General features: G+C 35.6%; 8 protein-coding genes and 1 long non-coding RNA gene across 12 annotated transcripts; 4 read left to right on the plus strand and 5 right to left on the minus strand.

The window, feature by feature from the left end:
* Window positions 1-912: 912 nt before the first annotated feature.
* On the minus strand, window positions 913-3,015 carry LOC116023311 (uncharacterized acetyltransferase At3g50280-like). Its single transcript, XM_031264301.1, has 3 exons — window positions 2,480-3,015; window positions 1,866-2,257; window positions 913-1,596 (listed from the first exon to the last, which is right to left on the minus strand). Exons 1-3 carry the CDS (start codon window positions 2,896-2,898, stop codon window positions 1,037-1,039), a joined length of 1,371 nt encoding a protein of 456 aa, XP_031120161.1. The 5' UTR covers window positions 2,899-3,015; the 3' UTR covers window positions 913-1,036.
* Window positions 3,016-13,023: 10,008 nt separating this feature from the next.
* Window positions 13,024-14,584, plus strand: LOC116023299. The gene is made up of 2 exons (XR_004099404.1): window positions 13,024-13,136; window positions 14,043-14,584. It is a non-coding gene; the product is annotated as an uncharacterized LOC116023299 (long non-coding RNA).
* Window positions 14,585-24,693: 10,109 nt separating this feature from the next.
* Window positions 24,694-27,911, plus strand: LOC116022977 (protein WALLS ARE THIN 1-like). Its single transcript, XM_031263898.1, has 6 exons — window positions 24,694-25,083; window positions 25,206-25,268; window positions 25,425-25,541; window positions 25,782-26,208; window positions 26,344-26,495; window positions 27,429-27,911. Exons 1-6 carry the CDS (start codon window positions 24,860-24,862, stop codon window positions 27,613-27,615), a joined length of 1,170 nt encoding a protein of 389 aa, XP_031119758.1. The 5' UTR covers window positions 24,694-24,859; the 3' UTR covers window positions 27,616-27,911.
* A 2,859-nt stretch (window positions 27,912-30,770) lies between these two features.
* Window positions 30,771-33,793, plus strand: LOC116021672 (protein ROOT PRIMORDIUM DEFECTIVE 1). Of its 3 annotated transcripts, XM_031262137.1 has the most exons (4): window positions 30,771-30,894; window positions 31,426-32,887; window positions 32,969-33,055; window positions 33,549-33,793. In XM_031262137.1, exon 2 carries the CDS (start codon window positions 31,536-31,538, stop codon window positions 32,814-32,816), a length of 1,281 nt encoding a protein of 426 aa, XP_031117997.1. In that variant the 5' UTR covers window positions 30,771-30,894; window positions 31,426-31,535; the 3' UTR covers window positions 32,817-32,887; window positions 32,969-33,055; window positions 33,549-33,793. The 3 variants fall into 3 exon arrangements, with proteins under 3 accessions (XP_031117997.1, XP_031117995.1, XP_031117996.1); XM_031262135.1 differs by having other exon boundaries at window positions 31,426-33,055; XM_031262136.1 differs by having other exon boundaries at window positions 30,771-33,055.
* A 453-nt stretch (window positions 33,794-34,246) lies between these two features.
* On the minus strand, window positions 34,247-36,089 carry LOC116023694. Its single transcript, XM_031264699.1, has 2 exons — window positions 35,724-36,089; window positions 34,247-34,282 (listed from the first exon to the last, which is right to left on the minus strand). Exons 1-2 carry the CDS (start codon window positions 36,087-36,089, stop codon window positions 34,277-34,279), a joined length of 372 nt encoding a protein of 123 aa, XP_031120559.1. The 3' UTR covers window positions 34,247-34,276.
* A 259-nt stretch (window positions 36,090-36,348) lies between these two features.
* LOC116023695 (dehydration-responsive element-binding protein 2D-like) lies at window positions 36,349-37,140 on the minus strand. The gene has a single exon (XM_031264700.1). It carries the CDS (start codon window positions 37,138-37,140, stop codon window positions 36,349-36,351), a length of 792 nt encoding a protein of 263 aa, XP_031120560.1.
* Window positions 37,141-39,120: 1,980 nt separating this feature from the next.
* On the minus strand, window positions 39,121-43,730 carry LOC116021878 (probable GTP-binding protein OBGC2). The gene is made up of 10 exons (XM_031262390.1): window positions 43,502-43,730; window positions 42,162-42,634; window positions 41,843-41,934; window positions 41,535-41,618; window positions 41,379-41,456; window positions 40,901-41,101; window positions 40,680-40,787; window positions 40,428-40,502; window positions 40,082-40,296; window positions 39,121-39,462 (listed from the first exon to the last, which is right to left on the minus strand). The coding sequence occupies exons 1-10, from the start codon at window positions 43,618-43,620 to the stop codon at window positions 39,306-39,308; spliced, it is 1,602 nt and encodes a 533-aa protein (XP_031118250.1). The 5' UTR covers window positions 43,621-43,730; the 3' UTR covers window positions 39,121-39,305.
* An 811-nt stretch (window positions 43,731-44,541) lies between these two features.
* Window positions 44,542-50,576, minus strand: LOC116022764 (beta-galactosidase 5-like). Its single transcript, XM_031263625.1, has 19 exons — window positions 50,165-50,576; window positions 49,919-50,014; window positions 49,502-49,614; window positions 49,324-49,390; window positions 49,146-49,238; window positions 48,897-49,040; window positions 48,603-48,691; window positions 48,374-48,479; window positions 48,180-48,267; window positions 47,847-47,965; window positions 47,572-47,736; window positions 47,095-47,273; window positions 46,887-46,996; window positions 46,610-46,719; window positions 46,320-46,430; window positions 46,077-46,190; window positions 45,785-45,987; window positions 45,149-45,485; window positions 44,542-45,026 (listed from the first exon to the last, which is right to left on the minus strand). The coding sequence occupies exons 1-19, from the start codon at window positions 50,345-50,347 to the stop codon at window positions 44,865-44,867; spliced, it is 2,589 nt and encodes an 862-aa protein (XP_031119485.1). The 5' UTR covers window positions 50,348-50,576; the 3' UTR covers window positions 44,542-44,864.
* Window positions 50,577-56,365: 5,789 nt separating this feature from the next.
* Window positions 56,366-58,469, plus strand: LOC116023245 (protein SLOW WALKER 1). Of its 2 annotated transcripts, none has more exons than XM_031264234.1 (2): window positions 56,366-56,479; window positions 56,555-58,469. In XM_031264234.1, the coding sequence occupies exon 2, from the start codon at window positions 56,564-56,566 to the stop codon at window positions 58,154-58,156; it is 1,593 nt and encodes a 530-aa protein (XP_031120094.1). In that variant the 5' UTR covers window positions 56,366-56,479; window positions 56,555-56,563; the 3' UTR covers window positions 58,157-58,469. The 2 variants fall into 2 exon arrangements, with proteins under 2 accessions (XP_031120094.1, XP_031120095.1); XM_031264235.1 differs by having other exon boundaries at window positions 56,380-56,440.
* The last annotated feature ends 4,788 nt before the right edge of the window (window positions 58,470-63,257 follow it).

The following is a 63,257-nucleotide window of genomic DNA, read 5'->3' on the forward strand; positions in this document are numbered from 1 at the left end:
TTTTGTGATGCCTTTTTCCTTCAGCTGTCTCAAAGCTTCCTTTACTGCCATTCATTCCGCTTCGTTAGGGGTAAAAACTCCATTTCTGGGTACACTGATTGCAGCAATAAAATTTCCCTTGTCATCCCGAAGGATCCAGCCAAGTCCCATAATGCCGCGTTGTTCATCAACCGCCCCATCAGAGTTCAATTTCAACCTACTTGGACTTGGTTTCTTCATTTCGCTATCCTCTGGTTAGTTTGGTTCCTCCTATTTCTGTCTCCTCTCTCAATGCTCCTCCAATCATATAAGAAAATTTAGGAATGTATAGCACCGTCAGAAAATGACTATTTGTGAGTGGTAAACATATGAGTGTATAGCACCATCTTTTGATACTTTGCAGGTAAATGAGTCACCAATGATTCATTGATAAATAATTTAAGTAACAGATGATGTATTTGAGACATATATTTAAAAAGTGGTAATAAATACAAATAAGACAAAACCCAAATGAAAAATTGAAAAGGGATACCATTAAAATGGTAGCAAAGCTTATAGCAGACTCTAAACTCTTTAATATGTTGAAGATAGGCCATGAAGTGACTGAGGCCCTTGTGGTCATTGGACTGACCTAATTTATTTATTATTTTAATCTAACCCATCTTCTTGACGCAACATGCACACATGATAAGCTTAGTTCATGACACCTATTAGATGCATCAAGCCCAAAATGCTACGGAGTATATAAGATGGAAGCCACTATTTTTTTTTTGGTTGTAATATACATACTTATTAACAACTTTTTTAATAAGTCAGATATAATCAGCTATTAATTAATAGTTAATTTATTAAACATCTCTCTATAAACTAATTAAATTTACTAACTCAATTAGCTAATTACTAAATACACATAAGTTTTTTGAATCATTGATCAAGTTTAATTAGACTCGACTGGATTACGATAGTGTAAGGAAACCAATACTCAAATCTCATCTTCTACAATCAAGATCATTACAATTATCACAGTTGAAAACTTTAGATTTTATTCTGCTAATAATTAGCCCACGGTGTCCATAAACTCCATGTCAGATTCTAGAGCTCCCATAGACTGAGGCGAAAGACAAATTTCAAGATCCATGCTCCCTCCACCTTCAATCCCAGGGTACAGTGAAACCTTCCCGTCGAACTTATTAGCATATCCGCTTCGAATCGCCACCGCTTTTCCCAGACCAAACTCCACACCGTACATATTAAACCGGGGCGAGCTGCCCATCATTACACTACAAGGATCAAAGAAGTCCCCGAGCTGATACACGAACGCCGATTCAAACCATGTGTTAACCCATTCGCGAATCACCGCGTCGTCGTGGCTCGCCACTGCCCGGTGCAGTTTCCACGCCGCCCAGCCCAGCCCATGCTCGAGAAGTTCTCCCGCCGCTGCGGTGCCCCTAACGGTCTGGGCGCAATTCCCGAAGTAGTGGTTCGAGAGTGGCGGGTTTAGCCTGGACCGGTTGTTTATAGACATCCGGCAGTTTGTGATTGTGGTCGCCGGGAAATTTCGAGCTCTGGTTATGCATCTCCAAACATGAGCGGAGAGTGATTGGAGAGACGAGGGTCCTGCTCGGTGAATCCGATAGTTGTTAGCTGATTGGGTTAGAAGTTATAAATAGTATAAAATTAGCTAAAAAGGTGTTTTAGTAAATTAGTTGATAGATGTGTGACGTAATTTTTTCTCAAAAATATTGTTTTGAGTGTCTTTTTGAGTTTTAGTATTTTAGAGTTACAAAAAGTTATTAATTAAATAGTTATATTGATTTTTTTAACAAAGTCAAATAATTAATAGTGTTCAAATATGTTAAAATTAGCTGATAGACTAACTATTTTACCAAATTCTGCTGAAATCTTGGAATTGGTGGCGTTGCATTCTTGATTGGCTCTGGCTTTGAGCTTGGCTAGAGATTCCGGCGAGAAATGGAAGACTCTTTCCCTCAGGGGCGGCGCCTCGTGACGGCTGATGAACTGATCGTGGTGGGTAAACGGAAGATTGAGAACCGGGCCGTGATTTTCAGGGAACCAACGATCGTGAATTGGTTGCCGGGAGATGGGGTTCTGATGATTATTAACTCTGAATATTTCAGAGAACGTGTTTAAGAAATTCCAGAAAGATGTCCCGTCACCCACCATGTGGTTCATGGAACATCCTAGGAAAACGCCGTCTCTCAGCTCTGTAACCTGGATGGTCAACAAGGATCTCCCGTGACCGTCATGGTTAATAGCTCTGTCGTTTGAGATTAGCAGAACAAGCATCAATAATAACAAAAAATGTACATATATTCATGATCCATACAATTATGTGGATTATGGTTCACAGAGTAATTTGTTATAAAATATTCCATTTTTGTCATTGTAATGTTACAAAATTACTCATAAGTAAATCTTGTACTCCATCATAAGGTTCAACAAGTATCATCATGCAGTACATATGGGACATACAAAATACCTGTCATGGTCAAAGAAAGATTGGACAATCCGTGGTACATCCCTGGGAGAGAGGATATCAGCAACGGTGAGATCAACAGAAGCCTGCACAAATCTGGCTCCGGAGCTGTTTTCGCAGTCGATGAAGACTGTATACCCAGCGCCATCTTCTCCCTTGGCAGTCGAAAGGCGGCCTGCCAACGGGTAAAAATGGACCAGTGTTAGGGAAAGGGAGTGCTTGAGGCTGTGCAAGAAACTGGTAAGGTCAAAAGATGGAGGCTTGACAAACAAGAGGCCTTTTTGGATGTAGTGAACGGAGAGCATAGCTAAATCCCATACTGAGAAATGGACAGGTTTTTTGGGTGCTTCTGAGCTGGGTTTTGGGGTGATGTAGCATTCTGAGATGAACTGAACCGTAGGATGAGGAGGAGGAGGATCCATTGCTTAGCTATGATGCAGAAGAGTAGATTGTGTCTACTGGGGAAGATTGATTCAGTGGTTGATTTTTGTGGAAAGATACATTTGAATGAAGCAATTTGCCTTCTAAAGGGAGTAACCACCAACCCTCTTTTTTTTTTTTTTTTTTTAAAACAACCAACCCTCTTCAAATTCGTTGACTCATTCATTAATATAAGACTTTGGAGTTTGGACTCATCGGATACCTCTCCCAACAAATCAACAATTACTGCATAATTAATTTTTTGGGTGAGAATGGATACTAAACCATAGACATCTCTCGCCAATCCAATGGGTAGCTCAAGTTGTGGGTAAGAATTCCGGGAGAATTCGGGTTCGATTCCCAGCTCCTCTCAGAGCAAACTGGGTGGATCCGGACCTGGACAGTTGAACCCGAACCGAAGAGAAAGACTCCGTAAATTTACTAAAAAAAAAAAAAAAAAGAGAAGTTCAAATTCTCTTTCTCCAAAAATATATATGAATTTGGACGATGGCAAGGAGTTAGGCAATTGAGGAGATAATTTAGTAAATAAAATTTTCTTTTTCCATTCTTTCACCTTTCTAATTTTTTATTTTTCCAAAAAATCCTTCATTTCCCATTTTAGTAAACAATGTCTAGGTTGTTCATAAAGCTTTAAGAAATCTTGTTATTATCAAACCAACAGTTGACTAGTCTTTTTATTTCTTTACAATACTTATGTTTAAGGGATCGGAGTACAATGTTATACTGCATTAAAACTTTATAAAATTTATTTGCTATATAAAATAATTGGGACTCGAAAAAGAAATATGCACACCATAATATTTGTGATCTTTATAAGAAAGATTGATTTGTTGTTTCAAGCCCCCATCGTTATATCGTTATCGTGGACCAGGGTCCACAGTGCTAAACGACGTCGTCTAACTAAGTTAGTGGGGAGTTTATGTGTGACGGACACCGTTTGTTCCGTCCAAACTCCAATCACCGTTATGTATAATTTTGTGTATTTTATTAGGAAATAATGTGTATTTTAATATATAATTATGTACATTAATGATTTGAATGTCATGCATCATGAAACATAAATAATACGGAGTAATACTTAAGCTTATGGTTATGTGTATTTTATTAAGAGATTGTGTGTATTCTAATACAAAGTATATAATTTTGTAAATTAATGATTTGAATGCCATGCCTTGTGAAACATAAATGATAATACTTAGGCTTATGATTCTGTGTATTATATTAAGAGATTATGTGTATTCTAGTATATAATCGTTACATTATTGATTTTCAATACCATACACAGAATCCGTGTAAATAATACACATAATGTCAAAATAGAATGCACAGAAAATTGTCACACACGTACACATAACTGATTAACACACATAATCCATAACCATAATACACATAATTACTAACCATAATGTACATAAATGATAACACTAAATACATAAACACATCAGAACTTATGCATAACTCATCTTATATTACTCAAGTGATTAATATACATAATTGAGATATATGTACAAAATTCATGATAAGAATACACAAAATATCAAAACAGAATGCACAGAATATTATCACAACATACACACAACTTAAGTAAAAAGATACAGAACGATGGGCGTGATAACAATAACATTTTATTTTCCTAAAAGCTCATTTTATTGTTTTTTTTTTCTTAATTCTTCTGTCGTATTTGACATTTAAAAATTTGTTCAAAAATTAAACTATTGAGGATGCTGGTAGAAAATAAGAGTGACTAAGTTGCCCGAAAGGTATGGTTTCCGGCTGGTGGTCTGAATTGTCGTTGCCGTCGTTAACGACAATCGCTCCCTAGTAACGGCAGTCTCCGGCGGCTCCCGCCTCCTCGTTGGTCAATCGCCCGTCGTTTAGTCGTCATATCTCTTTGTCGTTTCCACCCCGAAGACTATACTCAAGTAAAACTTTGACGCAAATTTCTGAGATTAATTTGTGCTTTGAATTTTATTTTAACCAGGGCCAAATGGCACCGAATAATGTTGAATAGATTATTTTTGCTTCTAATTGTTGTTTAAAGCACCATTAACTTTATTGCTGTATCCTTTGTTAGCTTTCTGATAGAGGGTGATGTAGTTATTATCTATTGGTTTTACAATTGAGATGGCTGAGAATGAGGTTCCTAATTTCCGAGATACAAGGCACTGTTCAAATGCTGTTTTTTTCGAACACAGTTATAGGAGAGTATTGTTTCTTATAAGCTTATGGAATAGTGCATGAAAACTTGTCACGAAAGAACAAATAAACAAATGATAAAAAAACTGGCAAATACTGGTAAATAGTTTTTATCTTACTAGGTATGGAGTAATTTCTGTGTTACATTAACAGCTCCTTCTCTCATCTTATCATCTTTTGCGTTTCATTCGTTGCCTACTAGGTAGTTGTTAATGATTGTGGAGTACAAAGTGAGGTTTATGCCTGGAATGCTGATCTTGATTGAATCCAGTTCTAATGTACTTGTATTCCATTCTTTGTGTTCTTTGAAGATTTGGAAAATTTCCATTTCAGATCATTCATCATACCTTGTTTTACTAGTAAAGTCTGCTACAATGTTTTCCCCAATTCTAGGATCAGCTTGATAGAGTATTTGCTTCACCATGCTTGAAAGCTCATATTGAAGTTTGTTTAATTGCATCTCAAAGCCTACTACCAGTGTTGTTATTGCATGTAGGGTGTTTTGGCATTATAATCTATAAGAGCATCTAACCATAGAGTTGAAACATTGTAGTGAAGTAACCTTAACCAGTCTTGTTATGTGTACAGGGGTGTTTACTTCAGAACCTATAAGCTTATTTAACCATAAAGTTTTTGAAAACGTTGTAGGGAAGTAATCTTTTTTCCCATTATTTGCATTAACTTAAACCAATAGTGGGTTTCTCAGCGATCTCCTAGTTGGACATTTGAAGGAATGTGATTGGAATAATAAATACTTCTATATCTGTGGTCTCTATGTATTAAAAGAAGAGAGCAGCTCTAGTCATGAGGCCTTAAGTAAAAAGAAATAGATAGTTCCATGTGTGAACTGGAAGATACATGTTTAAGCTTTTTGAAAGACAGCCTAATTGGACCTTGAAGTAGCTGGTCCAAGAAACACATTAGCCTGCTAAGCTAGTCCAAGAGTTGGCAACTTCTGTTTTATGATTGCATGATCCGCTAGAAGTTTGCATTTATTTATTTATTCCTATTTGAGATTTGTTACGTTGTGCTACTAATCCAACCACGTTATCAATTACCTGCTGCTGCCGATAAATATATCTTAGTATGAAATTTTCATCTACCATCATTGCTACTAGTGTAATAAAACTATGCCAATATTTCCAGATTTATATGGCGTTTTCTGCTTCTTGGCCTCTCACCCTATTGCCATGGATTTTAGTTAGCAGAGAGTGTTGAAATTGACTACACTTAAAAAAACTGAAAAGAAGCAAAAGAAAGACATGAATAAGAGAAGTGGAATACAATTTGTAATCAATTCACCATTCCTTTTGGTTTACATATTGTAGAAAACTGATGTTTCAGACCAGAAAAAATGCAGAAAACTGATGTTCAGAACTGAAAGAAAAGTTTCTGATTTATATTTCTGATCTATACAAAGATTACAAGATGTTTCTACTCTCTACACTCTATTATTTCAGATATACACACTAATATATATACACACAAGAGACATAATAAAACTACACTGCTCTAGGTAGACACTACACTGCACTGCTCAAGAAGTCTGCCCAAGAAGTCAAAGATGTGGACTGCCCAAGGCAGACTGCCCAAGGCAGATATATTTAATATTTCAACACTCCCCCTCAAGCTGAGTTGTATATATTATACAAACCCAGCTTGGAATTGAATTCTTCAAATCTTGTCCTAGGTAGAGCCTTTGTGAATATGTCAGCAATTTGTTTCTTTGTATGAATGTAGTTGAGTTCAATGGTTCTTGAATTCATCTTCTCATAAATGAAATGCCTGTCTATTTCAACATGCTTTGTTCTATCGTGATGAACTGGGTTCTTAGCAATGCTGATGGCAGCTTGACTATCACTGTGCATTTTGAAGGATCTAGGAACCTCAATTTTCAATTCATTCAACAACCTTTTAATCCACATCCCTTCACATATACCTAATGCCAGTGCACGATATTCTGATTCAGCACTGCTCCGAGAGACCACTGACTGTTTTTTGCTACGCCAAGTGACCAGATTTCCCCATACATAGGTACAGTAACCACTAACTGATCGCCTATCAGTCAACTCTCCAGCCCAACTAGAATCCGTGTAGACTTCTAGGTCTCGATTGTCATGTTTTCTGAAGTGTAACCCAAGACCTGGTGTCATTTTGAGGTACCTCAGAATACGATAAACTGCTTCCAAATGCTCCTCATTGGGGTTGTGCATATGTTGACTTACAATACTAACAGGGAAAGCAATATCTGGCCTAGTATGGGAGAGATAAATTAGTTTTCCCACTAATCTTTGATAACTCCCCCTCTCCACTGGAGTTGGTTCCCCACTCCGGTTTGTCTTTAAGTTAGGATCCATTGGAGTATCTGCTGGCTTACTCCCAAGCATTCCAGTCTCATTTAGAAGATCTAAGATATACTTCCTTTGAGATACAACAATCCCTTCTTTAGATCGAGCTACCTCCATTCCAAGAAAGTATTTGAGGGGTCCTAAGTCTTTGATCTCAAATTCTGATGCAAGAAATCTCTTGAGATTTGAAATCTCACTTGAATCATCTCCAGTTAGGATTATGTCATCCACATAGACAATAAGAATCGCTAATTTTCCTGTTGAAGAGAATTTCACAAACAAGGTATGATCAGCTTGGCACTGGGTGTATCCAATTTTTACAATTGACTTTGCAAACCTATCAAACCATGCCCGAGGTGATTGTTTCAAGCCATAGAGAGCCTTTTTTAGTTTGCATACCAATCTTCCGCTAGAGTTCTTCTCAAAACCTGGTGGAATTTCCATATAGACTTCTTCTTCCAATTCTCCATTTAAGAATGCATTTTTTACATCCAATTGATATAAAGGCCAATCACAATTTACAGCAAGTGATAACAAAACTCTTACTGTATTGAGTTTGGCAACAGGCGCAAAGGTCTCCTGATAGTCAACACCATATGATTGAGTGAACCCCTTAGCAACCAACCGAGCCTTGAATCTATTGATGCTCCCATTTGGATTGTACTTGATAGTGAAAATCCACTTACATCCAACTGCATGTTTTCCTTGAGGTAAGTTAACAAGAACCCATGTGCCATTTTTCTCAAGAGCATTGATTTCCTCATCGATAGCAACCTTCCATTTGGGATCTCTTAGTGCCTCAAGTTGAATTTTTGAGCACGGACCGACTTCATTGGGTGATGCTTCAGATGTTGTAGCCACATTGAGGGCTTGAGGAAGGTTGGGATGATTTGTGACAGCCGAGTGAGAAGGATGTGATGAATTGGATGAATAATCCAAAGGTAAAGAATCTGCTGGAAGGATTTCATCAAGTTTAGACATAGCTGCTGCAGATTTTTATGGTGAGGGATGACAAAACAAAAAATCTGCTGTAGAGATTTGGTGAAGGATGATTATCAGAACTGGAATGGATTTAGGACTGATATTCTGGGTAGAAATGGAGATTTTCTGGGATATCAGAACTGAAATTGATTTAGGACTAATATTCTGGGCAGAAATGGAGATTTTCTGCTGCAGAAATGGAGACTTGCAGAGCAGAAAATGAGGTTTTCAGAGCAGAAAATGGAGATTTTTCAAGACTTTCAGGTTTCAGAACTTGAGCTCTGATACCATGTAGAAAACTGATGTTTCAGACCAGAAAAAATGCAGAAAACTGATGTTCAGAACTGAAAGAAAAGTTTCTGATTTATATTTCTGATCTATACAAAGATTACAAGATGTTTCTACTCTCTACACTCTATTATTTCAGATATACACACTAATATATATACACACAAGAGACATAATAAAACTACACTGCTCTAGGTAGACACTACACTGCACTGCTCAAGAAGTCTGCCCAAGAAGTCAAAGATGTGGACTGCCCAAGGCAGACTGCCCAAGGCAGATATATTTAATATTTCAACACATATGCTTCCTGTTGTTGAATTTTTTCATTGGAGGATGAGGTTCAGGGTGAACTCCTTTTATGTCGGAATCAACTCATAAAATGCTTTATTTATTTATTATTTTTCCTGTGGTCTCTGCTTTGCTTTTCATCATTTTTTATTATATGCCATATTTGGTTCGTAATTCTGAACTGAGCCAGTTTCAAAAGACACAAAGAACAATTTAAACAATCAATTACTTACTGTTGTGTGGATCCTTAGGAGATTGCCCTAGATAATAGGATTACCTCTTGAGAAGTAATGTGAGATTACAAGAATGTAAGATTACCTTGTGTGTTTAGTTGGGAGAGTGGAAATGTAATATTAACTTGATTAGTTGGGGGTTATATTTTAGGTTATATTGTATAATTTACTTAAATGCCTGCAATATATGTATTTGAAATTTACATTTTAGATTATATTGCATAAATAAATATACTCACGCCAATAAATAAATAAATATACAAACAAACGATCATATAAATAAATATGTAAATGCAAATTATTATTTTTATTTATACATACACTTGTATATATATGTGTGTTTTTAAAGGAAAAAAATGAAAAATCATACAACATAATTACATAACCAAGGTAATGTTACAATACCTAACTACCTGAGTTATCTCATAACTTGAACTAAATGAGGTTATATAAGATAATCATTCAGACATTACCGTAGTTATTTTATATAACTTTTAACTAAATACACCCTTAGAGTCATTCTCAAGTGATTAGTACATATTTATGAACCAGGCTCACCTGAACATGTTGAACTAATTCTCAAATATTAAAGAGTACTCCCTCTATTTAAGTGGAATGACATGATTTCTAGTTTTCACTTTCAAAATCAAATGGTATCCACTCCTTTCAAATGAAAGATTCAACGATTTCTTTCTAATATAACATTGCTCAAGAGGTTGGATGATGCCTGAATTTTATACTTCTTAAACTCACTTTTTAGTTCTTAAACATGAAATCAATTTGTAAATTGTAAAGCCTAACCTTGCATTTCTCTTAACACTAATCCCTAGTTTCAAATATCCTTTTAGTAGTCATGCCTACGTCAAACATCACTCCATTTTGAAAGAGAAAGTGGACATTTTATTCAAGTTATTTGTAGGAGTTCATTTTTCCTTAGTCATGTAATTTCATTAATTCACTTGTCCTTACACTGGCAAAGCTTGTGCTTGCAAATGAAAACATTCTTATTCTTAATATTATAATAGAAGGAAAACTTTTTATGCCTGCATATCTTTCTTTTGTGAGGCAGATTTCCAGTTTGTATTTCTTTCAGGTTAACATAAGTTTTCCTCCTGCTTTATTTGCCCCCTATCAACTGGCTTGGTGGGTTGAGACTTGGAATTGTTCACCAATGGATTTAATATGCTTTTGAATGCAAGAGAATAATAATTTGCTTATGCTTTATGAAATGACTGCTCCATGAAATAATACTGAGAGTATTTCAATTTAGTGACATAGCTTTATGCCTTTATCACATACAGCCTGTTCCAGTGAATTGCAGTTTGGATTGATCTAAATGTGGTGATAGTGATTCATTTAAACATATAGACATAGGGAGCCATAGTAGTTGTCATTCCCCTCCTTTCCTTGTTCTCTCGGACATCATGATATTTGACAAGCTTCAATTTGGAAATACTTCAGTCCATGTCATTGAAAGCTGTATTACTTCTTCACCTTTAAAATTCAGTGCATGCCCACGGCTTCTTGAGAATGGAGCATTGTATGTCATTTTGGTCAATTAGGCATGTATTAATGTAGTATATGTTGCAAGGTGGCAATTTGGTCAGTAGTGCGGAGTGCCTATGAGTAGATCTTTTCAATTTAGTTTACAACGTTTCTATGATGGATTTGTATGAAACATTTGATTCCAAAAATTAATGATGACTTAGTAGTCTTTTTCTGGAATGTTGCCAATAACACATTTCCATGTTAGTGCGGCCTTTATGTCAATCAAAGAGTTTGATTCCTTAGATTGATATTGATGCCTAATTGATCCACTTCAAGTTGTATAATTATTAATTCTCATCTCTATCACCTTGTTGCGCTTCTTGGGAATTATTGTCAGGATATAAGTGGTTTAGCTTGCTGCATTACTTTGTATGAGAAAACCGTAGACGCAAAGTCACATCTGAGGTTGTATTTTCCTTATCATGGTTATGTGATTGAGCTCAGAATTGGAGAGAAATGTCATGTGATATCAAGAGACCAAAAAAAAAACTACTTTAGTCATGCAAATTGGCACCTTTGTCATCTTGAATGGTGCTCCTTTCTTTTGCATGCGTACTACATTAATAATAGTCAGATTGAATAACCTTTGGTCCAATTCTGGATATAATTTCTTGAATTATTTCTTATCATAATTATGGGATTTACATAAGCATTGCTTGATATTTTGTTTGTTTTACTGTATCTATTTCTTCCATTTTTTGACTCCATGGTACTTGTCCATCCTATTACAATTTACAAGATAGAGGAATTTGCTCCTATATGGATCTGTTATTCTGTTAGAATTCTTTTATTTATGTATTTATTTTTATAAATGTTTTGTGACATATGATGACAATAGTTATATACATTTACTTGGTGATGAGTTGCATGACTATCGCTGTAGGAAAAATAACTTAACATTGCACCATGATCTTATAGTTTAAAATATGGAACTCATTTGTAAAATTCCTGGAGCGAGCTCTTTTTGACTTGTTGAGTGTGAATGGTTACCAATGTGTAATGCACTGCTTTAGTTTGTCTGAGACATGTGAGTCGCATTTGATATAATGAAAATGATCACCTAGGAAGGAATCTTCTTCTGTTGGGAAAATCTTCACTGGTTACTACATCTTAGGTTAAGATACTTGTATTGTCTTCTCAATTTTGCAATTGGGCAACAGATCAACTTGTCTAGATTCTCTCTCTCTTTTAGTGGTGGCCTAGGGGTACCAGCAACTTGATCCTTCTCTTCGTATGATGCATTCTGGAGGAATTGGAGACTATGTCAATCCCATAAAAGTGTGTCAAAAGAGCACACAGGAATTAAAATAATTTAAATTCTTTGTTTTGTTTTGTTTTGTTTTTTTGTTTTTTTTTTTTTGCTATGAAGACAGAAATGGTTCAACTGATGAATGGAATCTGTAATACCTAAGCCACACTTTACTCAATGGGATCATTGAAATTGACATTTATTGTTTGGTTTTTGTCTTTAACAGTCACATAATCTTTCGAATGCCATTAACAATTATTGTTGTATTGGCTTTCCTAAATTCCTGAAATACCTAAATGTCTGAGTTAGAATACAATGCCACTTAATGTACATTTTCCAATATTCGCTCTGATCTCAAGAATTGATTGTAGGATGCATGCTTGTGTTTCCCAAATATTGGAAAGAATGAGTAATGTTATAAGTTTAATAAGCTTATTACAAGTTGTTGCTGGAATTCTTGATGCACGGAGAGCCTATTTAAATTAAATTGGACAGCTTGCTAAATCTACTCAGCTCCACTTAAGTGAGTTAAGTCTTAAAGCCACAGTATAGATTTATCATTTGCCTGCCCTATATGTATCATCAGATCCAAACACATGTAATAAACTTTTCTTTTTCCGTACATACATAAAAAGGTTAGGCAGGGATGCCTAATCCCTTACTATCCGGGCTCTTATTAGAGGGTACCCTTCCCAATGGAAATAATTGGTTGAAAATCATGTACTTGGAAGAACAATCCCATGCTCCTACTAGTTTATGCTTTATGCAGATGGCTACGATTCCTTTTGTATCATTTCCCCAAATTTTTATTGGAAGTGTGCACCTATAATAATTTGCTGTATATCTAAAGTTAAGTCTTGATATATGATGCATGGATGTTTTCATAATGAATTGCTTTTAGCTATTGGCAGAACAGTAAGAGTTGTTAATAATGTTTATACTTGGAATAATTTGTTGATTCTCAATCAAATGCGGGCAAAAAGTGAGAACCATGTAGGTTGTGACCTGGTCAATTTCGTAGTGCCATGGTTATCAAGAATGTTTATCCAGTGAAAGGGACAACCTGATGAGCATCTACCAAAGTGAAGGTAATTATCACTTCTCTAGTCTTTGAGATCAGTGTGAATGCTTGATGTTGGATTGCATGGATTTATCGTTTAAGTTGCGTCCCCTCACTTTAGTTACTGGCTTTGTGAAATATCTTCAGCTGGGTCTCATTTTCTGTATTGCTAGTGGGTTAGTGGGTGGGATTACTTTATGTCCCCAGAACAGCTAAAAGAAAGCAGTAAAGTGTCCTCAGTGCAAATAGTCCACTAGCAGATCGAGAATTATGGAAGATAAAACTGCATAAAGCTAGGAATAACCTTTTTCACATCTAGAAAAAAATGTGATGTTATCTTTATTCATCAAAGTAGGGGATCTGAGACTGGCCAAAGCTTTTCTAATCCTAGGATTCATTATTTGCCCGCGTTTGATGCGCTAGTCATTTCTTTAGAGTTCCGATCCTAGGCAAGGAAGACATGTAGGGTGCAATGATGCACTTGGACAACCGTCCATCCTATAAGTGACATATAATTCATGTACTTATTCAGAATTAACTTAATAGTTCTATGCCAAGTATGTTGACATAAACCGGGGCACGAGTAAAAATTCCCCACCCCCGCCCTTATTTGGAGCTTGATACTTTGATCAGACAGTCACTCCTCACTTCCTCAGCCCAGTCAGCCACTATTTCTAACCACCTAAGTTGTCTGCCACATGAGAGGCGGGATGATCAAAGGGGTAGGATGTGCGGGGAGAGAATTCAGCCATTCAGGGGCAGTATGAGTAATGCATTCCCATTTAACATCCAGTGGTAACAATCATGTGATGTGGGGGCGCCCTACTACATACAGTGATGGGACACTTGTGACCTATCATTCATAAACAGATATGAACGTACGTCGCTATTTTGTTAGCTAACCTTAACCTATATCTTCATACGTGGTGTTTAGGTCTGCCCCGCCACACACCACTGGATTGATGCATTAGCGCTGTTAGTGTACTGTGATATGGTTGATGCTCTGCTCACTACTAAGCAGCATGCTTGGGGAGAATGGAGTCAGTCAACCATGAAATCATCGCCCCCCGCGATTTCACACTCATCTTTCATTGTCTTTCCATCTTCCATGGTGGGAATCTTCGAACAATTCGAAGGCGACTCTCTTCTTGTCCTGTTGTGATTAAAGACTCGCCACAACATGCCCAGTATCTTTCTGCAATGTTTTAGGTGAAGTATTTGGAGATTGGTTTCTATCTTGTCTGGAGTTTCAACAGCAATGTGTCAATTTCCGTTTTTCCTGTTTCTGGAATTCTTTATTTTTTTTTATCTCACGCCATCAAATGCTAACCTGTTCTGGTGAACAGACAAACAGAAGACTACAACAGATTTTAGAAACCCCCAGATCTCTATGGGTACCCATTGTTACAAGTGGAATATCGCAATCATCCATGTAGCCACATAAATGCATGCATTCAATAACTAATTTCATCATAATTATCTTATTTGATTTACAATAAAGCTCACAACTGTTTTGCAGCTGAACTTGGAACCTTGTTGTTACCAAGTCAACTACCTGACCAATTTGGGTGTGGTTGCTCCCAATAATTATTCTTATGTGAATTTTTCTAAGGTGTCGATTGGTACTTGTCCTTTTTGTATCAAGTGTAGTAATGTAATGTATGGTAACATGGTATGTCTAGTTGTATTAAGTATAGTAGGGACAAATATTGATAGTACCTAGTACTATTCAAGTATATTTATAACATACAATATATGATTGTATCAGGTACTAAAAGTCATCGTTGTTTATCAATACCGTAAAATTTCTCTTGTACACAAGTTTACATAGGTTGTTGCATTTTCAAAATTTTTTATATTTATTGACTACTAATGGATTGCCAAGAATTAATAAACTATATAAGATGAATTAGCAATTCACTGAAGGTGAATAATCATTGAATTTAAATATTTAATTATTGTGGTTGGCTCGCATTTGCACGAGACATTATTAGTCTCAACTCAAGTAGTTATGCAAGTGTAGACAAACAATCATTAATGATTACTGTGATTTTAAATATTTAGTTTAAATTAAATGTATATAATAAAAATACTAACAATAATCATTTATTTTAAATGGAATGAACATTTGTAGTTTTGTACAGACTTCATCATTTCATTTTTCTTTTTTTCGTGTGACAAGGAAAATCTTACTGTAGTCGCAACTCACAATTATTATTTGAAAGTATGTATTGTGTAAATACCGATTATTTATAAATTATAATAGCTGCAAAGCACACAAAACATGTAATTATGTAAATCAATCTTCTGATAAGAAAATTATGTTCTACCTATTCAATCACCTATTTCGACATTACTTCATCATTCTTGGTATACTTAAGCTTAATTAATTTGTTAATTAGTTTAACTAACTGTACTCGTGAGTCGTGACATTATTCGGGTAATTGAATTGAATCTGTTGACCCGATCGCATCAAATCAAACTGAAAAGACAAATCAACTTGATGATCCATTCTTGTGAAGCCTTTCTAATTTCTTTGCAAGTTAGGTTAGATGCCAACGAGATCTTGCTTTAAGAAAACTTTAGATTTGATTTTTCTTCTCAACATTCAAACTTCCACTCAAAAGAAAGTTTATACTTTATTTTCATTTAAGAATTTGAAGTAAAGGTAGTTATTATTCTAGTTCTAGTCCGAGTTATTGGTTCAGGTTTGGTTCCTTTAAGATCAGTCACAATCCTCTTTTAACACATTATCAACTGGAATTTTTGGGATTAATAGGACTCGTGCCTATTCCTTTTTTTTTTTTTTTTTTAAANTTTTTTTTTTTTTTTTTTAAATCAAAGAATGGTTATTATGCTAGTTTACGCCGGATTCAAACTGAATTGGTTCAGCTGGAATGATCCTTTCAGAGCTTGTTTCGTACTTTCCTATCAATTAAATTTCCGAAAAAATGTTTACAAAGATTAATTAATATGTTTGGTGATTTCAAAAAGAATACGTAATTGAATAAATTTGGTAGATTCCTAAACACTTGGGAAATAGAATCATACCTCCGAGAAAAAAGAATCATACCTCCCATAGGTGGGATTTACTCACTCTCTCAAGGTTGGTCCCAATCCTATTACAACCCATAATCAATTGAAGTAATTTGGAATTGAAGTAATTTGGAAACCAAAGGATATCTCAAGTGACAAATGAGCTTCTTCGCGATGATGATCCCCATGTTAAGTTGTGTTCGATCCTCTCAAGCGACAATTTCTTTTGGGTTAGCTCTCGTGCCTCTCAGAGCGAACTGAAATTAGTCGGGTAGACTCGGACGGTAAGACGGACAGAGATTATTATTGTTTACACCAAAAAAAAAAAAAAAAAAAACTAGAGTAGTTTGGGACTAATTTAACTCATGCCCACCCCTACTTTCAACCAAGGAATGGTTATTATTCTAGTTCAAGGCTAATCCTTTCAAGACTAGTTCTAGTCCTCTTTCAACCCATTATCAATTGGAATAGTTTGGAACCTATTTGACTCGTTACCACCTCTAATTCCGATCTGTAAGTCACATAAATTTGAAAGATAAAAAACAGTAATGAAACTAAAAATAAAACAATTGACAAAAATATAACATTTTAAAACTTAGGACAAAAATGAAAAAACTTCTTTTCCAAATGCGTTCCTTGTCAGAACGGATCAAACACAAACATAAGTGGGACTTGCATTTTTCGAAAAACGTAAGTCTCACTTGCGTTGCTTTTTTTTTTTTAATTTTTATTTTTTTGATCTCAACGACCAAATATGTCGCCGGCTTCTTCGATGAAGGAGAAGCCAGCGACCAAACTGGTCACTGGCTCCTCCCCAACGACCAAACTGGTCGCCTGCTTCTCCTTCGCACTGGAGAAGTCAGCGACCAAACTAGTCGCTGGGGGTTGGTCACTGGCTTCTCCTTCGTCGGAGAAGCCGACAACATATTTGGTCGCCGAAGACAAAAAAAATAAAAATAAAAAAAAAAAAAAAAAAAAAGAACAACGCAAGTAGGACTTGTGTTTTTCGTTTGCATTTGATCCATTCTGACAGGAATGCATTTGGGAAATGAGTTTTTCCCATTTTTATCCTAAATTTTAAAATGTCATATTTTTATCAATTGTATTGTTTTTGGTTCCATTAGTGTCTTTTGCCCAAATTTGAAAGATTAAACATGCAACTTGAAAATAAGTTGTTTGCTTGAATTAAATAAAATTTGGACTGAAATTAGGAAGTTGTCATCTATACGTAAAAAATGCGATTAAAACCAAATAAATTCGAAATTCCAGGAGGGTCCATACTTGATTGATCTCAATAGACACATATCAGAAAAGAAACACACACCACTTTTATCGGTAGAGAAACCCAGTTTTCAAAAGTAGCAGCCAATCACTATGCCTTTTCCTCCCTTTTCTTGTCAATTTTACTCCCAAAATCTGTTTCTTCCAACTTTTTTTTTTTTGAAAACCTAACTATATGGTTGGTTATAAATCTTCTTGTATTCTATTAGAGTTTACTAGTGTAGAATTGAATTATTTGTAAACGTGAAGCTAGCCGCCCACCTTTTGACACGGCCTAGCTAGCCCGCAAAGGATAAAGTAAACCAACTTAGGCTATCATAATTGATCGACTCAAACCAAGAAAACTAATAGATAATTGATAGTTCCCTTAGGCAGTCAAACTTATAAAGTCAATTGTTTGACTAACTTGATTGAGGTGACTCAAATTAGCTGGCCTCACAGTACTTATTAAGGATGAGTTGATTTACACATAAGGAGGCACACTACACTTATTTTTCACAAGAGCATTTGGATTCTTCTCCATAACTATGGAGTATAATTATTGTTAAACTTGTGGTGATGACATTTATTTTTAAAAGACAAATGAAAGTTGGTCCATGCACTTGAGAAGTTTGGTGATGGGGTGTGGGGCTTGGGGCATGCCTTTTCCACCCTTATTTTCTGGTAAAATTTTAGATCACACAACTCCTTTAATTAATTTTCTTGCAAACAATAGTACACCTCAATCAATAATATTTTGTACTAAGATCAGATGTGTTAATTAAAGGACTACTTATAATCAATTCTTTCCACCAAAGTTCCCACTCCCAATTCTCTCTCTCTCTCTCTATCCAATGTGTTCTGATTTCACATCCTTTGCTTTAAGAGACATTTTGGCCCCATCAATTGAGACCACCATCATTCTGTAATTTTATTTTATTTTTTCAAAATGTAAAATAAAAAATAATGCCTGCCCCTAGGAGAATATAGAATTCATTGCACTATGCCTTTTGATCCTTAAAAGGAGGAGCTTCTTCCTGGCAGCTTTGCTGTTTTTTTATTCTATGTAAATATATATATATATATATATATATATATAAATTTAAAAATTAAAGAAAGAAAAGAACACACTGTACTGTCAATGTCTGTGTATGAAGAAATCATGTTGTTTGTTGGACTCAGAGTTTTTCTATTGTGTCAAAAACATTGTTTCCCTTATTCATTTTATAAAAAAAAAAAAAAAATTATAATAAGTGAGTAGAAACCGTTTAGATTTATTTTTTCTCAAAATAGTTACTTTATTTAGGTTTGTATTTAACTTGAATAAAGAAAAAGTGGATGAAGTTCTAATCTCCAGAATATATATAGGCCGTGTTTGGTAAATGGCTGTTAGCTGATTTGGTTAGAAGGTATGATTAGTTGATAACATTAGCTGATTGTAGAAAGTTGTTTGATAGATTAGCTGTTAGCTGATAGTTATTTGGTATAATTTCTTTTCTCAAAAAGTTAATTGAAAAGACTATTTTGAGTAGCCTTTTGAATTTTAGTATTTTAGAATTACAAAAAGCTTATTAACCAAACAGCTAAGCCAAAATTGATTGATAGGATGATTATTTACCAAACATGGCCATAATCTTCAACTTCTCTAAGTTATGATGTACATGAACCCTGAACAGTGTATTTCTGAATATGAGGTGGTGCATTTGTGTATACATAGCGGTGGAAAGCTGAGTATATCTTGCCCATGTGTGTGTAACTGTGAGTTACAGTAGAGAGGTGCAGATGGAGAAATTAGATTAGGTGGATGAAGGACAAAGCTGAATATGATGAATAGAAGTGATCCGGTCGGCATGCATGAACCGGTCGGAGACCAGCCAGACCAAGCCAGGTTGTAAGTAAGAGAGAAGGGTTTGGCATGATTACCACCTGCGCAACTTTCATCCTCTTTTGGGCTCATAAATATGTATATACACAGTTATATACAGTATCAAGAGCATATACATACAACCACAAATGACAATTTTTGTCCGTGAATTATAAAAAAATAACACTCTTTGTCCTTCAATTCAATTATTTTATCATCAGTTTTCCTTCCCCAATTGTTTGTAAAGATTATCCTTGTGATCTAGTGGTACCTGGTTGCACTCTTATATGAAAGGAATGTGTTGGGTTCGAGCCACAGTGAGACAATATTGACTCTTTATGCTTTAGTAGGTTGAGAAAGTAGTTATGAACAGATACTACAATGTAATAGAGTTTTAGTAGTACTCTTATTATTTTATTTAGAGTTTATTACTGAAATGGTACATCGACTATTGCAAAATTATCAATTTGGCCCTCGACAATTTGTCTTGCCCAATTAGGTTCCTCAATTTTAAAAATTTTAACTAATTTGGTCCTCCGTTTATTTTGGTGTTAAACAACCGTTAAATTGGGACCAAATTGATAATTTTGCTATAGTCAAGGGGACCATTTTAGTAATTAATTTTGACTGAAATGGTCCCTTGGCTATAATGAAATTACCAATTTGGTTCCGATTTAACGGAAATCAAACGGTAAAATAAATGGAAGATCAAATTAGTTAAAATTTTCAAAGTCGAGGGACTTAATTGGATAAGAAAAATTGTCGATGACCAAATTGATAATTTTAAAATAGTCGATGGACCATTTCGATAATAAACTCTTTTATTTATAACTCAAGGATAAAAAGCGTGGGTTTTGGCAGCGTATATATAACAAAATATATACACAAATGCGGAGACATACACATACATGGGTGAGAGACAGCTATGAAAAGAGAGAAGATTCGTTAGTGCACGAGAGAATCTTGTGGGCAGGCCATTAAGCTGACCACCTTCATTTCAATTCTCATCACCCATTAACACCACTGCTGACTTGCACACTCAGATTGTTCAGAAACTAGACATATACTATCATGAAGGCTGTTTATACTTATTCAGACATACTAAATACCATCCACCATGCCCATTTCCTCATTTTAATTCCATCTTTCTTTTAACACCTGACAATCTCACTTCCCTGTCATAAAAGTTCTGCTTCGTTTTCTTCTACTTCAATTACAATTTTACTTTTTCCCCCAAAAAAATTATCTCAATTTTTATGTTACAAAATTTGTGAGTAGACTTAATTACTGAAATGGTCCATTGACTATAGCGAAATTATTAATTATTATCAATATTTTGAAATTTATTTATGAGTTTATTACCGAAATGGTCCATCGACTACTGCGAAATTACCAATTTGGTCCTCACCAATTTTTCGTGCCTAATTAAGTCCTTCGACTTTGAAAATTTTAACCAATTTGGTCATCCGTTTATTTTGCCGTTAAAATCGAGGACCAAATTGAAAATTTTGCTATAGTCAATGAACCATTTTAGTGAAAAATTAATTACCAATTTGGTCCATTGACTATAGTTTACCAATTTAGTCCCTTGACTATAGCAAAATTACCAAATTAGTCTCGATTTTAACGGCAAAATAATCGGAAAACCAAATTGGTTAAAATTTTCAAAGTCGATGGACTTAATTGAGCACGAAAAATTGTCGATGACCAAATTGGTAATTTCACAATAGTTGAAGGATCGTAATAAACTTTTTATCTATTGTACACACTTGGATAGTGATTGCCCGCAGTTTTTTTCGTGCATTGTCACTAAATTTTTAATTAAAAAAAACTGTTGCTGAATATATATATATATATAATTAAAGTTGTTTTAGGGAAAATTAAAGATGAGAATTGGAGTGCAGACCAGCGAAGATGAGCAAACAGGAGTATAATATTGGAATAGAAATAGACAAAAAATAAAGAACAAAATGTGTGAAATTAAAAAATATATATGTAGGGAAAAGGCTAAGGTGTTATTAGGAGGCGGATCGGAGTGATGGCGGTTGGGGTGGTGGGGGCCGGGCTGACGGTGGTTCGTTGGCGTACCCACCACTATCCCTCGTGCGCGCACAACCAACCGATACTATACTATTCACGGCGGCTCGATCTCATCGATCTTCTTCACCTGCTCCCCCATCGCATCATGTCACCCCCTTATTTATCATCATCATTTACCGCATGCTACCTTCCAAACACATCTTCTCACTTACGTACCTATATATACACATATACTTACATACATCCATGCATTCCATACAACATTATATATTTTGAATTAATTGGCTCGGTTAGGTTTAATTTTCCGTATCGTGTCATATCTTATAAAGAAAAATATATTATTTGTTTAATTAGAGTTTTGAGTTCTTACGTTACGTTGTAATTTGTATTTTCTCTTTGATAGGGAATACTTTTCGAGTATATCTCCCTCCTCGTATAGTACAAGTGATCGGTACCCATGCATCGAGATGGAGCATTCTCAACCTTCACCAACTAGTAGTTCGGCATTCCTGACTTAAGGTCGATAACCGAACTAAGTGGATGCCATAACAACTTTTTTAGTACACGAAGAATTCTCCTGACCTATTCAGGTCGCTAGGTCGAACGGGACGATCTTCCCGAGCAAGCCTACTTTTAGTGACGGAGATGGATATCTCAATGGACAGACATGAATCTTGTAACATGTGGCTGAGGAGGCGCCGTTCCCGAGCCTCCCTAGTGCATGCTTAACACGTGTCCGTCATGCTAGACTTCCGGCATGTGCCCCCTTCGTACATCTATAAATACTGCACTTATGGCAAGGAGAAATGACTTTTGGCCTTTTCACCTACTATGCCCACTATCAACTCGGGATCTAACTATTAAGGCACTGAACTTGTACACTTAAACTAACAAGCATACTAAAAAGGATCTCTACGCGATCCAACCTCAATACTCCTATGTATTAGTAGAGATCACCGTATTTACTACATCAATATATATATATATATATATATATATATATATATTTATTTATTTATTGATGTAGTAAATAATTTGATACAGTGGTGTCAAAGAAAACAACTTAATTTAAAGGTATAAACAATATATGAAAAAAAACATAGCATGAAGTATCAAAATGTTGAGCTGACTGATAAAAAAAAGGTACAGAAAAAAGTGAAGTATATATGTATGACTTATTATGCTGTGAGAGAGAAAGCATTATTATGTTTTGTCGCAAACCAAATTAAAAGTTAGCATATGTTCATGTTGACATTTATCACCCATTTTAACTTTAACTAAACGTATGTATTGCTTTAACTTTATAATTACACTTTACTTAAACATGATTTTGACTCCCGAATGGAACAACCCTAAACTATGTTATGATTATACTCGACATATACGTACGTGTTCGTTACATCATAGATGTGTTCCATAGAAGTTTAACATATATTTAAATCAAATATTACTTCTAAGTGCCAAGGACCTTGTGGTCCAGTGGCATCAAATATTTCCCTTTATACGGGAGGTGGTGGGTTTCAATAGGTTGAGAAAGTACGGGAGGTGCCTCAGTGGAGGCAACACTGATTCTTGTGCTTCAATAGGTTAGGTTGAGAAAGTAGTTATGAACAGATACTGCATTGTAATAGAGTCAGTAATATTCAAAAAAAAAATATTACTTCTAAGTAATTAAGAATGCTACACTAAATTATTACTCCGTATTAACTACATATATAATGTTTGTAAATTCAATTTTCAATTTATTTTACCATCATAAAATTAATATTATTGAAAACTTTTACTTTTTTAATTAACAATAGTACAGATAATACCTAGTATAATCATGTATATTATAAAAAAATTACTAATAATATATGGTACATTCATGATATATATATATTTTGGTTCAAATGCGGCGGTGATCTCCGGTGCGGTTATGCGGCCTAATCAGCACCGTCCAATTTCATTAATCTTACTGAAATTCGCGTATGTTTAAGTGGGGTTATTATGGAAATTTTGGTATTTATATACATGAATTATAATGGTGCATTTTAGTACATAGTGTGGTGCGTTTGAATACATGTTGTGGTGCGTTTTATTACGTATGTTGGTGCATTAACTGTGTTGTAGAATGGTGTGTTTTAATCTATCCGTTGGTGCATTTTCATACGTAGAATGATGTGTAACTGTGTTGTGGAATGGTGTGTTTTAATATGCCGTCTGGTGCATTTTAATACATTGAATGGTGTGTATTTTAACACATGTGTTTCTAATAAGTGTGGTGTATTTTAATACTTATAATAGTGCATATTTTAGCACATGTTTTCTAATATGTGTAAATTAATATGTGTAAATAGTGTATGCTTATAATTTGACATGAGGCACGTTGTGGTACATTTTAATACGTAGAATGATGTGTTTTATTAAGTATATTGATGAATTTTAAGTGAATAGACGCATTTGATATATTGTGTGGAATTGTGTGTTTTATCGGTCTTCTGGTGCGTTTTAATACGTAGAATGGTGTGTTCTGTAACATATATATATTGCGCGTTGATTTGATGAGTTGATATGATCTAATGGCTGAAAATAGGTCACACAGCCACACCTAATGACCAGGCCACACCTGAACTCTACCCTATATATATATATATATATATTGTACCATATAATGTGATATGATATTGGGATCGATGAGATTCAAACTTAAAGTTTATTATAAATTAAATTTCATTATTTGTTTTATTTTTACTATAATGTTTTTTAAAACATTTGAATGGTAGGGGGTCCAATATGTCAAGTTTACCATTTGATTATCAAAGAAAATCTTTCTCTCTCTCTTTTTTTTTTTTTTTCATTTGTTTTTGTTTAGTGTTTTATAGTTTTAAATTTTACTCTTTGTATTTAATATAATTATAAATTTTATTCATTTAACACAAAATTAAATAATAATAAATAATTACTACTAAAAAATAATAATAAATAAGTCAAGTAACTTGTGATTTGATCATGACATCACTGTTAGTTAGTTAGTTTGTTATCATACTTTAGTGTTAATATAAGGTCTCAGTTGCCAAGTTAAAAAAATCATTTTTAAAATAATAAATTAAAATTGGAATAATCCCAAATTAAATCTCTTATTTACCTAAAAAGATATTCAAGGAAAATGGTTGAACATGAGATTTTGGACACTAGTGTAATTTTAAATAAGGGGATAAAATATCTATTCCAATTGTAAAATGAGTCCACTACACATGAACATTTTCTTAATTTTAAATTGTGTTTTGATTAGTTCTAACTAATTGTCTGATTAAATAATTTCTGATCCCAATATTACAGTCTATACTCTCTCTCTCTCTATCTCTCTCACTCCCCTTCAAACTATATATACATCTCCCCTCAATCTCCACTCTCAAACCATCCCCACAACCCAACTCTCCCCCCTCCACTATTTCAATCCATTATTATTGTTATCATATTCATTCAACCCTAGCTAGCTAGCCCGGTTTTTCTCTTTTTCTTTTATTATCATCAACTAACACAATCTCCTTCTCGTCGAGGTTGTAATAATGGCGGACACAGGCGGCTCAGCCGCGGCCAAGAGAATGGGGTTCGCCGTGCCGGAGAAGGTTCAACTCCACCTAGCCATGCTGGCCTTGCAATTCGGATACGCCGGTTTCCATGTTGTCTCTAGAGCTGCCCTTAACATGGGCATTAGCAAGATTGTCTTCCCCGTTTATAGGAACATCCTCGCCCTTCTCCTGCTCCTCCCTTTCGCCTATTTTCTCGAAAAGTATGTTTCTTAGTAACACCTGACTTACAATATTAAAAAAAAAATTAGACAGTTATAACAAGACAGTTTCACACAAGACTAACTGTTTTTTTTTTGTTTTTTTTTTGTTTTGGTTCGATCAGGAAAGATCGACCACCTCTAAATTGGAAGTTTGCACTTCAGTTTTTCCTGCTGGCAATCGTTGGGTAAGTTTGAGGAAGACATTTATGGAAATTAATTAATGGGTTCTACTAATATAATTAAAGTAAAGAAAAGTTATATATATATAATATAATTAATAATATTTCTTGAATAAAAATATTAATTTTTAAAAAAATTTATTTGAAATCTTGTGCCTACAGAATCACTGCAAACCAAGGATTCTACTTGCTGGGCTTGGACAACACTTCCCCTACTTTTGCCTCTGCCATACAAAACTCCGTTCCCGCCATTACATTCCTCTTGGCCGCCCTACTCAGGCAAGATATATATACATACATATAAATACATATATTTAAGCAATTCTCAGTTTTCAATATTTATAAAAAGAACGTAACTACACATTCATTTTGGATACTTATTTTTCAATAACTCTCAACCATTAATATATGTCTCCATATGTTCAAATATATAGATGGATCAGATTAATCTTCACTTTTTAGGTGGGAGCATGTTCAATCTGGACCAGTCTAGTTAACAATTGATCTAAATTAGTGCAGGATAGAAGTGGTGAGATTGAATAGAAAAGACGGGATAAGCAAGGTGATGGGGACATTGCTGTGCGTGTGTGGGGCCTCAGTGATCACACTCTACAAGGGGCCGACGATCTACAGCCCGACGCCGTCGCTGCAGATAGTTCCGCCGGCGGCGATGCTGAACGCTAGCGCTAGGCTAGGAGACGAGGAGGGAAGCGGGAAGAGCTGGACCTTAGGGTGCATCTTCTTGATCGGGCATTGCCTGTCGTGGGCCAGCTGGCTCGTCCTGCAGGCCCCGGTTCTGAAGAAGTACCCGGCCCGCCTCTCCGTCACCTCTTACCAGTGCTTCTTTGGCGTCATTCAGTTCCTCATCATCGCCGCTTTTTGCGAGAGGGATCCCCAGGCCTGGCTCGTCCACTCCGGCGCCGAGCTCTTCAGCGTCTTCTACGCTGTAAGCATGCATATTATATAAACTACTACGGAGTATTTCACTTCAATTCTCTGCTCTACTCTAGTCTAGTCAACTATTTTTTTTAATGACTAGAGAAAGCGGGCCTGCAACCATTACTTGAGTATGTGTATGTAGGGAGTGGTGGCATCAGGGATAGCATTTGCAGTACAAATTTGGTGCATTGACAGGGGCGGCCCGGTCTTCGTGGCAGTCTACCAGCCGGTTCAGACCCTTGTTGTCGCCCTCGTGGCATCCGTGGTTCTCGGGGAAGAGTTCTACTTAGGAGGGTATGACTATTTATCTTTTTAATTCATAACTCAAAAATTTTTAAATTACATTTCGATGTTGAGCTAGATTAATATTATTTGCTAAAGACTTTGTGGTCTAGTGGCACCCGGTGTCCGGTTTACACTCCCACATGGATGGTGGGAGTGGATTTGAGCCTCAATCCGGTTTACACTCCTACATGGATGGTGGAGTGGGTTCGAGCCTCAGTAAAGGCAACTGTTGACTCTTTGTGCTTCAGTATGTTGAGAAAGTAGTTACATTGTAACAGAGTCAGTAGTACTAAAAAAAAAAAGAAAATTAATATTACTTAATATAACTCAAAAAATATATACTAGATATTAAAGATATTATGGATTTATGGGTATGATAAAGTTTCTAAAAAAGAGGTGCAGGAGTTGCTTTGAATGTTCTTGTTTGGTCCTAACCAAATTAAAATTAGATGTTGGACAGCCCCACAAAGCATATCCCCCCACAACGACACAATACATGCATGCAACATTTGTTGTGTTCTTTTGATTCTACACGGACTACATAATAACAACCAACGACATCCCAACAAAAAATTCGATCTAGTTGTTACACCACATACCACATCGAATTTTATTCATGCCCCCACTACCTTATCTTGTTCTTTCACTATTTTCACCACCCCCTCAGCTCCTCCCATGTCCAATTCTATTTACAACATGCAATTCCAACTAAACTATTCTAACTAAATTGGTCAAACTTTACAAGTTCGACGATACGTACTCCCAACATGAGTGGCTTATTAACCTTTTTTTATTTGAGACAGCCAGTTGGTAGTATATATTCTCGAATAGTGACTGCAAGTTTCTCTCATTATTCATATTCTGGAAAATCTTAATGATTCTGGGAATCTTAATTAGTAGTAAGCGAGTTTTTCTTATATATTGTTTGGTTGTAATGGGCAGGATCATTGGAGCAGTGCTGATCATAATAGGGTTATACTTTGTGCTATGGGGGAAGAACGAAGAAGCAAAGTTTGCCAGGGCGGCGGCGGCGATTCAGGCCGCCGGCGACCACAGCAGGGCGCCGGCCAGCCATATCATCAAGTCCTCACTGTCTCAGCCACTGCTGCAGTCAACGGAAAATGCTTGACCAGCAAAACCATCACTTTTTGCATCAATATTTGCTGGAATATCCCCTCAAAAAAAAAAAAAAAAAAAGCTTTGTTAATTTGCTTGGTGTGCTTGTATGAAAAGATCCCTTCTTTTTCTTTTTCTTGTTTTAGTTTTTTTTTTTTTTTTTAATCAGCAACTTTCTCTCATTAGGAGAGTGGGTTTAAGAAAGGGATTAAGGTGATGAGAATGTGATGGTGATGATGCCTATTATTATTATTATTATTATCTTTGATGTTGGTACTTTATAAATGTGAAATTATATTATGGTCTGAATTATGGTGCCCATAATTATGAAAAAAGTGGCCTGGTGGAAATTAATGGACCCACAATTACAATTATATTGCACGTACTTATAATTACATGTTGCTAAACATGCCAGGGGCAACTTGACTTTTCACATTACATCATTACCCCCAAACACAATCGGACGTGCGATGTTAGTTGGTGTGGCATGACATTAATCATTAAATAAATACATTTATTCACTCTTTTCATATTTTTTTAATATAAAAATAGACATTATCAATAATAATTAACGAAGTATATAATCGTATACTACTTTCTATTCTATCATATACTTTTTGTATTCAAAAAAAAAATAAAATATATATATATATATATATATATATATATATATATATATATATATATATATATATATATATACTTTTTGTATTGATGCGTGGCAATGCTATCAAGTACATGGTTATACATAATACGGAGTACATACTAAATTAAAAAATTTAACCCTCTAAAGTATAACTCTATGTCTATAATGTATTCAGTATTTATAAAATAACACTTTTTTAAAGAAGGCATTTTTAGCCCATCAATTGTGTATTCATTGTATATATTTAGTCTATCATCAATTATTTATTTTGTAAATTTAGTCGCACAAATTGTTAGTAATTGACATTTTTGGTCCTCGGTGTTTTTATTGAAACCCTGTCACATAGTTTAAATCTATCACATTGCTAAAATTTAACTTAATATTTTAAATTTATATCATAATTAATTGGAATAACTTAAATATATATATATGCTGCCAACTACCATGTAATTAATGTGTGGAGACTTAAATTCTTTGGGTTGAAAATGTTTGAAAATGTATAGAACAGATACTACTTTATAAAAAATCATGAGTATTTTTTAGAAAAAAATTGTTTATATGCTATGTAGCAACCAACTAAAAGTGTCATTTTTCTTTTATTTATTTATTTATTGTTCCTGAAATGATAAGGATGGAAGAAAATGAATAGGTAACAAGTTAAAGTAGACATAACCATTGATTCCTTTGCTAAGTCAGTTATCAAATGGATCATATTTTTCCAATTATTTATTGTGTCCTTTAAAACAGCTTTAAGTTTTAAAATAAAATAATTTCAAATTGCAACGATTTATTTATTTATTAAATAATCCGTATATTAATTAATTTGTGATAAATAAATGTACACAATGATGAAAGAGGACCAACATCCTGTTTTCTAATATTTTCTTTTAGGAGACAAAAAAGCTTGTTTCCCAAATTAATTTCCTTAGAAGATAAAGGTGGGAAATAAAACATCTTTTAGGGATTCAAAATTAAAAGATAACACGTGCAGATTCAAAAAAATAATTCCATTGGGTAATGTAAAAGTAATATTGGCAGATCCCAAGATGATATGATTAAAGAGTCTTTTTTTCTATTTCACAATCATTTAAAATCCAACATAAATAACACTTTTAGAATCCAATTGAAAACCTTAAAATAAGTTTAAAAATATATTTTTCAATGCTAACAATTTAAAGAAAGTAAAGTAAAAATAAAACATTGCAATACTTATGAAAGAAATTGTAATTCTTTTTTAGAAAATTTAATACTAATTTGAATTAAAAAAAAATACTTATGATAGATATTGTAATACTTATATGTGAAATTGTGATATTATTTAGGATAAAATTGATTGTTACTAATAATAAATATTATAATATGTATAACTGAAATTGTGATACTTGCACACGTAAATGACGTAATTGAGTAATACGAAGTATCAGTTTATGATTTTAAAATAAAATATTAAAAGTTGAATTCTATTTCTTGATTCGACCTAACAAAGTAATTCTTTTTTTTTTTCTTTTTTAAAATCCAGGTAAAATGTGAAAACGGTGCATGCATTAGGAATAATGAACTTTTATTTCGAAAAAAAAAAAAGAAAAAAGAAAAAAAGAAGGAATAATGAAAAGGACTAAGTCTAGTGATTAAAAGTAGCTTAAAGGCTTAAAGGCAGGTTGTACTGCTAAAAAGCATGCCTACTTGAGTCATAGTCGTGCAGTGGAAGTGGCTATGCCCTACTGCGACGACTAATGATCAATAATTTTGGCCATTATTAAATTTGGTTTGTCCATTATTATACATCTTCTTATTATTATTAATTATTTTGATTTGTAATTGAATAATTAACTCTAAATTATTTCGTGCATCGATATAATTGAAGGCTCCATTAGTGTAACTAGAAGCATCCTTAAACTTTGTCACCCTGCTCCAAGGATGTGCTCTCAGGCATGCATCGTATGCTGTTGGTGGATTGATTCTTTTGTCGCGTCGGAAGAGATCCTTAGACATTTTACCTTTATCTAAAAAGAATGAAATTTGCAGTTATTTGTAGATGCGTATTAAATAAATCTCACATTGTGATTCTAGCAAACAAAACACTAAAATAAAATAAACTAGTTTAGATTATCATGACTGGCGGGTTCTAAAAAAACAAATCAATAGGTCACTCTCATTGAGAATCAAACTTGAAACACTGTAGTTATCAAACTAATGATCTGATCAATAGGTCACTCTTATGCTGCTCCAAAGATGTATTTTGAGTGAACAAAATATCGATTAACTGCCCGATAATCAATCAAAAATTTTGATTTTCAATCGGTTTTAGTTATTGAAGTTAAAAAATTTTAATTATTCAATTATTTCGGTTATTAGGCGGTTATATATATATATATAGCCCAAACTAATAGTGTTGCTGCTAGCCTGCTTAGTCTGCCAATAGCCCATAACAAATACTCCAATATTTAGCCCAATCTAAATATCCAAAGCCCAACTAAACTCAATAGACAATAGCCCTACCCTTCTCCGTTTCTCAGCTTCTCCACTCTAATCTCTCCGTCTCCGACGTTCCGCTTCTCCACTCTTCCGCCGGATTCTTCCCTCGTCTCCGACTACGGCACTACTCAATCAGCGACTCAGCGGCGACCGTGAATTTTTACATATTTGGTTAGTTTAATTATTTGTCTTTAACAATGAAGTCTCTGACTCTCTAGATTAATTAGTTTAATTATTTGTCTTTAGTAATTTTTTTGTACTTTACTACTATTTCTGATTCTGTTGACTGCTGCTAGCCTGCTACTACTAATTTTGCTCCATGTTCTTTATTTTTAGCATTGTTAAAACATAATTGATCTTAAAACTATCACCATTGTAAGTTTAAATCACGACAGCTCTACATTGTTTCTAATCCTGGGTACTGGACAATGTTTCAATCATCATTGTAAGTTTCAATTCGAAACATTTAGGTTTGTGAAATTATTTGTTATTCTTTCGGTTTTTCGGTAACCGACGGTCATAGTTCATAGTTGTGGTTGAAAACTAGAGTGGAAATTTAGTAGAGTGTGCTTCTTGAGTTTTATTTCAATCATGTTATTTTACTCTCATTTTATGTTTCATCAGACACTAATATATTCGTATAGTTTTATCATCTTATCCTGAGTTCGATGCTTCTATTGTTTGTTTGATCGTTTGTAAAAGAGGTATGGTGTGTATATGGCATATGGTGATCAAATCTGCAGCTGCTGCCACCAAGTGTGATTTGCAATTCAACCTCGCACTGGTGTGGCCCCCTCCTGTGGAAGAGGACAATGAAAATCTTACAGAGACTGTTTGTAATCAGCAGTAGGAAAAACACCTCAAATACATCTCCACTTTCATTTGGGCCGTTCAACTCTGCCACTCAAATTCGATGGAAGAAGCCAGCGGATACTGCTCAAACCCGCCTTGAGAATCGCATCAGAGACTTGAAGCTCGACTGTATTACGGCCCAGCACTGCCAACTCAATCTCGTCCTCAACCTCCATCGCCTCGTCTCTGCCAAAAAACGTGGCCATTTCATCTCCGTACAGTCCCTCTCTAAGTGGGCACCGCATGCTGGCATCAAAACCCTAACCGCTGGAGCTCTCCTAAGGAAATACCCTCATGTTTTTGAGGTATTTACGCACCCTGCCAAGCATAACCGATGCTGCAGGTTTACTTCGAAATTTGTCGGACTAATAAGAGAAGAAGAAGATATAATCGCTCAACTCGAAGAAGAAGCTGTTATACGAATAAAGAAGCTTTTGCTCATGTCTGTGAATGGCACCCTTCATTTGCATGCTCTTAGAATGATTCGAAATGAATTGGGTTTGCCTGAAAATTTTCGAGAATCAATAATTAGAAAGTTTGAAACGGAATTTAAAATGGTGGATTTAGAGATTGTGGAATTGGTTGACAGGGACACTAGGAGTCCATGTTTGGCTGCTGAGGTTGAAAAGTGGAGGGAGAAGGAGTATACAGACCGATGGTTAAGTGAATTTGAGGTCAAATATGCTTTTCCCATCAATTTCCCAACCGGTTTTATGAAAGCACCTGGTTTTCGGGAGAAATTGAGGAATTGGCAAAGGCTTTCCTATGTTAAACCTTATGAGAGAATGGAGGTTGTTAAGTTGCGTACTTGTGGAGGGGTGGAACGGTATGAGAAACGAGCTGTGGGAATTATTCATGAACTTTTGAGCTTGACCATAGAGAAGATGGTCCCAGTTGAGAGGCTGGTTCATTTCCGCAAGGACCTTGGGATTGAAGTTAATATCCGAGAATTGCTTTTGAAGCACCCAGGAATTTTTTACATATCCACCAAGGGAAATACCCAACTTGTTTATCTTAGAGAAGCATATAGTAAAGGGTCCTTGATAGAGCCAAACCCAGTCTATGATGTAAGAAGAAAATTGTTGGAGCTTATGTTGATGGGAAGCCGTAACACTAGAGAATTGAAATTACAAAGGGAAGTGAAGGATGACATCGATAATGTTAAAGCCACTGAAAACAGAAGTAGCAGTGCAGATGATGACTTTGTAATCCCGATTCTAGAGAGTTTTGATGATCAATAAGCTAAAATCACTCTGACAAAGAATCAGTGCTTTTGTGCAAGAGCTAATTTTGCATTCTGAGATTATTATAGGTGAAAAGGGGGAATTTTGAGTATTAGTTATATTTTCCACAACAAATTGATTTAGTGATGAGCATGCACCTATTTTACCAGGTAAATTGCTTCTTGACTATGGTTCAGAAGGCCGCTTTTCCCAATTTGCTGTTGGAAAATGATTTGCCATGAACTTGCATGGCTCTGGTGAGTTCCCCATGAATCTGATTTTCCTGTCATAGACTGGTAGAATAGCAGCTTTCTTTGTGCATCTATAACCATCTCATTCCCGAGTTGACTAGCTTGAAATTTCAGTTGCCTTTTTTCTTTTTTTAAAATGCCAAAAGTAGTCCTAGGTTAAACTTTCATGCTTGAGTACAATTGCAATCTGCCTCAGGCAATAGCATCCTTGTTTGTTTTTTTGGCTAATTACTTTGTATGGTTTTTACACCACTAGGATAAGAACTTTCTTAATCAGCTCAAACCATTTCATATGTACTTGCCATTTGAAGATGCCTTTGAAAAGCCATTTGTGATTTTAATATGATATAAATCCCTTGAAATAGCTTTTGAAGATGAGCTCAAAGCAGAACTTTTAAAAAGGCCTTAGAGAAATTACTCCTTAGTTGCTTGATGAGCTCCCCTTCTGTACTGAAGATGGTTTTGACTGAATTCCCCTTTTCTTGTTTCCTTTCTGCAGCTACTGCATGCATCGATGAATTGCTGTGAACCATAGAGTTTGGAGATTTCTTGTTCCACTTCACACCCAAAGAATGGGTAGTCCTGACTTGGCGATTTATATTGTAGATCATGGTCCACATTGTAATATGGACTATGAATAAATGTATATTTTTAATATATTGAATCTAAATTCTGTACTAATACCAAATGGACTATGAATAAATGTATATTTTTAATATATTGAATCTAAATTCTGTACTAATACCAAATGGACTATGAATAAATGTGTATTTTTAATATATTGAATATAAATTCTGTACTAATACCAAATAATGTACCGTCAAAGAAAAATTTAGGATATTAAAAGGCTATCTAAACCGGTTAATATTAATTGGACACTTAAATTTTACTCTTAACTTTTATTTCTTCATTCAAATTTTTTATGCACGAGATAAAAATAATTTATCATTGTTTGTTACATTATGTAGTAAAAATGACGGAGTAGAGATTTGAAGTTTCATGTAGTGTAAGTGTATAAGTCATACTTACAAGTGTAGGTGTAAGTGTAGATGTAGGGAATAAAGCACAATCTTTTCTATATATCAGCGATCAATAAAATTTCATCATACACATAAGCATGCATTTTGAATAACGTAAATCAATACAAGGAATAAGAAAATTGGGGAATCAATAAAAAAGGTGACATGTATCTCTTTCTTCTAGGCGATGCTGCTACATCTCTTCTTTTCAAATCTGGAAAAAAATGGACAGTGATGATAGGTAGGTGACAATTATGATGATGAAAATTGAAAGGAATTGGAGAAGAAAAGACTTTAAAAAAATAGTAGTAATAATTGCCCTACCAAATAAGCCATACCAATTAAAAATGGTTTTGTTATTTATTTTTTTGATAGTAAATAAAAGATTTAACCAATTGATCCTTACACACATATGATGCATACATGCATTCTATGTAATCATAGTTTGAAAACCTAATATTAATATACATATATTTTAGAAAAATTTCAACCCCGACTACCAAGGTCAAATAAGTCTTTTGATATAATTGAAAGACTTATTTTACCAATTAACCCTTACACATATATTGCACGTATAATGCACATGTGCATTCTATGTAATCATTGTTTGAATACCTAATAATAATATGCATATCTATATATTATAGAGAAATTCAATTCCTCTCTCTCCTTCCCCTTGACCCACACACATATATTGCACGTATAATGCACATGTGCATTCTATGTAATCATTGTTTGAATATCTAATAATAATATGTATATCTATATGAAATTCAATTCCTCTCTCTTCCCTTCCCCTTGACCCTCACACATATATTGCACGTATCATTTTATGTAATACTCCGGTAATAATTTGAATACCTAATATTATTAATATGCATATCTATTATATAGAGAAATTTCATTTCTATAATAATTGAAATGCATTTTTAACCAATTGACCCTTACAAACATACACTACCACAGAAATAACATATAACATCAATTTTTTGAAAAAATCGACGTCAAAACAAGAAATAAAATTATTATTTATAAAAAAAATATTTAGCATCTATTTTCTTAGAAAACCGACGTCGTATATTACAAATAAAAAATTAAAAAAATTTTATAATATACGACATCGGTTATTTAAATAACCGACGTCATATCTTTAATTTCTTTTTTTCTTTTAATTTTCATATACGTCGGTTAAATAGCTAACCGACGAGAAGAAACAAAGAGCTCTCATCATTTCACGCATTAAATTTTTTCGGTTACTTTCACCGACAATTTGACCAGATGACGAGAAATTGAAATACTTTCGCCAATAATTTGACCAGATGAATAGAAATTGGGAAAATTTAAATAGTTATAGAATCAAATTGACAATTTTAGTATTCAAAAAAAAATTGACAATTTTAATTTTAAACTCGTAGATCCCAATTAATAATACGCTAATAATCATAGGATTGAAAATTAGGGATTTTGATTAAAAATGAAATGAAACCTAGAACATTATGCTAGATTATATGAAGCAGAATCAAAGCGCCTAATATAATTGAAAACTTCAACAGCAAAATCAGGAACCCTTGTTGTGCATCTCAAGCGAATCGAACTCAAAATCTAAATTCACTTCCACTGACTGAGTATGATAAAAGTGAGATATACTCATATACCTGGTGAACGAGAAAGGAGAGGTCGGAGTGAACAAGAAGGAGACGGTCAAACAAGCTATCGCCGACAACAACTCCTTCTTGTTCTTTCTTTTCCAACTCGGTCGCCTTCTCCATTTTAGAAAAGGCGACTAGATCTGGTCGTTTTCTCTTGGAGGAGAAGGAGAAGGCGACCAGATCTGGCCGTCTTCTCGAATAAGGCGACCAGTTCGGTTGTCTTCTCCAATAGAGAAGGCGACTAGTCCGGTCGTCTTCTCTTGGAGAAGAAGGAGAAGGCGACCAGTCCGGTTGTCTTCTCCAATAGAGAAGGCGACTAGTCCGGTCGTCTTCTCCAAATGGCCGTTCTCTCCTGGCCTTATTCTTTTTCATTTTAATAATAATAATAGTTAGTATTCATTTTGGTCCCTCAACTATTAAAATGACATTTTTACCCGTGATTATAACGACAGATATGATCTTTCTACTTGATATTGGAATATTATTACTGCACATCTCCTTCTTCTTTTCTTTTTTTTTTTTTTTAATATATAAATAGTTAGAATATTCATTATATTAATTATAATATACTCCATATATAACGCCCCACATGCAGCTCCATCGAAAAAACACTTTCATTAGTGCTTGATTTTCAGGGGTACCACGGGTAGTCCACGGCGGTCCACATCTTCCCGTCGAAAATCCCAGGGTCAGTCACGGCGGCCTGAATGTCGCTGGTGGCGGTCGCCTCCGCCCACATTGACGAGTCGTCAATCTCCGGTAAGCCGTTCAGGTTGAAGCTCCCCCACATTCCCTCCCCTGTCGGATCATCCACCTCATTTTCCGGCGCCTTCTCGTTCATGTCAAGTTCCGGGAGCTTAATGCTCTGGAGCTGCGCTGGAGCGCCGGAGGAGATCACGGAGCCGTTGAAAATGGAAGCGTTTTGGTGAGCCGAGCTGGTTGATGAGGCGCAGCTTCCGAAAGCCGCGGGGACGGTTGAGCCGCCGGTTCCGTCAGCGGCGCCGGTTTCAGGGGATGGCTGGCTGGGAAAGGAATGACTCGAGCCGACACCGACGCCGACGCCGCGGCTGGGCCGCGGCATCGGCGGCGGGGGCGCGTTGGCGTCCCAGAGATGAGGGAGGTTGAGCTTGGCTTTGGGGCCGAAGATATAACGAGCCGCGGCGTCGTACGCCACGGCTGCGTCATACGAGTTGTCGTAAGTCCCGAGCCAGATACGCGAGCCGCGGTTCGGCTCGCGAATCTCGCAGACCCATTTCCCCCAAGTCCGCTGGCGAACGCCTTTGTAAGTGCAGCTAGCGTTCTCCGGGCCGCCTTTTCCCCTCATGCAGCCTTTCCGGCTCACGGCTCGAGGGTTGTGGCGCCGTGACGGAGCCTGTTGCTCGCCCGAGCCGCCATCAGCCGCCGCGCTACTTCCGCTCGCCATTTTGTAGTAGTAACAGTGCATGGAGATTGAGTGAGGAGGAGTGGCCGGATTTATAGGGGAGTGAGAGCGAGAGGATGACGTGTGCATTGGTGAGATGGCAGAGTGGCGAGGCTACGTGTCAGCAGGGAAGGGTGTGTAGGATGCATTGTCTACTTGGCAATACGTAATAACTCCGCTATTTTCGATCTTCTCTATTTCCACTCTTCAATTCGTGCATGGACATGAACATGGACTACAATACGTTTTCTCTTCTTCGAATTCTCTACTTTTCATCCTCCAATTGTTTGATAATTGCAGCTTAGGCCCTAAGTTTTATCATATTTACTCTGTTACATACGACGTCGTTTTCCAGCTTCTGTGAATATTTAGTAATAATCTCCAAAATTGTTAAGTGATCGGCGTTATTAATTGCACTCTGGGTCTCGAACTCTAGAATTCAGTAGCAAGCTTAGTCCGGCTTCCGTTCATCTTACAGTTATGTTAAAATTTATTATTAGTCTTCGTAATTACACTCAACTTGCACGCCCGACCCAACTCTAGAACTTAGTGAAGATGTTCTTTGTTCATCTGAGAGTTCTATTAAAACTTATTATTAGTCTTTAGAATTGCTAACAGATTGGTGTTAGAAATGAAATTTCCTATAAATTCTCTACATTTGATAATTGCATGCTTAGGCCCTAAGTTTTATCATATTTACTCTGTTACGACGTCATTTTCCATTTATCTAACGCTTTAGTTAATATTTAGTACTAATCTCCAGAACTGTTAACTGATCAGCGTTGTTAGAAATAGAATTGAATTTCTTCACCTTTAATTTTATCCTCTTTGTATTCTTAAATTGCACTCCGGGTCTCGAGTTCTAGAATTCAGTAGAAAGCTTAGTCCTTAAGCTTTATCACTTTTAGTATGTTACGTTATAAGTGACGTCTTCCGTTCATCTTACAGTTTGTTAAAATTTATTATTAGTTTTCATAATTACACTCAACTTGCACGCCCGGCCCAACTCTAGAATTTAGTGACGAAGTTCTTTGTTCATCTGAGAGTCCTGTTAAAACTTATTATTAGTCTTTAGAATTGCTAACAGATTGGTGTTAGAAATGGAGTTTCACATTCTATCCTCTTCTTACTCTCAAATCATTGGTGGAACGGTATCATATGACCTAACTACAAAGGTAAAAACGTCGGATGAAACCAACAAAAAGAAGAAAATATAATAATAATAATAATAATGGAAAGGATAAATATAGGGAGTAAGGGAGGGGAAAGTAGGTTGAGTAGTGCGAAAGAGAGAACACGTGGGCTTCCATGGCAAACTTAGCAGACGTGAGAGAGTTGAGAGTTAGTCTAGGTACACTTGGTGGATGAGCTCAGCATGACGCGCGTTATCCTCAACTGTCTTGACCAGAGAAAAACGAGGCGCAACAAAACAAAATCATTTTTCGTAACAGATTTGTGAATTGTGAATTGTGAATCCCCCCGCATTCACACTAAGTAGACTCACCGGACCAACCATATTTACTTCACCTTTAACCTCGGTATCCATATTTACTTGACGTCACAAGATAAAGTTTAAACATCATCACTAAACTTGATGGGGCCGCCAACCGTATACTCAACCATACCATTAATTCTCTTCTATCAATTTATAAAATGCACTGTGTATTAATTTACATCTATATGCGCATTTCATTATCACTTTACATACCACCTTATAATTACCAAAATTTCAGTTTACATCTATATGCGCATTTCATTATCACTTTACATACCACCTAACCACCTTATAATTGCCAAAATTTCAAATGCATTAATTTATTAAACTTAATGCTGTTAATAATCCTGTACTACTTTATACTCTAGCAGAGTTTAAATCTTGTAAACACCCTCTTGATGGATACTATACAAAAACAGAGTTTATCCTATGCACACCCCTAACGAATGACTGTTAGTTTCCTCGTCACCCACAGGAACAGAGTTTACCCAAAAAAAAAAAAAAGAATATGGAGAGTAATTATACATTACAAGTAGTCATATACAAAATTTGATACTGAGTAACATATTCTACTTTTTAGTCTCAAAATCTTGTTTGCAGCTGCAGATACTGCTTCTGCTGCCTATGAGAATGCGTAAAAGACGGCTAATTTGAAACATATGAGAGGGCATACCTAAATCACTGGTTCCAACGGAGTCTTACGCTTTTCTGAAATCATGGTTTTTGATGTTGTCCCTGCCGTTGGAAGCTCCAGACCTTCCTTACTATCTCGGCATTTTCGCAAGGCGGCTCTTATCTCGTTTAACAGTTCCTCAACTCTAATCCCTTTCCTGCAAGGCCAATGGATACAAACCATTGAGGACCACTGCCGTCTTTTATATTTTAAAAAATATCCCATTGATTAAATATTCAGCACGTGAACACAGACACTGAGAAATATGATTTCATGGCAAAAAGAATATTTCAATACAATTTTTTAAAGCAAAAAAAGCATGTCTTTTGTATGTTGTCAATGAGAGACTATGTAGATATGAACTCTGGGCTCAGAGTTCAGACACCTCAGCAAATACAAAACTAAACTGAAAACAGCTATTGATAAAAAGCCTTAAATTTTAGTGTTTCTTGAAAAAAATAAGTTTCTGTACTCTTATCTAGCATTAAAACCCTTCCCTTCTGTCTTTCCCTTTTTTTTCTTTTTTCATTTTCAGCTTTTGGCCCAGCTTATGCTTTTTGGAGTGGATAAGCAAAGGAGCTTGGGTAAACAAGCACTCAACTGTGAAATAGAGACAGTTATTATGATTTCAAAACCATGAAATGCCTATGTACATAAATGCATGAGAAAACCATAAACAGAAAAGTCAAATCTGTAAATGCAGAAATACTCTGCTATGCTTAGATATGTAGTCCATCTACCATCAAGTCATAGGCAAAAGAGACTGATGAACTTACAAAACACTGGTGCCAACAACAGCAAGCGGGCGTGGATACTCTTCAATTTTTTTAACACGTTCCTTATCAGAGATTTGGGAAGAATGCTCATCCTCTTGATCCTCATCAGTAGAGAGGTTTTGATTGCCTGCTGAGCTTGGTTCAGCCAGTGAAGCTAATCTATCATACCCAATGCGGTAAATCTCTTCGGTTATATGAGGAAGTCTATGCATTGCCTGCAATTGGTATGATAAATGTATATTTACATATATGTGTGTATATGAGTTAGAAAAACTAATATGGTTTGCTGAAAAACAATTCCACTGTTGTGTAACCTGATACCTTCAAATAGAACTATAGAACTTACCTCAGGTTTATCAATCTTATTCAGAACAACAATGTATGGTCGTTCAAGGTAATCAGGATTGTACATACGCAACTCCTGCAGATGAATGTAGTGAAGAGATATTCAACAGAATTTCATTAATAGCAAGGGGCAAAAGGAAGAAAGGAGCAGGGGTGTTCAATTTTACGGCCAGAAATCATTAGCAGAAGGCATGAGTACATCTTTCCACACAGCACAAAACAAAACTTTACTGATGGTCAGGGTTAAACATACTTCTTTTACTGTTCTGTAATCATTTACAGGGTCCTCAGCAGCCGCGTCAACGACATGGACTAACATGCGAGTCCTCCTCAAGTGTCTCAGAAAGTTGCGTCCGAGGCCCTACAAAATGGTAATATCATTGATTAGTTATTTGAATTTCTTCACATAACTGTGACAGGTGTATGATGAAAACAAATCTAAAAACAAGGAAACCAGTCAAAAGTCCAAATTACCTTTCCTAAATGAGCACCTTCAATAAGACCAGGCAAATCTGCTAGAGTTGCTTCAGAGGAAAACTCTGCTGCCCCTAGGCTCGGGTCACCATCAAGGCGCCCAAGATTTGGCATCAAAGTTGTGAATGGATAATTAGCGATTTCTGGTTTTGCAAGTGTAATGGCTGCTAACAGAGTTGATTTCCCAGCATTTGGAAGTCCCTGGAAATATTGAAAGAGCAGATTATGAAAATTTGTTGACACTTTTAGTCCAGTATGAATCAAACAGGCATATTTTCTAATTTTCACAACAAAATCAACAGGCTAAAACAGATCTTACAAGGATACTAGGATAGTTCAGCAAAATAAAATAAAACAAATCACTAATGGATCATGTTACTTGAACCATAGATACTTTAATACAAAGATAAATCTAGAGAGATAATGATGAAATTCATTGTTGAAAGGAAAAAAAAATACTAGTAAAAATGATACTTACAATAAGACCAACATCAGCAACAACTCTTAGTATTAACTGCAAGCTCACCTCCTCTCCAGGCTGACCAAGTACTAAAACCTATAACATAGTGAGTAGATGTCATGCAAACAAGCTAAGGGCAAAAATACCAACTTTGACTGCATATTCTATATTTACCTTGTCATTTTCATCTCTCATCACATTTGTGGTTAAATTTGTCATTTTTTTTCTTTTGTACTCTGGAATTTCTAACAGGCTAATCTGCCACAAATAAAGCAGATAAGTCAAATTGAAAACTAAAATTAAAAGTTCTAACATATGCTTGAATAATAAAGGTAGAAGTATTTTTCTATATTTAATGCTTCTTTTTGGTGGTTTGGACTTTGGATGGGGGAGAAAGCTGCAGGTTGTCAACCTGGACTAGAATATATCCAAACCATCACATTCGTAGCATTGTAATTATGTTCGGAAGACAGATTTCTTACCCCTCCTTGTCCACCCCTTGCAACAAGAATTTCTTGGCCTGGACAAGCTAGATCAGCCAAAAGCTTTCCTCTTTTATGCTTTACAACTGTCCCTGTCAATTATAGCAATACAAAGAATCACATATAAAAGCAGGCTTATCATCACATAAAGAGCAATAGGCTTCAAAGTCTTCAACTGTTATACACAAATATCTCATAAAAGGCTGCAAAACACTTTAGAAGCATAAACCAACCAAAAGATGCAAATTACAAGACTATGATTACTAGAATCTCCTTTGAGTGTGTATGACCAGAGAGAGAAAGATAAAGTGAGACAAACCTACAGGGACTGGAATACGCAGCGTTGGTGCAGCCAGTCCATCATGCACTTGAGATGTCAGCATTCCCATGGAATCAACATTCCCCCCACGCTTCGCATTATACCTACTCTTTTTGTGAAACTCCAATAACGTATCTTTGCTCTCATCAGCATAAATCACTACATCGCCACCATGACCCCCTATTGGAAGGATAAGTGAGCCATCAAAGTCCCTTTTATAGGCAGGTTTCTTCTTTATCTTCTCCTTGTTGACTTTTCCACTTGACTTAGAAGGAGAACCCTGGTTTGGCATACTAAGAATTGCACCATGACCACCATCTCCAGAGCGAACTGTGATAAAGACTTGATCAAAGTATTTATGTGGTTCTCTTATTAATGAATCAGGCGTGGGGGAAGGAGGCTTTTTGACTCTAGCAAGTGTGCACTTCAGAATATAGAATCTATGCTGACACCAACTCCTTTTCTGGGAAACACTGTAGGAAAGAAAAGTGAGATATTATTGCAAAACAAAGGAAGAATTACTTGCCATTGTTGCCAAGTACTAGCTTAATGGAAAATGTTTAATCATAGTATAACACAAACTACAGAACCGCAGTAAAGTAGAAACCAGAGTGACAAAAGAACAGGGCATCAGCATAAGAACTTGACCACATCACACAAAATCAAAGAACTTCCTTGGCAAAATGATATGTTTGTTTTCATTGGAACTACTCCGTAATCCAACTCAATTACCAATTACTTTCACAAAAATGTATATTGCCTACATTCCAGATAATAGTACAAAAATGCAAAGCACTTGCTTACATATCAGTCATTTCAAAAGGAATCAAATCAAACCAACTAAACATAAATCAATCTCCAAGACTCCAAGAAACAGTTCAGTTTGTAGTTTCACTGGAATTTTAAGGGCAAAAATGCTTCCTCAAAACTTACTCCCAGAAGTAGAAGTGCCCTAATTTCTATGTACAATTGCCTTAGCTCTTTTAGATTCATTTCATTGAATAGGGACCACAATGCAGCAGGTTGAACTACCATACTCGATCCATTCCAGACATAAATATGCGTTAATCTCAATCATCAACCACACTCCTAAACCCTCCCAATAATGCGTCACTAAAAATTGAAATTGCCGGTAAGAACTAAGCAGTTCTAATGCGATAACATACGCATTCCATCCAAAAAAAAAAAAAACACACAATGGAAAAACAAAAACAAAAACAAAACAAACAAATTATTATAAAGAGGATCAGAAAATGATGTAAAAAACAATACTAGACAACTTCAAACGAATATTTCGTTCATAAATTAAGATTCGGAAAGAGAAAATGGTAGAATCGTACCTGTTTGGAAAGTGGAGCAGATGCCGGGAAGAAGGAAATAATGATTCCTTAGCAGTAGAATCAGAAAATTTTAAGTTAAGGAGAGAAGATGAACAGTGAGGAGAGTTGAAGCACAGCATCCCTTCCCGAGCGAGAGACGAGGTAGAAGATTTCTGGGTTGGCTCCACTCCCGCTCTTCAGTCTTCACTATTCACTTGCAGATAATTTTACGAAGATATTTTTATTTTTATTTTTGTTTTTTGGCTTCTTCCCCGCCTTTCTCTTATATTTAACCAGTATTTATTTATTCTGTTTTCTCTTGATCTTTTCAAAATTAATTTCAGAAAAATATGCTAAAGGCCTTGTGGTCAAGCGGCATGAAGTGATTCTCCCAAGTAGGAAATCATGAGTTCAAGTCTCAGTGGGGGCAATGTCAATAGTATTCTCAAAAAAAATAAAAAATATCAGAAAAATATATTGCATGATGACACTGTTTACTCTTTTGGGTCTGGGCTTGTCGGGGCAAATTATATGAACCCGATCCATATCCACAACTTTAGAATTATATTTACAATTTTAAAATTTTATTCACAATTTAAGATCTCAACGTATAAAACAATTTTAAAATTTTATTCACAATTTAAGATCTCAACGTATAAAACTATATTACTCAATGTTCACAATTTTGGAATTCTATATTCGCAATTTTGTTATATAGATTCAAACATTGTGTTATACTGTTTAATATAGAGTTTGTAATTGTGAATATAGTGTTGTTTAATATAGAGTTTGTAATTGTGAATATAGTGTTCTGTAATTGTGAACATGGACTCAAGAGCGGGACGATCTTGCAAGATGGACTCACGTCCATGGCATAATAACTGGATGTGAAAGGCCTTTTTGTTAAGCAGAGTTACCATAATTTATATCGATCCACGTGTTGAATATCGCCTTTTGTCCCAAAAAATAGTAAACATATTACTTTTTGCATGGCAAAGAGCTTGGCCGTGGTAAATCTTCTTTGCCCACTCTAAATTTACATGTACATGAGCATGTGAAAGGAAACCAAAAGGGCTGGGGAAAATTAGAGCAACAAAAAATGATATGATGAGAACAACACTATGGCCAAAAATGGCTACTGATAGTTCAACAGATAACAGCCCTAACATCTAATTTCCATACAACAACAGCACAACACTTGTATCTTGTATACATTCGCACCTTCGTGTTATAGTGAAAGAAGAATTTGGCACTGCCTTTTCCCCCCATCCTATTATTCTGCAGTAAAAAGTGAAACAATATCAGGGCATTTGGTTAGCAAAGCGCGTTTCTTCAGGTATATTGGATGGAGTCGAAGTCTTCAGTAGATAATCGGGTAGAAGAATCAATATATCCACTCTGTTGTTGTGTTGCTTTGAAAAGTTTGGGTGCCTGTGGTTGAACACATGGCTTCAGCAGACAATTTCTTCAGAACGTTCGGGCAAGGGTCAATCCCGAAGAATGTATTGGATATGGCGACCTTACAACTCTTGCGCCCTAAGCACTCCTGCAAAAGCATAGGGGATAGTGAGATATAGCAAATGCATACACACACAGACTAGTCAGACTACCAAGATTGTTTCGATAGACTATAGTTTCTAACTAAGGCCTAAGGGATAGTATCGTTGCCTTTTCTAGGATTTTGTGGGAGTTTTCAGCATGGCATGTTCCCCGCTTAAAGCTTCCACAAGTGCCAAGAGGAGTTCCATAACTCGCGAATGTTATTGCTGATATAGACTGGCCAGGCGCGCAATGCAGATGAACCTTTGCTTGGTGAAGCATTGTTGGTTCGCTCGTATTTTCTGCACGCCAATTTGCAACAGATGGGTGGTGCTCGTGTGTATCTGCACATATGCTAGCTGTAGACCGCTTTACTAATGAAATTTTCGACACATCTCCGCCTAGCTCTTCGAATAGTACCAGCAAATTTTGTCTTGGCTTCAACCAAGACCTCGGAACATGATACCTAGCAAGAGTCCAACATCAAAGCAAATCAATCGGAGTATGAGATCTTTTTTTTAGAGTGAGAGAAACACGCAGCCACTATCCGAGGGTGTATACAGGGGTAAACCCCGCATTGTAACTCTGGCTGGCAAAGGACAACAAGGAAGTAAACCAGCAGACTAGGTTGCCCAGGGCTAATCGACTCAAACCAAGTAGGAATCAAACTTGTAACCTTATGGTTACCAAGTTAACAGTCTGACCAACTTTGAGTAAGAGATCATGTATATAGTGATGATGTAAATAGGATAAATTTGGACTCACCATCTTTGAGTCGGTTCACCACAACCATGTTGGCATTTTGGGGCTCGGTATGTTCCACTATAGTGACAACGACCACAGTTACCTTTTGCATAAATCATCCAATATCTTCCGATGTTTTGGCCATTGATCCATACTTGTCCCTTGCCCATGCTTCTCATGTCCAGTGCCAAAGGCTCATTTCCATTTGGTTCATCAAAATAAGCCTGGAAAGTCTCAAAACGTATGTAACTACCAGAGAACCGTATTTTTCAGCAGTCTATAGTCATTAGTTTACAAACTATCGTCGTCTTACCTTGTACCATTTCAAAGGTTGCTGGCCTTGGGTCACTAATGACCCTCCAATCCAGTTAACAGACGAGACTCCATTTGGAGAGACCACGTTCATCGATTCCCCTTTTAGTCCAACCTGTTTAAGGAAGTAATAAAAACATGTTTAAGTCTCCCAACTCAATGCTTTGCCCAGGTTACGGGGAGGGGGTTGCAGATGGAATATACTAGAAAATAAAATGATCAACGTCTTATGTGATTCATTTACCCTGTATTTCCATGTTTGCCATGATAAATCCTTATGTCCCTGATTTAGACCTCGGAGCAAAACTGGCCCGAGGATTCCAGTATTCCATGTCTCAAAGTGAAGCCCTACGTTCTTTATAGGCATTAAAAATAATTTTCCATTAGCGACTGAAGTAACTAGTTGAAGACTAAAGCAAGAAAATGTAGAATTACATTAACAGATGTCAAACTCCATCTCGATACAATAGCATATCATTAATTAGCGAGCAATCTTGACACTTGTAGAAAGTAGGGTCACTGGCAAAAACTTACTGGAAGTCCCATGGCTAAACTGAGTAAGGCAATCTCGTTTTTCCCAGCATGTAGTTCAACTGGTCCGTTAAATGTGAATCTCATACCCTCCCGGCTACCATAAGCGGATCCTGAAATTTTGATTTCTTGGTTATTAACATGATATGCTTTACTTTCAACGCAAAAATACTAATAACAATTGACATATCGAACAGCAGAGAATGAAACCTAAGTAAATGCTTCAGGAGTTTTCGGTTACATTTGAATAAACTACAGCATGTAAATATGATAATATTACCTGAAAACTTTCGATTTATGAATACGTGCACTGCATGCCCTCTCGAGTGGATAATTAGTGTGGGCTTTTTGCCTCCTCGTAAAAATGCCTCTGAGGAACTAATATCAACACTGCATTTTGCAGGGAACAAGGCAAATTTTCATTAGTACTAAATTAGTATATCATTGAATGCGATGCGCTTGTAAACGAAATCTGATGGAAGGCTGACCTTGTTATATACCACAAGTAATCGCTGTTATCTTTGGTCACATTAATCTGGTCCAAGAGTCCAACAGCCGTGAATGCTGAACTGTCCTTTAGAGCTGCTAAATCTTCATGATAAGTCTCCCATGAATGCAATCGAGAGTTACTTTGTGACATTTTTACCTTCGAGGTTTGTGTCCCTACCTTTTGATGATAAGACATTTCAATGAAAAATTAAAATAATCAACTGGGAAGATGTCACGGGAACATATATGAATGTCTAGAATTGACCCTAGCCGGCAAAGGACCACAATGAGATAAACTAGCCTAGGTTTCCCATAGCTGATCGGCTCAAACCAAGAAGGTCAAAGGCCGATCTTGCTGGAAGTCAAACTCGTAACCTTGTAGTTACAAAGTCAATAGTCTAACCAACTAGGCTGGGGTTGCCCCCTAGATGTTATTGAATATGTTGTTACTTGTCGAGGCTTGAAGTCCAACTTACTTTTGCAGTGTTGAAGACAACATTGTTGCAGTCGGGGAGTATGCTAACAGACCACGGGGGCAGCTTATGGTGCCTGTTATTAAAAACTACTCTAGCAGCAGATTTGGTATCTAAGTTCGCCAGAAAAGCTGCACACTTTCCCTTCCCATCTGAGAAAATACTCGCCTGAAATAAATAAATAACGACTTCAGTTCCTTGAAGATGATGAACCACAAATGATAAAGGCGACTTGTCTAGTTAGAAACCCAAAAACCCAAATCGGGAAAAGCTTTGACCTCTTGAGAGCTTCCCAGTGAAATAACTCTAGGATCCGATGATACTATAGCTTCCTGACACAGTTTAATTGCCCTATGAAGCTCCCGTAAATGGCCATATTTAGGTTGCCTGATCAGACCTGAAAATTTTGTTGTCATCAGCCCGCTAAAGAAAGCAAACACTTCAGATTTAAGATTATAACAGAATAGTAATGATTTCATGAAATAAAATAAGACTGGAAAAACACCATAGCATTGACAAATGATAATTAACATAATGTATTACTAAACTGCGAGCAATATTGGAATTATGAAAAGAAATAGCATAGCGCAAACAAAAAGAAAAATCGTCACCATATTCATCGATTGGAGCATCATAATCATAACTGGTTGTGACAAAAGGGCCCCCAGCAGTGCGACCAAAGTTGGTTCCGCCATGGAACTACAAGAAAACAGGCATGAATAAATATTGATATAGATTCAACGTAATTATTGATGATTAAGTAAACTTGTGATTTGTGAAGTTAGCTTTTTCTTAGAAGCCTTACCATATAATAGTTAATATACGAGCCACCCTTTTGTATGAAACGGGCAACTGCAAAAGCTAGATCTTGAACAGGACGTTGACGGATTGTGCCCCCAAATTCCGTGAACCTAATTGGTTTTATAGAGAAAGAAGAAATTAAGAATTCAATCCATCATGAAATAGCATTTCAGAGGCGATATAGTCCTAATACTGTGGCGCCAAAAACATTCTAATGATAAAGCAGATTGTACCAGGCACTCCACGCTTCAGTCCACATTTTGGGCTTGTAAGGTTTGTTGGGAGAAAACGCATCGCAATAGAAGCCATTGCACGCGTTTATCTGTTGAAATCAATGAAAAAAGAAACGCATTCAGAATTTCCAATGACGGATTCTTTCATAATTGTGAACTATCTGCATTTGAATTTTCTCGGCTTTATTCATATTAGTAAAGAGTGGATTACAAAATACTCCATAGGAAATCTTACGATATTGTTCTCACATAAGAAGAAAACAGCCCCAAACTGCGGGATGAAAGATTACTTACAATAGGATCGGGAGCATCATCTTCTTTGCACATGATCCACGGCACTCCCGTTTTCAACCCAACTGCCAATTTTGCAGCCCACTTAATATATGCCTCACCAGCTTCTCCTAATGCCATCCTTTCTGAACCATACTCATTTTCAATCTAGCAAAAGCGGGAATACAGTAATTTTTGGAGCACAATTCTTCTTTTGTCCATAAAGCAGAAACATTATAAAGATTCATAATTTCATCGTAGATAGTTTTTTACCTGGGACATTATTATAGGACCTCCTTGAGATTGAAACAATCTTTCACTCTTCAACATTTCAACGATTTTCTTGGTGAACCTGTGCATTTCTGCCTTTATCACAAGAAAATTGGAAAGATCTCAGAAAGCAAGTTCCAAATATGAATGCAAGAAACATGGGAGTAGGAGCATGAAAAACCTTGAATGGTCCATTGTTTGTTCTGAAGCTGATGCCAGGAACAAATCTCAACCAGACAGGAAATCCTCTGCACAAGAACAGATGTTTGAGGAATCATTAGTGTTTCACTAAAATTAAGATAAACCAATGTTCAACAGAGGGAAGAAAAAGAAAACACAGAAAATCTAACAATAATTACCCAAAGTTCCACTCTCCACAAATGTAAGGTCCAATGCGCAAATGCACATAAAGGCCAACTTTTTGCACTGTCTTTATAAACCTCACAAGATCATATCTTCCTTCAAAATTATACTGCAATATCCACACAAAAGCATCAATCTTCAGAATCAAGTGGGAAAAGAAAAGGGCAACCCAGCCAAGTTCGTCAAGCTGTTTACTTTGTAATTAAAAGGTTACAAGTTCAACTTCAGCCTATTGGCCTTCTTGGTTTCAGAGGCCAGCTATGTCAACCTAGGCTGATTTATCTACTTGTGGTCTTTCACCGGCCAGGTCATAAGGCGGGGTTTACCCCATACATATCCTCATGTAGTGGAAAAAAAATGATTGCTGAATGAACTGAAAAGTACTACTATAACACTGATTCAAGAACACTCACATTGCCAGGGGAAGGCTCATGGCCATTCCAGAACACATAGGTGTCAATAACATCCAAGTTTGCATTTTTAGCCTTCCTTATAAGATCTTCCCACATCTGCAACATTTATATTGCATACCCACTTTCAGTATATCATCAAAACTCATGAATCTCAACCCTTTCACTCTCAGATTCACTACAACAACTATGAATGATGAATCCCAGCATGCACATTTGAAAAAAAGGGGGAAACTTTAACTTCTTTACCTCAGGGGTACTTCTGGGGTAATGTATAGAGCCAGAGAGGAGTATTCTCCTTTGCCCATTGATGATAATGGCCCTCTTGTCATAGGTGACACTGCAGCAGATCAACTGTGCTCCCATTGCCAAGAAAATGCTGACCAAGAAGAAGAAGAAGAATGGGAGTTTGGAAACTGAAACACCTCCCATTCTCTCTCTCTATCTCTATCTCTCTCCTCTCTATCTCTCTCTTCTCTCAATCTCTGCAAAGAGAAGTGAGTAGCGGTGGAAGAGAAGGGAGAGAACACTTGTAATGCTATTGCAGTAGTGATGTTAACATAGTCTTTTGCTACTCTGACAAATGTTGCTTGGATTCTTCTTCCTACAACCCCAAATTTCCCAGTCTCTTCACCTCAGTACTGAGCTGATCAGAAATGCGAATTTCTATTTAAATACAAGTATATCAGGATAAATCACACACATTAATCAAATGATATTTGAATTTAGAACCAAAGTTCATGTTTCACCTACCTTAAACTACTGTTAATATAAATAATATATATATATATATATATATATATATATATATATATATATATATATATATATATATATATATATTATTTTATGTTTATTTTTAACAAATTTTTCATATTGCCGTTTCAAAGCAAACTATTTTTAAATTCAAAATTCAACAGTAACGCACACAGTGTGTCACTTATATTATGGCTGATATTGTTGGCAGTGCCAAACCCGATCTAACTTTTTTGTTTTTTTGCTTTTTAAGATCTCCCGTGTATTAAATATATGTATATATGTCAAAGACCTTCTGGTCGAACTGCTTAGTTGTAACTTTTTCAACTGAGAGGTCACAAGTCCGGTGAGGGCATTAATTCTCCTTTGTGAACAAATACTATATTGTAACGGAGTCTGTTTGTTTTGTTGATGGAGGACAAAAAATGGTAATATCACAATAATATTAGGACCAAAGATATATGTTCTAAAAAAAAGACTAAAAGTGAATTACATATAAATCTATGACAAAAAATGAAATAAACTCATTTGTAAATTTATAAAGATAATGATAAAGGAGTTTAAGTTAAAAACTACCTATTTGAATGTGTGCTAGGGATAAACTTTGACCATAGTTGACAAATGACTACAAGATGGTAAATCATTTTAAGTTGCTCATAACTGATCGGGTCAAACTAAGTTGTTCTCGTTGAGAGTTGAATTTGTAACTTTATTGTTACTAAATCAAGCGTTTGACCAACTTAGCTACACCTGTCTAAAAAATACTTCCATTTTGTCTATTATGTTTTTGTCAAGCTAATTATATCTTATGTGTTTATTTTCTAAAATTAAATTAAAATAGTTTCAATAAGTATAGTTAATCGAATTATACACATTTGACAAATGAATAATATTTTAATTTAATTTTTACTTTTTTAGTATTATATTTATTCTGTAGAATTTTAGCATCCAAAGAAGGTCGAAGTGTGTGTATACTAATGCGACAGAGGGAATGTCACACCAACTGCACCATCCCAATTTAAGGCCGCATTACTTAAAGGGGATGTTACACGAAACCGCGCACGCATCAGTATGAGTACACATATTTATATATTGGATAATATTTGTGTGAAATCGTCTTACGGTCTCAATCCGTAAAACGGGTTAAATCTTTTATTAATAAGCCAGATTTTAGACATCATTAATTAAAGATATGATTCGTTTTACGAATTAAGATTGATAAGACGATCACGCAGTTATAATTAGTAAACATTATTATAATCTAAAGTTTTTTTATATTATGTAATAGAAAGATTTTAGTATTAAAAAAAAAAGAGTAATTAATGAGTCAAGAATTTTGTAATCCAATGTTATAGATTTGAAATTCTGAATAAAGAAAAAATCTCGAGAACGATTTTCGAGAAATGTAAGAAGAAAGTGAAGGTGCCAATGGCCAAGGAATCAATAGATGTATCTATCACAGCTAAGAGATGCATGAATAACACCATTTGGACTGCTCTCTCCATTCATATATAATTGAAATCTTTACAGCTAACCCCCCCCCCCCCACGGCCCCATGTCCCAAAACACCACTATATTTCACCATCTTTTTCCCTCCCTTTTGAATTTCTTCCCAATACGATATGCTTTTTGCAATTCCTTATTTTATTGGTTGTGATCCATCCACATTAGAATTATATTCTTGCCATAAACATTGAGAGTTCAGATTTGAGTTAAACTTATTGTGTTAGAAATGCATAGTTTGACATTAAGTCTCAAAATTATATTAACTCGATTCATAGTCTAATGGGTCTATAAATGGATTTTTGGGATGGAAAATATAGTCCGTCAAAGTGAGAAACTTGAGTTGTGAAAAAAAAAATGAGTGGGTCACCCCACCCGAGTTGGCTGGTATATTGATTTGGTAATCATAATATTTCAAGTTCGACTTCTAATGATAGTACCTTATTAGATATTTTTTGTTTGAGTTTACCAATTATGAATAATCTATGTTGTTAACCTTTTTGTGATCCTTCGAATAACTGTTGTGAGTTTTACACACAAGAGAGGGAAAAAAAAAATGCCTAGTACTTTAGTCAAGGACTTTGGTTGAAACATGGCCCACCACAAAGAAAATCCAATGTTCAAAGGTGTAAGGTAACACTTTAGGAATTAGGATTAGGGTGTGGGGTTGCCACAAAATGTTGGTTTCATTTCATATGGACTTTTGCCCTTTTGTTTTTTTACTTGGATGATGATAGGCTCGTAGACCCCGTTCACTCATAGTTAGGGGTGAGCAAAAAATAAAGACCGACCGAAAAATTGATGACCGATAACCGAACCGATCGAAAATTTCGGTTTTCGGTCGGTTATCGCTTATAGTGTTGAAAAAATTTCAGCCATTTCAGTTTTTCGGTCGGTTATCGGTTTTTGACCAAAAATAAAGAAACCGACCGAAAAACCGAGGGTAAGCGCAAACATTTTAACCTATATACCTAGCCCATAATCATTCCAAAATTATATAATTCATTATTTAGCCCAATATTAAACCAATGCGAACCTGTGAACTACAAAGTGCAAATCTGTAGCTACTTATTACTCAATTTTTATATTTCTTGTTATTTTGTTAATTACTTACTGCTTAGGCCTTAGTGTAGTATTGTAGACATGTAGTAGTGTAGACTATAGTGTAAACATGTAGTACTCTAGAATGTAGTGTATGCAGTAGTGTAATTCATTTACTTTGCTTTACTAATTCATTTATTGCTTCACTAATTCACAAATTGCTTAGCTTATGTAATATTTATTCTAATTTTTTAAAGAAATTATAGCTTTTTAGGTAATTAATTTCGGTTAAAAATAACCGATCATAACCGACCGAAAATTTCGGTTTTCGGTCGGTTCGGTTATGAGAATGGCTTCGATTATTTCGGTCGGTTATGGGAATGCTAATATTTTTTCGGTTATTTCGGTTATTAACCGAAAACCGACCGATGCTCACCCCTACTCATTGTTACCTTAATCCCTTTTATACTTTAGGTACCTATACTTGAGTGGATCAATCACCCAGGGTTCACCGACACTTGAAATAGGAACATTGTTGTTATTAATAGGTAATAACGTCAAAACACCAATCCTTAACTCTATACAAGTGTATTTGGTAGATTAAAAAAATAAATTGTATTTAGTTTATAAGTTATATGTGTAGTGTACAATTAGTTTTAGTCTCATATGGCCAATGACATTGTGGTATAGTGGCACTCGGATGCACCAAATGCAGGTTTATGCCTTTTGATGTTAACAAAATTTGTTGGACAAAACTAAAAATGACGCATGGACTAAAATTGAGTGACTAATTATACATTACGAACATACTTTAGGTATTGAAAATGTCATTTTATTTTCAAGCCACACTATATTTGCGTAGTGAAAATTTTTAAATTATAAAATTATTTCATCACTTTTAAATTGCTAACATATTAATTTTTTTTTTTAATGTTGGATATTGTAAAAGCTTTTACCTCCATTGGGATTTGTTGGTGGGAAGAAAAAAGATAATGCTTAGCCCGGAAGCAATGAAACCTTGTTGTATGCCAAACTTCCATGTTTGCAGGAAGTTTACTAAAATGTGTTACGTTGTTCTTTTTTATTTTCAAGCTTTATCACATTGTTTGTTCCAATGTTTGCATTACTTTACTTACATTCTCGAGAGGGGGCAACATTCCAAGTTGCAACCATCAACCCGTGATTACTCTGCTACACTCTTCCAGGTATTTTCTATTTTTTATTTTTTATCATGCACTGATTTCTCAATAAAAACACTAATGATATAACATGTAGTTTAATATTTTAATTCTATTAAAGCAACGTTAATAGTGATTTTTTTTTTGTCAGATTTTTTTATACATAAAGGCTAAAATCGATTATTTTCAATAGATGTGGTTCTTCCCGGCCTCCTGGGTTATTTATTTTATGGAGATATGGACTCTTCATTTTGAGTTGAGTTTCCTCCCCTTTAACTTAACAACAACCGATATATTATTTAGAAGGATTTTCAAAAAAATAAAAAATAAAAATTAGAAGGAGTTTCTTTGTTTTTGCTAATCTATAAGGGGCTTCCACGCTTCTTTCTTTCCTATCCTTCTATTTAAATCGAGAGAGTTCAACTCCCAATCTCAGGTAAAATGCATAAGAGACAGCTTTTTTCCTTGGGTCATATGGACAAGAGTAAACAAAAGCCAGATCTGATCAATAGGAATAGAAGTGAGAGGGAAATTAAAGACGATAAACAAAGAGAAAAAAAATGAAAAAAAAACACAAAATTTTAAACGCCTTTATATGCACTTGCTATTTGCGATTAATGCAAAAGAAAAAAAAAAAAAAACCATCCAACTCTATTTTCATTTTTTTAACAGATAAAACAAAAATTATATTTTACCACATTTTTTCAATATTTTCTCTCATCTCTAATATTTTGTCCGCGTCACCTAAAAGCTCACCAAAAAATGGTCTAACAAAATTATATGGGTACTCTTACAAAGTTTTACAAAATGAAATTTTGACCTGAAGTTAAATACCATACCACATATAGATATGAGATCTATCAAATTAATATTATTATTTTTTAAATAAAAGACTAGAAATTATATTTTTAACATAAATTTGTTCTCGTTTTGTTTGTTTTGTTTTCATTACATCTAGAAGAATAAAAACACGAGATAAAAACATGTACTCTCTGACAAATATCTCATCATTTTAAAATTATTTTTAAAATAAAAGATCGTAGATCTATGGCCTCGACATTCTCATTCTAACAGTAATTGACTCAATCTTAGGATTCTTACGTTTTTCATTTTTTAATGATTTCCTTTCCGTTTACGTTCCGGGGTCATTTTTATTTTTCCTCCGGGGGTTTGAACTTTGAAGTTATACACTCCTATTTGAAAAAGTTAACAATACTTCATTGAGTTACAAATTAGTTGACGTTTTGGGTTATTTAGTGGTGCAAGAAAATAGTAAATTTAGACCGAGTATTAAATTTAAACTTCAAATACAAAAATTTATCATTACTTTTATAGTTTTACTTTAAAGATTAGTAAATTTGATAAATTATGAAGGGAAATCATTCAATTGTTCTTTACTAGCGGTTTTAGTTCATAACCTTGCAAGGTGGGTCCATTTTCATGTTCACAATTTTTGAACGCTATGCTGACAATTACAAAACTCTATGTTCACAATTTCAGAACTCTATATTCAATATTATAACACAATTTTTGAATCTATATAATAAAATTGTGAATATAGATTTCAAAAATTGTGAATGTTGAGTAATATAATTTTGCATATTAAGATTTAAAATTGTGAATATATAATTATAAATTATGAATATAAAATTTTTAAATTGTGAACATGGACATAGGTCCACCTTGCAAGGTGGACCCGGTCCATAACATAATTGGTCGGAGTATATGTAATAGAGCTCATTGTGAAATATGTTTCATATAGGCCCATAGGCCCATATCTTTTGAAATACTTTAACTATTATCTTCGGTGTCCCAAATTAAGCCCCTAACCTACATATTAATTATCCAAAGACATTTGGGTTCCGTTTAATTATCCATTGTGTATTGGGCCCCCATTACCGCTAAACTCCTTAGTGGGCCGAAGGCCCGGTACAAAATAAAGTTGGGAGTATAAACATTCAGCAATTTCAGGGTTCCGTCAAAGTTCAAACTGAGCCCCCGCCGCCGCTCATACACCTCCGGTGACGATCAAAGCCGACGGAATCAGGTCCGATCATCTTCTCAAAATTAGCAGCGTATTTTAACGGTAAAGCACAAATTGAATCACAGTTTGAACTGTTTGGTATAAGATTACAGCATTAATACTTTGTTGTTTTTATAGCTTTTGGTTATGGCGGCCGCCATGGTGGAGGACAGAGCTTTCCCTGTGAAGCCTAAGCTCAAACCTAATACTCGCAAGTCTACGTCAACTCCAGAATCCAAATACTGGAAATCATTCAAAACCCCAAAGGAACTCCCGCCGCAAACCCCAGCTTCCGGTATAACCTCCATCGCATTCTCCCCGACCTCGCCGTATGACTTCGCGGCCACACACTCTGCTTCGGTCTCCATCTTCTCCGCGCAGACTTTCAAACGTAGGACAATCTCCTCCGCCTTCTCTGACACCGCCACCGCCGCCGCTTTCCGCTCTGACGGTCGCCTCCTTGCTGCCGGTGATCTTTCCGGTGCGGTCCACGTCTTTGACCTAAAATCCCGGGTCCCATTGCGTCGCCTCCGCGGCCACTCGCGCCCGGTGCGCGTCGTCCGCTATCCCCGGGCGGACAAGCTCCACCTATTCTCCGGTGGCGATGATGCGGTTGTTAAGTATTGGGATGTCACTACTGAGACTCGAATTTATGATCTGTTGGGCCATAAGGACTATGTCAGGTGCGGCGACTGCTCTCCAGTAAGCGATGACATGTTTATTTCCGGTTCATATGATCATACTGTTCAGGTTTGGGATGTTAGGGTAATGAACTCAGGCTCAGTGATGAAAATTAACCATGGAAAGCCGGTTGAGGATGTAATTTACTTGCCATCCGGGGGGTTAATTGCAACTGCGGGTGGGAATTCTGTGAAAATTTGGGATGTTATTGGGGGTGGGGGGTTGTTGCATGAGATGGAGAGTCACAACAAGACTGTAACTTCTCTTTGCGTTGGGAGAATTGGGAAAGAAACCGGAGAAGAGGCTAATCAGTATCGCATTTTGAGTGTTTCTTTGGATGGCTACATGAAAGTTTTTGATTATTCCAAGTTCAAGATTACCCATTCCATGAGGTTCCCAAATCCACTTTTGTCAGTTGCCTTCTCACCGGATTGCTCTACTAGGGTGATTGGAACTTCAAATGGACTTCTCTATATTGGGAAGAGAAAGGCTAAGGACAGTGCTGGTGAAGAGTTGGGGAGTTCTATGGGTTTTGGTGCTGTAGAGGCACCTCATAGGCGGGCATTGAGGCCGTCCTATTTTAGGTACTTCCAGAGGGGGCAAAACGAGAAGCCCTTGGAAGGGGATTACTTGATTATGAGGCCGAAGAAGGTAAAGTTGGCAGAGTACGATAAGATGTTCATGAAATTTATGCATAAGGAGGCCTTGTTAGCTGCTTTAAATGCAAAAAACCCAGATTCTGTGGTAGCTGTTATGGAGGAGTTGGTAGCCAGGAAGAAATTGTTGAAATGTGTGTCAAATTTGGACAATGAGGAGCTTGGTTTGCTTTTGAAGTTTCTTCAGCGGTACTTGACAATGCCTAGATATGCAGGGTTTTTGATGGCATTGGCCAAGAAAGTTATTGATTTAAGGGGTGAGGATATTAAAGCCTCCGATGCGTTGAAGGGCCACATTAGGAACCTAAAGCGAGATGTCGAGGAAGAAATTAGAATACAACAGACTTTGCAAGAGATACAGGGTATAGTTTCCCCCTTGTTAAAGATTGCTGCAAGAAGATGAAAGCAATATCCAAAATCATTATCTTTTGCTTAAGTAGTAATTTGTTAGATCAAAATTTTGTTCCCTGAGATATTTATAGTTGCTATCATTGGAAACTCAGACCAGTCAGTTTTGTAGGTTAGAATCTATCAAACTAATGTATTGGTACTTTGTTGTTTGTGTACTTTGGTTGTGTTATTTTCCTTAATTGTTTTCCAAAACTGGGAGCTTTTTGGCTCTGTCTGTACTACACTTGGTCTTCAAGAATTCTTATTCCCATGAATGCGTTTACGTTTTGAAATGCCTGATAAACATGGTTATTCAACCTCTCAAATTTGATTTGTACTAGTCCATTATTAGTTCACTTATATGCAAATTTCAGCCCTTTCTGGTTATGCTTACACTCTTGACCTCTTATCTAATGTTGTTATTATTACTTTATTTGGTGCATTGTTGTGCTTGCAGCCTCCTGCAAAATGTGAATGACATAATTCCATACAATAACCTTCTTACTTTTTGGTCCTCACAAAAATCAAAGGAACAATTTTGAATCAGAATTTCAGGCTGTCATTTACAAAGATGTGTCTTTATGACTTTATTAACTTGATTAGTTTTGGCTCAATACTTTTGGAAAAACAAAGGAAGATCTGAAGATGTCATATAATCATGTTCTTTGTTCAAGTTAGTTGCATATAGAGAATGAATTAAGAGTATTGATCTCAAATGGGGCATCTTTTCAATGGCATTTTTGTTCTTTCATGCTTTTACAGTATTTTTTTTGTTGGCTCTGTGAACGTTAGATCATGGAAATAACATTGTTTCCTTTGTTGATCTCCTTATACTAATATCTCTGGATAAAGTATGCGTGTGCAAGATAAATTGTGCTCAGAAATCAGGAGGCACTTTGGAATCCTGGAGGCTTAAGAATGACCATTCTAACTGTGAATTGATCTTATTTTGGCTTCAGTTTCACTTCACCGGAACTCCACAGCAAAATCCTGCAGCGGTGTCACTTCTCTTGTGAGACATTTTGATTGCTTTCAGTAATTTCTGATCCTTTTGAGTTTTGATGGCTATCTTTGAACAAAAAACGTGTTCAGAAACTAGCAATAGTCATAGATAGATTGAGCTTTACCTCAACCCCAGCACCAAAATATACAGTTGCATTTTGCTATCAAGATTTGGTGATAGTTTCCATGAAAAATGCATGCCTGCCAAAGTTTGCATGATTTTTTTCATTTGCTTAAGTATATGAAAGAATTACTGTCACATCTGTTAGTTGACATCTTTCTTTAAAAAAAAAACAAAAACAAAATAATTTGCTTTGTTTCTTGGTGATTGTTTTCTTAGTTTGCTTTAGAAGGAAACTTCTTATATCTAGAATTATGTCTATTCTGTTTTACACATAGCTAACACCTCGATTATTGTGGTACATGTGCTTTTGCAGTTAATACTCTTTGCGTCTTATTCTAGCAAGGATTAAAATGGCATACGCATGCTTTTCCAATAACGCCTCGAGCGTAGGTATCAGGCCGTCCAGTTTAGTGACCAATTGTTTATGTAAGTTTAACCCTATAAACTGCTTTGAATCTTCAACAAACTCTCTAAAACCTCCTTAAATCTTGTATATATGGGGGCCTTATACTCTGACTACAGCCTCTTTTTTCCTGTTTCATGTATCTATAGGCTCATGCTGATCCTTTCACCATAAATGATAGGGACAACATGGTTATAACTGGTATAACTAGAATGATAGAAATGGCTGATAATGATACTTGCCTTATACTTTGGGCTCCAACAAATTGATGCTGACATGGTTGTCAAAAGAGTGTGATTTACCCAATGAATTGCCATTTCAAAGTGCACAATGCATCTTAAACACATGTCGTAGCTTGCTTTCTTCGTTTTCAAAACTCATATTTCTCTGTGATGTGAAACATTAACTTAACATTGCCTATGTGTAATTATCTGATTGCTGCCAGTCATGTTGGTTGCAAGAGCCAAAGTTGCTGAGAAGAAAAGCAACATAGGTTCTTGCGCCCGGGAAAATGTGGGAGGCAACTTGAGATGATGATTGAGATTCATGAAACTTTCACCGCATCTTTGTCCCCTCCCCGACCCCACTCCTGACCCGACAAGAATGTTCAAAGAAAGAAAGAAAAATGTGTTTGCTTTTGTTGTAAATCAAGTTACTCCCTTCACAAGATATCTTTGAAGTTGATCTGATCTGTTAAACATTTTCAGGTTCCATTCTCCATGAAGGAAATGTAATGCTACTTTCCTGCTTTCTGTAATTCTGTTATATACACATAAATAATGCTTATGTGGCTTTTGAACATGACTTTTTTTCGAGTACTACTGACTTTATTACAATGCAGTATCTGTTCATAATTACTTTCTCAACCTACTGAAGCACAAAGAGTCAATACCACCTTAACTGAGGCTCGAACCCTCAACCTCCCATCTAGAACAGCAACTTGGTGCCACTAGACCACAAAGTCCTTGGCTTTTTCAACATGACTTAGTTTGCCACGTCGAGCCCTTATTTACAGGTTTGGACAGCATGGAGATTCTGAGAAGGCTTGGTGGAATTGAAGAAGATGGTTGTTGCCCAGTCTTGAAATTTTGATTAATTAAATCATTTGTTTATTATTGTGGGAGAAGGGGTGGTTATATTGGTTGTTTGGAGCTGAGTAACAGAAGCTAAAGATTTGGTGCTGATGAGATTTTCCATTTAGTTTTAGTTGGTATCAATCCATCTTTCTTTATGTATGTATGGTCTACATCTGTAATCACTTTGTGATGGCTACATGGGTGTTGGACCTATACCTAATTCTATACAGCTTGGCATCCATACTTTTGCACCTCATTCTAGGTCCCTATGCAATAGGTGTGCCATCGAGCTGAGCTTGAATAGTCAAAGTTTAAAATCAAGCTTGATTTAAAGCATTAAAGCTCAAGCTTGAATCCCAAATTTTAAGTTTTTGAGTTCGAATAGATTCATTAAAGTTTTTTGTTGGTCCCTATGCAATAGGTGTTTCATCAAGTGGAGTTCAAATAAAAACTCAATTTTGTTTGAAAAATAAGAGCTCAAGCTTGAACTCTAAGTTTTAAGTTTTTGAATTCGAATAAGTTCAATAAAAAATTTTAAAATTTTATTTTTATACAAAATATTGTATTATTAACCATTTTATAATCAAATGTCATAACAAAATTTAATATTACATCTTGATTATGGTGAAATAATATACAAATATAAATATATTAACTAAATTTGTATGTATTACATTTATAAGAAAATTATAATATGTAAATTGGCACTAGCTAGTGCTCCTTGTAGTACAACAAAAACTTGATACAGAGTATATTATATTTGTTGTTATATCTCGCACAAAAGACACCGATTCTAATTAGCACCTTATATAGAATATTATAAGATGTTTGAATTAAGCTTAATTTATTATTTGAACTATTCGATCGAGCTCAAGTTCAATTCAATAATAACTTAATCGAATTTAAAAAATCAAACTCATTTGAAGAATCGAATCTAAATAGTTTATAAATAGATTGATATATGTATAAAACATGTGATTTACATGGTTATTTGGCCTTCCTTTTAACAGCTATGATTCATTGATTCTATCTCAGACTTTATATAATTTATGATGAGGTCCACTATCATATATAACAATAAAAGAGTGTATTAATATTATAAAATGAGTAAAGAAGTTAAAGTGAAAGTGCAGTTGTATAGATTAAGGAAGAAGGAACAAAACGTAGTCTTTGTCTTTGCCGACGTATGTTCTCAAGATTCCTTGGTAGCCGCCAGCCAATGCTTGTAAGATTCGCCACCAGATTACTTCCTCACTTTCACCAACAAATTAATCCAACATTTTCAATACACATAACCTCATTCTTCACACGAAGATAGTGATGATTTTATTCAATTGAAAGACTCTTATATAGAAAAACACTATAGAAAAATTACAAATTCTTACAATTTTTCAGGGATAACTACAAAGTTACATCAAAAGTACGTCTTTAAAGTAATACAGACTAATACAATAAGATAAGTTTAGAGTAATTACAATAGTAGTTGCTGTTCAGATTTTTTTAGGAGAGAACATAGCTTATGTGGAGAACGGAGGAGGAAGAGAGTGAAGATTTGGGGACTTCCTATCCGAGATTGGTTTTTTGTGGGTCCCAACGAACAGAGAAAGTGGAGAAGAGAGACCCAAGCTTGCCCATTTCACGCACATATCCGCCTTAACTACTTTGTTTATAATTGACCAACTTAAATCAATAAGATCAATAATTCGCTCCAGAATCAAACTTGTAACCCTGTGTTTGATCAACTTGACTGGGATTGCACTAATCTCATAAAATAAAGAGACAACGACACGTACTCCCAAATTCTACTCCTTCACTTTTACTCCGTGATATGACAAACAAGGATTTGATAATTTCATCATGTGGGTCCCAGGAAAAAAATTCAAATAAAAAATTTGTAAGATGAAGTAAAAGTTAGAAGTAAGAAATGAGAGTCTATACTATTTTCCTAAAATAAATGTTTGTTTGCAAAATTTTGAAAGATGGGTCACAATATTTTGAGCAATATGATTATTTGTTGGGATCTAGGAGCTAGGAGTAAAAAATTATTATATGTAACAGTGGCAGTACTTGAACCTCAAAAAAAAATCTGTCATTTATGCGGGTCTACTACTGTTGTACCATTCCTAACATGCATACTACGTATTATGCAATGACAGGTAGACGTATATACAGCGCACCACCAAACCAGAAAAAACAAAAAAAAAAAAAGAAAAAAAGAGAGGGTATGTTAGGACATGTAACAACCTTAGCCATATAAACCATTTTAGTCTTTGTGGCAAAGGTTTAAGGATTAATGGCGATTTAGTTTAGGTCTACCAACTGGTGGTTACCGATTCAGACCCCTAACCATCAAACCCCTCTTATACACACTACTAACAACATCCCACAAACAAACAGAAAAACAACCACCACAACTCCCCAGTTTTCCTGTTTCTTCAAACATATATATATATATATATATATATATATATATATATATATATATATATATATATATATATATATATAT

Source organism: Ipomoea triloba, chromosome 6 (genome assembly GCF_003576645.1).
Source record: "Ipomoea triloba cultivar NCNSP0323 chromosome 6, ASM357664v1".
NCBI classification, from domain to species: domain Eukaryota; kingdom Viridiplantae; phylum Streptophyta; class Magnoliopsida; order Solanales; family Convolvulaceae; genus Ipomoea; species Ipomoea triloba.

What these genes read in the sequence shown, in the direction of transcription:
- LOC116023695 (XM_031264700.1), bottom strand. Translation starts at nt 37,140, where the DNA reads ATGGCGAGCGGAAGTAGCGCGGCGGCTGATGGCGGCTCGGGCGAGCAA.
- LOC116023245 (XM_031264234.1), top strand. Translation starts at nt 56,564, where the DNA reads ATGGCGGCCGCCATGGTGGAGGACAGAGCTTTCCCTGTGAAGCCTAAG.
- LOC116023311 (XM_031264301.1), bottom strand. Translation starts at nt 2,898, where the DNA reads ATGGATCCTCCTCCTCCTCATCCTACGGTTCAGTTCATCTCAGAATGC. An exon ending in TCTTTCTTTGACCATGACAG is followed by an intron (nt 2,258 to 2,479) that starts GTATTTTGTATG and finishes CTCAAACGACAG; the next exon opens with AGCTATTAACCATGACGGTC. An exon ending in CAAGATTTCAGCAGAATTTG is followed by an intron (nt 1,597 to 1,865) that starts GTAAAATAGTTA and finishes TTCACCGAGCAG; the next exon opens with GACCCTCGTCTCTCCAATCA.
- LOC116021672 (XM_031262136.1), top strand. Translation starts at nt 31,536, where the DNA reads ATGAAAATCTTACAGAGACTGTTTGTAATCAGCAGTAGGAAAAACACC.
- LOC116023694 (XM_031264699.1), bottom strand. Translation starts at nt 36,089, where the DNA reads ATGAAAAAGAATAAGGCCAGGAGAGAACGGCCATTTGGAGAAGACGAC.
- LOC116022764 (XM_031263625.1), bottom strand. Translation starts at nt 50,347, where the DNA reads ATGGGAGGTGTTTCAGTTTCCAAACTCCCATTCTTCTTCTTCTTCTTG. An exon ending in ATGAGCCTTCCCCTGGCAAT is followed by an intron (nt 49,615 to 49,918) that starts GTGAGTGTTCTT and finishes TGGATATTGCAG; the next exon opens with TATAATTTTGAAGGAAGATA. An exon ending in GTTTAGCCATGGGACTTCCA is followed by an intron (nt 46,431 to 46,609) that starts GTAAGTTTTTGC and finishes ATGCCTATAAAG; the next exon opens with AACGTAGGGCTTCACTTTGA.
- LOC116022977 (XM_031263898.1), top strand. Translation starts at nt 24,860, where the DNA reads ATGGCGGACACAGGCGGCTCAGCCGCGGCCAAGAGAATGGGGTTCGCC. An exon ending in TTCCTGCTGGCAATCGTTGG is followed by an intron (nt 25,269 to 25,424) that starts GTAAGTTTGAGG and finishes TTGTGCCTACAG; the next exon opens with AATCACTGCAAACCAAGGAT. An exon ending in TCTTCAGCGTCTTCTACGCT is followed by an intron (nt 26,209 to 26,343) that starts GTAAGCATGCAT and finishes ATGTGTATGTAG; the next exon opens with GGAGTGGTGGCATCAGGGAT.
- LOC116021878 (XM_031262390.1), bottom strand. Translation starts at nt 43,620, where the DNA reads ATGCTGTGCTTCAACTCTCCTCACTGTTCATCTTCTCTCCTTAACTTA. An exon ending in AAGGTGCTCATTTAGGAAAG is followed by an intron (nt 40,788 to 40,900) that starts GTAATTTGGACT and finishes ACCATTTTGTAG; the next exon opens with GGCCTCGGACGCAACTTTCT. An exon ending in GTTGTTGGCACCAGTGTTTT is followed by an intron (nt 39,463 to 40,081) that starts GTAAGTTCATCA and finishes TTGGCCTTGCAG; the next exon opens with GAAAGGGATTAGAGTTGAGG.